Genomic DNA, 72,089 nt, shown 5'->3' with positions numbered 1-72,089 from the left:
GGATGTGAATTCAAAATGACTTTGCACTTGTCTTTATTGAAATTCATCTTGTTGATTTCAGCCCAATTCTTTAATTTGTCAAAGTGCTACCCTTAGGAAGGAAAAATCAAAGGCACAACTACAAACCAGGGAATAACTGGCTAGGTGCTAATGCAGCTGCAAAGGATCTGGGGGTTACAGCGGATCACAAATGGAATATGATGTGGTGCAGTTACTATAAAGGCTGATTTCTTTCTGGGATATATGAACAGGAGTGCCATGTGAAAGACATGGGAGGTAATTGTCCAGCTCTGCTTGCACTGAGGAGTCCTCATATTGTGTTCAGTTCTGAGAGCCACACTTTAGGAAAGATGTGGACAAATTGGAGAGGGTCCAGAGGAGAGCAACAAAAATGATCAAAGGTTTAGAAAACCTGACGTATGAGGAAAGGTTAAAAAACTGGACACATTTAGTCTTGAGAAAATAAGACTGATCGCAGACCTGATAACAGTCTTCAGATATGTTTAGGGCAGTTATAAAGAGGAAGGTGATCAGTTGTTCTCCATGTCCACCAAAAGTAGGACAAGAAGTAATGGGTTTAATCTGCAGCAAGGGAGATTTAGGTGAGATATTAGGAAAAATTGTCTGAGTCCTGATCTACACTACAAACTTAGGTTGACGTAAGCCAGCTTGCATCAACTTAGTTGTGTCTACAGTTGCATGTGTCTACACTTACATTTGTCTCTCACCAGTGTACGCTCCCTGTTATGTCGACACCATAACACCACCTCCCTGAGCGATGTTGAGTCGTGGTTGATGTACTGAGGTTGACACAGCAAAAGTGTAGATACTGTATTACCCATGTCAACACAATAGTCCTCCAGCAGCTGTCCCACAATGCATGACACTGACCACTGTGGTCACAATTGTGAACTTCACTGCCCAGGGGTCATGGAGACTAGAACCCCCTGCTCCCGCCAACTTTAAAATCCCACGCATTTTTGAAATGCCTTTTTCTAGTTGTCTACGTTGGCGAGCATACCTAGCAGCTCTCTATTTTTGTGTGAACATGCCAGCTACACAGTCTAGATGTGCTCCAGCCTAGACTAGACAGGAGATATTCAATCTCCTGAGGCTGGGGGAGAAGAGTCTCCAGGAAAAGGAGAGGGAGGTGCACCAGGATATAGTGGGGCTTCTCTGGCAGCAAATACAGATGCTGCAGAGTCTTGTGGACCTACAGGTCCAACAATCACAGACTCCCCTCCCTTTGAACCACATGGAGAGCTTCAGCATAGCACTTCCCTTTGCCCCCCCCTCCAACCTTCCACTTGGCATCAGGGACTGCATCCCTACCTATACCACTCCACCCTGAGGGACATTATTGAGTGCACTGCCAGATTTTAGGATAGCAAAGATACTATACTCAGCAGTAATGCAAAAAACTTACAGGTCTAAACCTATAAGACATTAACTTAAGCAGTTAGCATAAGGCAGATAGGCCTATGAGACTTAGATAAGTAAACTGACCAGCAGTGACCCTAAGTCTCAAGAGGTCATCAGATGTTATTTTGTTGTATGTAGTTTTACTGAGATCTTGCATAAAATGCTGAAGGGTAATCACAAGAAATCAGCGGATACCAGTTTTAGGTATTTTGAGATGGAAACATCAGCAGACATACAACCACAAGATTGCCATAGTAACCAGTATTTGCTCATAAGTTTGGGATAATTAATATACTAACCTATGAAATAAGAACACCCCAATATGATTAGGGTGAGGAAGTTAGCTGGGGGAAATAAAGCAAAACACTCCTATGAATATTAATGGTGGCCATCAGCTCCTATAATAGGCCCAGCAACAATGTAGGTGGGAGACCTTGACCATTGGACTTGGAGATCTTTAAAAAAGGTGAAATAATTATGGGGTATAGATGACTTTATGGGATGGAGAAAGCTGCATGCTGGGAAGTTGACCCCTTGCTCCCAGTCACTGCTGCGTGACTCGTTTCTACCCCACTGTATATTGTCAAAACTTCCCGAAAGAAATGCTCTGGACAGTGGCAACTTGCACACTGGAATACCTACCCATGGTGCACCGCAGCGTGTATTAACACAAGCACTCCTGGTGAGTATGTGCAGCACTGACGCAAGCAGCCGAGTATACACACGCACACACAAGCGATATACTAACTTCTGAGGTGTTATACAGAAGTAACTTTCATCGGCAAAAGTTTGTAAGGTAGACATGCCCTAACTATAAGGATAGGTAAACTCTAAAACAGGCTTCTAAGGGAGGTTGTAGAATCCTCACCACTGGTAGTTTTTAAGAACAGGTTAGGTAATACTTATCAGGGATGGTCTAGGTATACTTGGTCCTGCCTCCATGCAGGGGGCTGGACTAGATGACCTCTCAAGGGTTCCTTCAAGCCTTCATTTCTGGAGTTGAAATAAAGCGAGACCTGGTATTTCCACCATCCAGGAACGGAAGTATCAAAAGACCAGGTATCACCCCAAGAATGGCTCCATGAAATGGAAGCACAAAACCAAATAAAAGAAACACCCATTATTGAAATATAAAATACTGCACACAGCATGATTTAGGGTGGGTTCACACACACTGAAATAACTAAACTAGTTGTAATTCACAATTGATGTTATTTCAGTGCAAGCCTGTGTGTGAACTCTCTTATTTTGAGATAAAAGTGTACTGTTTTGATTTAGCTAAGTCAGTAAAAAGGATAACAAACGCCAATGGAACAGCATACTCTTAACCCAAAATAAGAATGTCCATGCCCAGAAATTGCACCAAAATAGCAAAAGGTGTGAATTCCAAACGAGTTAGTTAGTTCAGTGCCAATTGGTGCATACAGAAGCTCTAAGGTACTTGGTCAAGGTATAGTTCAAAGCACTGCTTGCCTACACTTGCAGTTAAACCATGTTCAGGCCCCAAAGCCACAATTCATCCACACCCATTGCTGGTACCCATTGTCAGCAATGGATAATTTTTCTAATGTAGACTACACAGAAGTGCCCATAGGATGGTGTAAAGAAATGGGTGGTGGTATTATAAACATTTGGATGTTTGTCAGAATCTGATTCAAATTTGGGTCATTTTCAAGACCAGGAGCTTGTTTTGCATTTGGAACCAATAAAATAATAATTATTATTATTATTATTATTATTATTATTGTATGTATTATTATACCTCACTATTTGATTGAGATCAAAGCACTTTACAAAGGGAGGTTTCTGTTTCTGATTCCAACCAGATTCTAGGGGCATGCTTGGCTGTCGTTCTTGCCAGTGTAAAATGGATGTAAAATGCTTTTGTTTTGATCTCATAGCATTTGATGTAGATTTTGCACCTGCTTTGTGCTGGTTTAAATGACTACATACATTTAAGTGTGGCAATGCCAAAAAACCCGCACCAAACCCCCAAAAGGAATGGTTCCCAAAAGTTAGTGACACTTTTTTGATTTACAAAAACAGTTCATTATGGGTTGAGTTTGAGATTGAGCAAAGTTGCCGGCTAGCTTTTTAATTGGTCAGAACTGCTTGGGATTTACCTCGCAAACGTAAAGACACATTTTCAGGGATTATTTCCATGGGAATTTTTCACAAAGGGTTTCAGGCAACAAAAAAGTTCCTGACAGCATTTTCTACTGCTGTGTCCCAGAGACATTTAACTCTGTACTTAATTCAAGTTTAATAGGCTGCTATTATATTAAATAAATACCAGCTGAACTGATTATTTAAGACATGGTTATAACTGTTTAACAACTATGCAATTGACTGTTATATCTCAATAAATGTATGTTTTCCAACAACCACCCGGCATTTTATTTAACATTCCATAATTGTCTTAATCGGGCCACTCTTTTGCATTTCTAAAAGCATGGCCCCGAGTCTTGTGAAAGTGGTCTCTCTAGTACTTATAAGGATCACATTGAGCAACTGTTGCCTTACTTGGAATTTATCCTGGCCAAATTCCAAGTTAGCCAATTACATTCTACGTCCTTAAATTTCCCTTGCAGTTTCAGGTGGATGTAGAATTCTTCTTCACATCCTGTCCTAAACTGTAATGTTGTTGTGTGCTGCTAAACAGCTGTGGTGTTCTACCCCAAAGTTGGCTTCATTTCAGGATAGAGGAAGTGATTCTGGTCTAAAAAGTTTCTAAAGTGCTTTGGGATCCAATGTATGATATTGTTATTTAATTATTGAAACTAATAACTCCCTGCCTCATGAGGTCTGGGACTCAGAACCTCAGTGGGAGATTGGTGCCTAAATAGCTTTGATGATCTGGACCCAGGAATCCTTCCAATACTTTACTTCTTAAATCCAAGACCAAAATTCTTGCTTTTCTCTTTGCTTGCAGTTTTACTTGAGCTCTTCTGAACGCATGTATTCACTAGCAGATAGCTTTATTGCAGATGTCTTGAAATGATCAGAAGATAGAGAAATAAGAGCTCCTTTCTGAAAACTGCATCTATACGCAACTTGTTGTGAATTGTATACCAGTCTGTTCTTAAAAGCACATTTGTTGAGAGTGGACAACTGAATAACAGATACATAGAGTTTCTGCTATACAGTTATTTAACCTCAATAAGCACTTAGCATTTCAAAGGACAGTGTCAAAGTAGAAATGATATATATCAATATTTAATTACTTACCAGTGTTCTCAATGACAGCTTTGATAACTAACACAGAATGGATTTTAAGGGACAATGTTTAAAAGGACCTCTATCCATACAGATGATATACACACAACCATTTACTTGCATTAACAAGTGAATCTTCATGCTCAATCAGGCTTCTCAGTATGCAAAGCAGATAGCTGATTATCTAATTAGTTGATTACCTGATTCAGTGACCCTGAAAATTTACAGGCCACTTGAAAACTTGATTTAGGAAAAAAAAAAAAAAAAAGGATTTTCACCGTTTAGGCTACCTGTAAACTTTTTAACTTTTCTCAAGCAATGAAATTAATCGGACCAGTTTCTTTTTCTGATTATTGCCAGTTTCACTTTGCTTTTCAGACCCAGAGCTGTTGGAGTCAGTGGGAGGTCTGAATGTTCAACAGGCATTCAGCAAATTGGAAGCACAGTGGAAGGAAGGGTCTATTTTATACCATTGTATGTAGCCCAGGATTCCATTTTTTTCAAAGTCCTGTTCTTATTTCTCAGTCGATAAACCAGTTTGCCTTTGGTGGTGCTTTGAAGTCCATTCATGTACCATAAGGTTCTTCTCTGTGTTCCACTCCTATGTTATACATGGCATCGCGCACACACAAAAGACATTTCTACTTGTGAGAAAGAAGGAGGGTTACTTAAGAGAACCCAGCTTGGATCCAGTGGAGAATTTGCATCCTGTCTAAACTAGTATGTTTGTTATTTGTCCCATTTTCCCCCTGTATTGTAGTTCTGCACAATTCCCTAGCATAATATATATGTATTAATTCATTATTTCCTGCAGTGCACAATCTCTGTTTCCTTGCCACAATTCACACTTATGCCACAATGTAATAATAAAACCTGAGGTACCAATGAAAATGGAAAACAATATCATTTCTGATTGGCAATGGGAACTGCTGGAATAGAACACATTTCTGGAAATTCCTCTGTTACTAGGATATTAGACAAGCATTTTGAACACATGATGAAATGAGCACTTGTGAGCCCTCTCAAAAAACTGGCAAATCAGTCTTCCTGGATTCGGAAAATAACAGATCTTGAACTGATGGGTTTACACCCAAAAATGGGTAGAGTGTTGAATCAACCTGGGGTTTTAGATAAAATATTTACAAATAAATTCCCTCAGCTAGACTTTTATAAGGCCAAGTGAAAACACTACGGTTTCCAAAATAGCACGGAATTCAGCATGCTGGACCTGATTCTAATCTCACTTTACACTGATACAACGCTACTGACTATTATTATAATTTGTTCTTTTATTTATCTTACATTAGTACCCAAAGGCTAGGCTCCGAAGGAGTAACTGCTGATGTAAACCAGTCTAAGTGAGGTCAGGATCAGGCCTTTTGAATGTTTGAATTTTAATTAAAACCTGCAAGATGATTTTTGTTTAAATACCCAACACCCGTTATCTCTCACCACCAGTTCTCAGCATATTTTAGCTAATACGTCATTCATTCACCTGTGTCATTCTCTACTTCAAATGTGTGTTCCAAAAAGAAGCCATCATGTTATGGCTTACGTTATCGATCATTTGGCTAGCTTCAGTTTCCAGTAGCGTTATTACCACTGGAAATGTCATTTCAAAAGCTGGGAACTCTGACAATGATGCACATTAAACTTTATTAGAGGAGCTAAGTTGTCATTTTAGGGGCTGTCCTGGTGAGTTGACATGTCACGGATTTCTCCCACCCCAGTTTCTGGACAGAGATTGCTGCAAGATGCACAGATAATTACTGCAGCATTTATTGGAGGCTGATGATGAGAATAAAGGGTTTGATTTAAAGACGCATTAATCAGCACCTTTTTAGCCATGTCAGAGTAGAGGTGCATTAGGTGACTTTACCGGTGAGCAAAGGAAATACACTCTTGATCCTGCCATGGGGCAACACTTCCCCCCCATGTGTGGGGAAGGGAGCCCAGACCTTAGGAATTCCCACACAGGACGGTTTCCAAGCATGTAACCAATTAAAAGTAGAATTGGGACACTCACAGGAATTGTCAGATTGGAACAGGCCAATGGTCCATCTAGTGTATGAACCTGTCTCCAACAGTGGTAACTGCTGGATGTGTCAGAGGAAAATGTAAAGCCCTGACCATGTACCTAATTGCACAAATCTATGGCATGGGCTGAGAGAGGATCTCTCCGACATGCCCCAGCTGGTTGTACCTTTCTATAGGACAGACCCTACTATTAGCCCCAAGTCATACCCTAATGAAAAGCAGGGCCCAATAAACTAAAAACATGGGACCCCCAAACTACTGACAGCTCTGAACCAGAACATCGGATCCAAACACTCTGAGATCCAGATTGAGATTCAGGTCCAGGTCGATCAGCCCCAATTCTACCAACTTCCCTATTTCTGGAGCGAGGAATCATAAAATGTAGGGCCCCTTTAGAAAACAGGAGAAAGAAAGGGACACTGGATCATCCTGTCTTAATCTGCCACTGGGAAAATAGCATTCTTCAGCCAAACTCTTCAATCAACATTCCTCTGCTAAAATCTCACCCCTCTGCAATTATAGGAGCCTTTCAGTGCAATAAACAGCACTGAGCAGATTGCAGCATCCCCCGGAGCAGTCTAATTTTGGTGCTGCGAGTCCTTTAAAGTTCAGCAAGCATATACTTAACAGGAAGCAACATTTACACAGGTGACTCTGGATTACAAAAGCGGAATGGGGGTTGACGGGAGAATTTTACTTCTCTCTCCTCTTAGGGGAGTCAGTAAGTGTTGAAACAGCTCATTCAGACATCCCAAAGGACCAGGGGGTCCTTGCAAGGAGCTGCCTTCATGGAGTAGCACAAAGCAGTAACTGAAACAAGAGACGTGACACGTTCAGTCTCCATGAACCACAATGGCACACAAGACTGACAGATGTACCAGTCATGGCCACACAGTGCCAAAGCCTGAAATCTTTCTTCTGAGAGGGAGGGGACAACTCCCATGGAACCTGACACCAACATGGAAAGGAAACTCAGATGCCTTCATGGCACCATATCCCCATCCCCAGACCAATGGATGGATCTCTGCAGGCCCTGGGGTCCATGTGTGAGGAGGGGTGGGATGTCCCAGAGGCAGCAGTGGGGAATGCTGGAGGTGAGGTCGGAGGAAAGACAAGTTCCCTTCAAAGCCCCATGGGGAATTAGCACTAAAGATAGTACAGCCCCACTTTGTGTTACCTTTCGCTGAGAACTGACCCTATGCTATGGAACCTCTCTTTACCGGGAAGCTGTCAGTACCAGAAACCTCAGAAATTGACTCCAATGAAGCCATGCTGCCAGGGATCTAGTGGGGCTGCTGGTAACCCCAGAGCCCAGTGCAGGGGGAAGGTAGAAGGCCTTTGCATGTGCACAGATGGTCCTGTCTCTCCAGAAAATTATCGAGAGCAGGACAGATCTTGGGGAGCTGTAAGGTATGGCACCTGCTGCTCCTTCCATGAGAGGCTTGTGGGGATGTAAACCCTGCCCCACTCTGGAAAGAACTCTGGGTTTCTCTACACAGCAGGTTTAGTCCTCACTAACTCAAGTTAGTCCAGTGGGAAAATGCATGCGTACACACAACACAATTCCATAGAGAACACTAACTCTGCATTTATCACGTACTTTGGAGTCCTCTTTCAAAATGTACTATATCTGATGAAAATTGAGTTAGTATGGTCTCTACCACTCCAGGACTCGCAAATTTTCCTGTAGATATGATCTGGCTCTTATTCTTGCTCAATTCTTCCTCAGGCAAAATTCTCAATGGGCCAAATTCCAGACCCAAACTTCCCAAGAGTTTGGCAGCATTTGGCTTTAGGGACTTCAGGTCTAACATGAAGCAATAAATATTAAAAGCAGCTTTAGTAATGCAATGACATTTCCCCACTAAAACTAGAATCTGAGGAAAATATGTTGAGTGTTCTGTTACCAGACCAATTACAAGAAGTAATTACATCTTCAGAAAAAGGTCACTCCCGCAAGTCACCTTCTACATAGAAAAATGCCTATTATGCTGCAGTGTAAGAGGCGACCTGGGCTGGAAGTCGGGCGCCAACCCCGCATTCCCAGTCTTCTGCTACCAGAGAATCTATCGAGAGAACATCAGGAGAAGTTTTATCTACTCACTTGAGCACTGCATGGCCAATTGCAGCAGCAGACATGTGGGCTCCATTCAAACTCTGCCTCTTGTATCATCAACACAATGGCCAGTGATTTCAGAGCTTTTGCTAGTGAAGATGATATCGGAAGCAAAAAAGGGTCAAGTGATTTTAAGATATGGGGCGGAGCTCTCAGTGCCAGCAGCAAGGGACTGTAAAGCCAATATGTGTAAACTAGCAGAACAGTGAATATCCTGCATTGTTTTTTATAAAGTCACTTCCCTGGCTTTATCTACTCCTTGAAGATCTCTGTACCTGCAACATCAGTTACAAGTGGGATTGTGCTATGTAATGGAAAACAGACCCCAAACTACATCAGGCACTGGATAGGATGACCAGAAACTTAAATAACTTGTCTTTGCTGTGAAGGGAATTCCTTGCTATCTCCTCTGCTTTTTGATCTGATATCTGTCCCCTGAATTCAACAGCTTCTCCAACCATGAATGCTCTGTTTACGTTCTAGGACAGGCAGTTGCTTGATGCAGCACTATTCAAAATCTGCCCCAGCAATGCATGATGCACACAGTGCCAGAGTTTATTGACCTTCAAGGCCTGGGCTAAGGACTCCCCTGCTTTCCTTAGGTTTTAGTCTGATGGAATGGCGGTTCACTTTATCCAGCATGTGGGAGGATGTCTGCCCAGAGATGGCAGCAAGTTGCATTATTTGACTTGCATAAACAGATTTGGAATTTATATCAGTGCATCCAGTGTTTTACGGGAGAAATTCAATAAATCTAAAGTTAAACCTGTATTTGTGGGGGGACTGTGGGCAGGTAGAGTGGCAGATGGTTGCTTATATTACAAGTCAGCATATGCCGAAAACCCAGGCTAGATCTTAAAGATTCCCATGTGCTCCAAAGCAAGATGAGTCTTAGGGAAATGTTGGGACCCACCCAAGCCACGTGCGAGAACCGTAGGCAGTACATGCAATTTAACTGCCTTTGCTAATTAATTTCACACAGTCAGGATATCATCTCTCTCACAGGTTCTTTGGCTAGCAGGTTGCTTTGCCCAAGGACAGACCTGAGATGTCTTTGTAAATGTATGTTTTATTTAATCAGAACCAGATTTAGAGAAGAAATGGAAAATTACAAAAACAAAGATAAAGATGGTTCTCTGACTGTTCTGCAATGGAACCAATCAAGGTGCAGTCTCTGTCCCGGATGAGGCTCTGGCACTATCCGCTCCAAGTCTAACCTTCAGCTCAGCCATCACCTCACAGCTCACTGAGAAAAAACAGGGTGTCTTCTGTGGTTTCATGTTTTGCATCTGGAAGCCTGTGGACTTATTTTCAGGCTTCAAGGTCCATCGACTGTATGTGCATAACAGGTCATAATAAGCTCCTGGTTCTTTTTTTCCAACTCTCATAGTTGGGGGGGTAATCATCTGTTCAAAGTATCCTGGTTTCAGAAGACAGGGCCTTTTCATAAGTCCACTGAGGCCTGGTTACTCTTGTGAGTTGGTGTTTCCTCCTCTTCAGACTGAAGTTTCCCTGTAATATCCTTGTCTATACTGCAAGGAAGTGTTATTTATTCCTTCTCATAACACAAGAACTAGGGGTCACCAAATGAAATAAATAGGCAGCAGGTTTAAAATAAACAAAAGGAAGTATTTTTTCAAACAACGCACAGTCAACCTGTGGAACTCCTTGCCAGAGGATGTTGTGAAGGCCAAAACTTTAACGGGGTTCAAAAAAGAACTAGATAAGTTCATGGAGGATAGGTCCATCAATGGTTATTAGCCAGGATGAACAGGAATGGTGTCCCTCACCTCTGTTTGCCAGAATCTGGGAATGGGCAACAGGGGATTGATCACTTGATGATTACCGGTTTTGTTAATTCCCTCTGGGGCACCTGGCATTGGCCACTGTCAGAAGACAGGATACTGGGCTAAATGGACCATTGGGCTGACCGAGCTGTTCTTATGTTCTTAATTTCTGATCATTATGCAGCCTCTCTGCCTACTTTTATATTTTCAGTCTCAGTCCGTATAAACTATATGATTACCTTGCCATTTTGTCTGAGTTAGACACTAAAAACAGCAGGTTAAAATCGCTGTATGTTTCTTTACTTTTGCATTTTTGTTTATTCTCCTTGTTTACATTGCGAAGTTAAAAAATCACTTGTGTCTCTGTTTAAGCTGGGTCTGGGTTTTGCTTTCACAGAAATTAATGGGTCTCTGTGATTATTAAAGTTATTAACAAACCTTGTGATAAAATAGCTAATCATTGTGACCTTTCTTGGATGGGCCTCTCTTTAACATATCAATCACATGTCAATTTTCACTGTTCTCAGTATAAATAACCTTTCCCCATAACAGATCATCCATTTCATTAAATGTTCTTATCTAACTGTCAACTGTCCTAGATTATGGCTGGCCTCCATTGCCATAGCATCTTAGTGCCTCTCTTATGTATTTATCTTCACAACACCCTGGGGAGGGTAAATTGATTTCATAGGACGATACAGAAAGTTACGACAATGTCATACACAAAATTCTTTACCCTTATGAAGGTATTCATCAACAGGGTAATCAAATCCCTATTTTAGCAATATTGTCCTGACAACCTAGGAGCCGAAGAAAATGCACATATACCCTGTTTTCTTGGGAACAAAGCAGGAGCAGTGTGGGAAGAATCGACTCTGGCACCTGTATCTTTTAGGCTCTTGACAGCTAATTTGGCCCACCTACCTTATTACGGCGTGGGAGAGAGGTGAAAGCCTGAGGAGCGCTCAGAGCTGAAAGCAGGGTCGAGTGAAAGGAAGAGTTTTTAAAGCCTCAGATAATAAAAGCTGCTGGGACATAAAATGACCTCAGAGGAATGAAGAGTCCCACTCCCAGCCCTGGATTATTTTTTATGTGGGCACTTCGAAGCACCGCTGAAAGCGTATGCACATAAGCGTGCCCTCATTTGTCATGTGCAAGCAGCCATTTGTGCACACAAGCTGGTCCCGATTGCTTGGTCAAAGTGTATGCAGGCTGGGATTTGTGGGCACGATCGGCCAAACAAATGAACATTTTTTGACTACCGAGCGTTGGGGAAACCGTTGTACTATTCCTTTACTAGCTGGTCATCCCTCTAGCTTTACAGACTTCGGAAGGCTTATGTAACAGAACGTGCGGGTACGCCAAAGCTGTGCTTTGTGGAACTGTAAAATTAGTGCTGCAAAGTGTTGGTGTAACAATTTACCAGATCTGCTCAGAACTAAACTACACCAGACCCTCGCTAGAACGCGGGATTTGGGATCCGTGCGCGGTACCGCGTTATAGCGGGGACTGCGTTAAAATGAATTGCAATTAAAGTAATTAAATTTGGGATCCATGGCCGCGACCGCATGATATGCAAATTCGCGCTATATGGAGGCACGTTCTAGCGAGGGTCTGGTGTATATTTTAAAAAAAAAAAAAAAGCAGGTCATGGAAGTCAGCTTGAGATTGGATGGAAATTTAGCCCTAAATGACTACACTGGTGCCTAGATACTTGGGTGACAGGCACATTAGAAATGGATGGACACATGTAGATAGACACACGAGGTCAGCCCAGCAGAAGAGTGGTATTCAAGGTCCTTCCCAGGTCTTTGGTGTAAAGGACGTAGGTGGGACCAATAGTACACCCATCAACCAGGCAGTTTAAAGAGCCCTTGGCTCTTCTGGAAATAGGTTGGGAAATAGAGACAATTCTGCGCCCTTCTGTGTTATACATTCTGGGTGTTTCTCTTCCTCTGCACTTCGTGAGAAGGAGTGACCAGATTTTTCAATGGCCAGCTAGGCCACCGTCCTGCAACAATGTTGTGGGAGGTGGAGTTTGCAAGCCAGCATCAGTCTGAAAGTACTAGTCACCCCTCTTGTTAGCCTCCCAGCCTTGCTCTCATTTTCTGTCTCTTCCGCTCTCCCTTCCAGCCCCTTCTTTCCTCACCTCCAGGACCAGTGGGCTAAATCCATTATGTCATGCTCTAAATTGCCATGATGGCCTTCCTCATTGAGCAACAACTCTAACTGCCCAGGCCCGGCAGAGGGGGGCAGCTTCCCCGGCATGCACCAAGTGTTTATCGTTAGTGCTTAGCACTGAAATGGTTCCGCAGCGGGGCAGGCTAGGCAGTAGCTCAGACAGTGTACTGCATCTCCAGGCAGATTCCCTGCCATGTCCTCCTACTGACTATGGACAGTGCAAACTGCCTGCTATAATAAGCACCTCTGTTCTTGATTTTGGAGCATTGATATCCCCATAACGACTGGGGCAATCCCAGTTCCTCCTCCAAAGGTGACCATTCATTAATGTGCTTGTCCCACCTCGCAAGCAATTAATTGTTAATGAGCTTGTGGCTTTAGCACCTTGCCTGCCTTAAATTAGCTGACAAATGCCCTGCCACTCATTGAAATTCAAATCCATCCCCTTCCCCTAATGAAGCTGAGGCCCAGCCTGCTGCCAGCAGGAGGACTGACACTGTTCATTAAGGAAGAGAGGGCAGGGGGTGGAGGTTGTTTTCATTTCTCCCAGCAGCCTCTGGACAGGCATTTGCCCATGACTGCCACCCTGAAGCATCATAGAATGGGCCACCCATGTACCCGAGAGAACCTGCTTCAATAGAGAAATAAAACTCACTCTGACCGCACACCCCTAGTTGTCACCTACCACCCCACACTGGAACCCACATGGGGTATCATCAAACAACTACAACCCATACTTGACGGGGACCCCATCCTGAAAGAAATCTTTCCTGAACCCCCTTTTCTGGCCTTCAAACAACCCCCTAACCCCTCCAAGCTCATCATCAGACACAAGCTCCCTACAGACCAGGACACGCCAACTCAAAGGGGCACCAGACCCTGCCAGAAAAACAGATCAAAACCTGAAGACGTATCTCCCCTGCTACAATGATCAGCACCCCCCACAACGCACCTTTCAAAAATACAGAGCACAATCAATGGCTGAGAGAGTAACTTCTCTCCTTCACTGGCTGAGGCTTTGGGTGCTTTCTGCCATTGCACTATCTGGTAGTCCTGCAAGTTAACTTACTTTATACTAAACAGTAGAGCATCCCTGATATTATGAACTGCACAATGGTGTTACCCATCCTCAAGGCGAGGGCAACTTTGGGCGCCCCCAACTCAAGGAGGAGGCTTTGAGAGCTGGATATAACAAGGGATGAGTCATGTTTTGTGCTCTTTTTGTGGGTGAATGAATTTAGTGCTCCTGAAGGCAGGGCATTATCAGTAGAGCATGGAGCTGGGTGAACTTCCCATGCACAGCTCTTTCCTGATCTGCAAACCTTCTGCTACTCCAGTTATGGGACCACACACAGCTCTCCCAGTGCACCTCCAGCCATGCCTGCAACATTCGCTGCTACTCCAGATTTGGCCCTCCCTTGCCTGCTAACTGCCAGACAGAATGTTGGCTTAGTGATGGGACGAGTATCCATAGAAAGCTAGAAGAGGATTCACAAATAACCAATGGGTTGCAACTTACAGAAGGACTCCAGATGCAAAGGATTTTCAGCTTTCCAGTTTGGTTCACATTATAATGGGCTTCACTGGAGTTTGGATTACGAGTGCGGGGTTCAGAATAAGATAAGGCTGATCGCATTTCTATTATTTCAAATCCCTCCCTGCACACAAAACCCTTGGAAACATCTTATTCTTGGTGTCTCCTTTTTTGTTACCTAGAAAGCCAGACTTGTTTTTATGAGCAGGAAATATGCAGGAAGGGACTTTGATCTCATCCTCTTGAAAGGGAAACATTTCTCCCCCACTCCTCACCTTCTATTTTATTATTTCATAACTATTTATGGGCTTTACCTCCCTCCTTTGCAGCCTGGATTTCTGAGCCTCATAAACATCAGAACCTCTCTCACTTCCAGCATTATGATTTCACCCAGAAGTAAATCTGTACAAGAGTCAACAGTATCTGCAGGGCTTTCTGTGAATCAAAAACATTGTATGTGGCTAACACCACTACATGTTGTCCTGAGCCTTCAGAGAAACCTCCTTAAGAGAGGGATTTTGCCTGGGGTGAAAATGGCTGGGGGGGAAGGGGGGGCCAAAATCCATTAGAATTTAATTCCAGGTCATAATTGAATTTAGGAAGCTTTGGAGGTTGTTTAGGATTCTCCTCTTCTTTTGTCTAGGACTTTGCTGAGCTTTTCTCACAATGTGTTAGTTGCATATTATAGAGCAAATAGCCCAGCAGTGATCAGCCTGCCTGCATTCTCTCTGTGCAGTAAGCAGGGATTTCTCATTTCATGCATCATTTACGGCTTGTAGTCGAGATTTCACAACCCTCATACGTCGCCCTAACAAAGTCAAGGGGTCTCAGTGTCACCGAGGGAGGCGAGTGTATTAGCCTTTCGCCTTTGGAGGCCTCGGTTCAAATCCTGGCTCCAGTTACCAAGAACAATGAGTCTGATGGTCTCTAATCATCATCCTTATAGCAAACAATTGGCAGCATTCACAAAACAACAGTGCCACTTGACATAACTGGGCCTGGCTGGCAGGCACTACTCAAGGAAAGCCCAGGAATGAATTGCAGGGGGTGATGTGGTTAGGACTGAGATGTATTGGCAAAGCTATGGTCAGGATGGCAATAACTAGAAGCTGTGAAGGTCAGGGTTGAGATGCATCAGTGGAGCTGTGTGTGGGACCATGACTGCAGTAGTGGGTGCTCTAGGTCAAGGTTGGCTTGGGGGTGGGAAGGAATTAGAATATCTCTGGGGGAGTTCAAGACTCATGTACATTGGCAGAGGTTGGGGGGAGAGATGGACTGGAACAGCAGAGGGGATGTTTTTTACATCGTGTGCACTGGGGCACTAGGAACTGGACTGAGACCACCAGCTCATTTCACACAGGCCATTAAACAGTCATCAGACACTGACTTGAACTGGATTGAAGCCAGTGGCCTACATGCATTTTTCCTGGTGTATGCCCCCCATACTCCAGCTTTGCCACCACTGCACCTTCCATGAAAGCACATATTCTATTCACCAACTAAGCGTGAGCATTATCGATAGCAGCGTAATACTCCACTTCAAAGGGGACACTGGCAAGGTTGGTAGTTTGGCCTATGCCAATTGGCTAAGTCCTCTGGGAGTGGGAGGTCTGAGCTGGGATCTGCACTGGGATCTGAATAGTGCTTGGATCAAAGCAGTTCAGATAATGTTGTTTCCTCATCTCTCATAGTCTATATTCTTCATGGTCAGTGGGTCTTTCCTTCTCCTCTCCTCACTTTCTTCTCTAGCCTACATGGATCAGATTGAGATTTAGTTTCTCTCTCTTTCCTTCTGTTTTTTCTGGGGCAGATGATGCAGTGCACAGTACAGAAAAATACAGGTTTAGCAATAGCACAAAATTACAGGGATCATCATTTTTTAGGTAGGAGTTCTGCTCTGTGTGATAGCAGGCAGCTGCAGATTTATTTTGTTAATTACACTAGAGGAAAGCAAGAGAACTGATACTGGAGAAAACCCAGCACCTTAAAATCATCCTCAGAGGTTCTGAATGTTCCAGGTGATAACGCCGAGTTTGGCACAAAGCTCGTTTTTATATTTCTAGAGAGAAAAGTGGTTTTATAGCATTGTGATGGGGTTCCCAAGGACTGTAGGACTGCTGAGCCCTTCAAATGCACCAGCTTGGGCTGCCTCTCACATTGTGATGCTGATGTCAAGCTACAAGCCTCTGACAAGCACTGCACTTACACAGACATCCACAGGCAGGGACACACCCAACTGAGTTGCATGAAAAATCTCCCAGCCACTCATGAACCATCAGTAAGGAGGCTGCAGCCAATTCCCCCCAGCTCCCCAGTCTTACACCCCAGAACTGTACTGTCTTGCACTGATCAGAAGCCTAGCCAGTGTAAGTTTGTTACCTAATTCGCTACTGGGTCAAAGGAAAGTGGACAAGCACCAGCCTTTGTAACCTGAGCAGATTTCCCAAGCACTTTAGACAAACTCACTGCTAAGAATAAAATATTAAAATAAGTTTGTTAGCTGCAGAAAGATAGATTTTAAGTGATTATAAGTGGTAGGCATAAAGGTCAGAAATAGTTACCTTAAGAAAATAAAAAGTAAACACGCATTCTAAATCCTAAACTTTTAGAGTAAATAAGGTTTGAATCAACTAATGTCTCACCCTAACAGATGACACAAGGAGGTTTACAGTTCCTCAATGCACAGACTGGACTCCTTTTCCAGCCTGGGACCACTCTTCCCCAGAGGCCAAGTGATGATGTCACAGTCTCTCTTTTTATACCTTCCTCCAGCTGCTAGAGAGATCCTTGCTGTGACCTGGGAGTCCATCATTCCCCATTGGTCAAGCAGTCTCCATTGTGTACGTGCCTTTCCGAGTAGTCTCTGGGATAGTGGATTGGGTGTTGATGAGCCATGAACAACCGTCTGGCTGGTAATGGCTACTGAAAAGTTGGTTGTGGGTTTTCCCATCCTCACAACATATTTCAGTAATACATAACTTGTAATGATAGCACATACAATCCAACAGGATGTTAATGTTCAACAGATCAAGACTTTTAAAATGATACCTCACAAGGCACACTTTGTACAAAACGTTTCATAATTATATGACGGTGGTGAATATGGGCGTTCCAAGATGCTATTTTGAGGTACAGAGTGTCACAAGTATTTCTCTCATGTATTTAACTATACCCCAACATGGCAGGCATTTGGTGTATTCTGCACCAAATTTAGTAAATTATAGTAGCCAGTGTTAATTGTTAAAGGCCACAAATCTCCAGTGATTTGTTTTGGTTTGGTTTGAATGAACATGCAAACATTGAGATGCTTCTCCAAACTACACAGCCCTTTTCAGTCTGTAAAACTGGGCTGGAAATCCATGAGAACTATCCCCTTCATTCTCACTCCTGGTCAGTCCGAACATGCTGGGAGAACAGCTGCTCTCAAGGGACTTTGGCATTTTCTATTCTAACTTCAAGGGGGGGGGAAAGTTTCCATTTGAGTTTCATGGAAGGTGTGCACGACAACTCAGATCACAGCAATTATGCCAAGGAGGAAATACGCTACAGGGAATAAACTTTCCTCTGACTCCTAGAAATGGGTTCCTCCAGGTCAAAATTGAGGGACATGAGTGGCATTTGTATGGGGACCTGCCACTGCCCATTCTGTGATTGTCCTATGCCTAAATGGCAAGCTTCAATCTCCCACACTGCCAATTTGATACTTTCACTGGCACTAACTGCACTTTTTTTCGTCTAAAAAAAGAAAATGAAATAGAAGACACCCTGGCACCTGGTGAGAAAGAACTCTGTGTTTAGACTGCAGGATGAAGTCAGAGGTGGGAAAAGATGCCCATGTACACTCTTTAATACTCATCAGCTAGAAACCATAATAGAGTGAAATGACTCATTTCCATCTACAGCTGCCTGCTATAATGAGGAACTCTTCTGCGAGTGCTTCCTTTTCTACTCTTTGTAAAATCTAGCTTGACTGTACTGTGTAACCTATCACTGAAATCAGGCTCTGTACCAGACGACTAGAAGGTAGCTAATGTAACATCAATTTTTAAAAAGGGGTCCAGAGGCAATCCTGGTCAGTGAGTCTAACTTCAGTACGGGGCAAACCGGTAGAAACTATAGAAAAGAACAGAATTATCAGACACATAGATAAACATAATTTGTTTGGGAAAATTCAAAACTGCTTTTGTGAAGGAAAGGCATGCCTCACCAATCTATTAGCATTCTTTGAGAGTGCCAACAAGCATGTGGATAAGGATGATGTAGTGTACTTGGATTTTCAGAAAGCCTTTGACACCATTCTTCATCAAAGGCTCTTAAGGAAACTAAGTACTCGTGGGATAAGATGGAAGGTCCTCTCATGGATCATTAACTAGTTGAAAGATGGGAAACAAAGGGTAGGAGCGAGGTGAACAGAAGGGTCCTCCAAGGATCTGTTCTGACACCTCTGCTGTTCAACATGTTCATTAACGATCTGGAAAAGGGAATGAACAGTGAAGTGACAAAGTTTGCAAATGAGACAACATTATTCAAGATAGTTCAGTCCCAAGCTGACTGTGAAGAGTTACAGAAGGATCTCACAAAACTGGGTGACTGAGCAACAAAATGGCAGCCAAACTTCAGCGCTGATCAGTGCAAAGTAATGCACATTGTAAAAAATAATTTTGATTATACATATACAGTGATGGGGTTTCCATTAGCTGTTACCACCCAAGAAAGAGACCTTGGAGTCACCATGGATAGTACTCTGAAAATTTGTATTCAATGCACAGCAGTGGTTTAAAAGGCTAATAGTATGTTAGGAACTATTAGGAAACGGTAGAAAAATAAGACAGAAAATAACATGATGCCACTATATAAATCCATGGTGTTTCCACACCTGGAATACTGTGTCCAGTTCTGGTCGCCCTATTTCAAAAAGGATATAGTGGAACTAGAAAAGGTTCACAAAAAGAAAAGGAGTACTTGTGGCACCTTAGAGACTAACCAATTTATTTGAGCATGAGCTTTCGTGAGCTACAGCTCACTTCATCGGATGCATACCGTGGAAACTGTAGCAGACTTTATATATACACAGAGAATATGAAACAATACCTCCTCCCACCCCACTGTCCTGCTGGTAATAGCTTATCTAAAGTGATCATCAGGTTAGGCCATTTCCAGCACAAATCCAGGTTTTCTCACCCTCCACCCCCCCACACAAATTCACTCTCCTGCTGGTGATAGCCCATCCAAAGTGACAACTCTTTACACAATGTGCATAATAATCAAGTTGGGCCATTTCCTGCACAAATCCAGGTTCTCTCACTCCCTCACCCCCCTCCAAAAACCCACCCCCATACACACACAAACTCACTCTCCTGCTGGTAATAGCTCATCCAAACTGACCACTCTCCAAGTTTAAATCCAAGTTAAACCAGAACATCTGGGGGTGGGGGGTAGGAAAAAACAAGAGGAAATAGGCTACCTTGCATAATGACTTAGCCACTCCCAGTCTCTATTTAAGCCTAAATTAATAGTATCCAATTTGCAAATGAATTCCAATTCAGCAGTTTCTCGCTGGAGTCTGGATTTGAAGTTTTTTTGTTTTAAGATAGCGACCTTCATGTCTGTGATTGCGTGATCAGAGAGATTGAAGTGTTCTCCTACTGGTTTATGAATGTTATAATTCTTGACATCTGATTTGTGTCCATTTATTCTTTTACGTAGAGACTGTCCAGTTTGACCGATGTACATGGCAGAGGGGCATTGCTGGCACATGATGGCATATATCACATTGGTGGATGTGCAGGTGAACGAGCCTCTGATAGTGTGGCTGATGTTATTAGGCCCTGTGATGGTGTCCCCTGAATAGATATGTGGGCACAATTGGCAACGGGCTTTGTTGCAAGGATAAGTTCCTGGGTTAGTGGTTCTGTTGTGTGGTATGTGGTTGTTGGTGAGTATTTGCTTCAGGTTGCGGGGCTGTCTGTAGACAAGGACTGGCCTGTCTCCCAAGATTTGTGAGAGTGTTGGGTCACACTCTCACAAATCTTGGGAGACAGGCCAGTCCTTGCCTACAGACAGCCCCGCAACCTGAAGCAAATACTCACCAACAACCACATACCACACAACAGAACCACTAACCCAGGAACTTATCCTTGCAACAAAGCCCGTTGCCAATTGTGCCCACATATCTATTCAGGGGACACCATCACAGGGCCTAATAACATCAGCCACACTATCAGAGGCTCGTTCACCTGCACATCCACCAATGTGATATATGCCATCATGTGCCAGCAATGCCCCTCTGCCATGTACATCGGTCAAACTGGACAGTCTCTACGTAAAAGAATAAATGGACACAAATCAGATGTCAAGAATTATAACATTCATAAACCAGTCGGAGAACACTTCAATCTCTCTGATCACGCAATCACAGACATGAAGGTCGCTATCTTAAAACAAAAAGCTTCAAATCCAGACTCCAGCGAGAAACTGCTGAATTGGAATTCATTTGCAAATTGGATACTATTAATTTAGGCTTAAATAGAGACTGGGAGTGGCTCAGTCATTATGCAAGGTAGCCTATTTCCTCTTGTTTTTTCCTGCCCCCCACCCCCAGATGTTCTGGTTTAACTTGGATTTAAACTTGGAGAGTGGTCAGTTTGGATGAGCTATTACCAGCAGGAGAGTGAGTTTGTGTGTGTATGGGGGTGGGTTTTTGGAGGGGGGTGAGGGAGTGAGAGAACCTGGATTTGTGCAGGAAATGGCCCAACTTGATTATTATGCACATTGTGTAAAGAGTTGTCACTTTGGATGGGCTATCACCAGCAGGAGAGTGAATTTGTGTGGGGGGATGGAGGGTGAGAAAACCTGGATTTGTGCCGGAAATGGCCTAACCTGATGATCACTTTAGATAAGCTATTACCAGCAGGACAGTGGGGTGGGAGGAGGTATTGTTTCATATTCTCTGTGTATATATAAAGTCTGCTACAGTTTCCACGGTATGCATCCGATGAAGTGAGCTGTAGCTCACGAAAGCTCATGCTCAAATAAATTGGTTAGTCTCTAAGGTGCCACAAGTACTCCTTTTCTTTTTGCGAATACAGACTAACACGGCTGTTACTCTGAAACCTAGAAAAGGTTCAGAAAAGGATGGTTCAGGTATGTAGTCATTTCCATATGCTGAGAGACTAAACAGAATGGGGCTGTACAGTTTAGAAAAGAGATGACTAAAAGGAGGATAGAAGTCTATAAAGTCATAACTGGTGTGGACAAAGTTAATAGAGAAGTATTATTTACCCTTTCCCACAATAATAAAAAAAAAACCCAGGGGGTCACTCGATTAAATTAATAGGCAGCAGTTTAATATAAACAAGAGGAAGTACTTTTTCACACAACACACAACCAACCTGTGGAACTCATTGCCATGGGATGTTGTGATGGTCAAAAGTACAACTGCCTTCAAAAAAGGACTGGATAAGTTAATGGAGGGTAGGTCCATCAATGGCTATTATCCAAGTTGGTCAGGGATGCAACCCCATACTTGGGTGACCCTAAATCCCCAAGTGAAAGACAGGGGTGGATCACCCCATAATTACCCTGTTCTGTGCAATATCCCTGAAGGTCTGGTATGGGCTACTGTCGGAGACAGGTTACTGGGCAAGATGGACCATAGTCTGACCCAGTATGGCAGCTCTTATGTTCTTATTACTTTATCAGAGCAATATAAACCCACCCACCATGCAAAAATATAGCATATCTAATTTACCTAGCAATCTGTACATATAATCCCGTGATGCTCTGTGAGAGTTCTTAATTAATCCTGCCCAGCTATGGGTTGTCTACCATGAATATGTCATCCTGCATTCCATTTGGAAGTAGTTTCATTAAGGAAACACTGCATTCTAATGCACCTCTCCTCTTCAGAAGACAAATGGAAATCAATGCATTTTTTTTAATTTGCATTTTGAAAACATCTAGTCCACTAACTCAGCTATAATTCTCTCTCTAACACAGAGCAATGCATTATCCAGGGTGTGTTTTGTTGCCATTAGGATATATTAAATACTATCAGTTGTGATGCCTTAGTATCATAGCATTTGGAGACTGGCCGGGAACCCACTCCCACCTGAGCTGTATTATGCTGTGAAATGTTGGAGGCATTTTTAGACACCTTGTGCAAAATTCATGACCATGAAAAGTGGCCTTTCTCTACTCTTCTAGGGATGGAACGCTTGCAAGAAAACAAATCCTGCTTCATGCCAGATCGCTACATCTCAATCAGACCCACTAAGCCCGGCTGATTACCAAGCACTGTGGGCCCCTTCCTTCTAATGACTATAGACTTGCATACGCCTCATGTATTATTTACCAAGGTGTGCTTATTGTTATTGCAATAATTCAAGGCAGTGTGTTACAGGCACAGCTCTCAGTGATTGCGATCAATAGAAGAAAAACCAATCTGCATGGAACAGCAACCCTGGTCGTTAGGGGCGGACAGTCCTCCTTTGGTTAACACTTTCTAGCCTTGAAGGACAAGGAGAAGGAGTTTGTATGTGGGACAGCAAGGCAACCAGTGGCTTCCCGACCATGATCCTGCTGTCTCTGGAGAGAGTGGAAGATAGGGGGTGCCAGCACCAGGCCTTAGCTCCTCTAGCTGAGAGCCTTTGTGTGGCACGCCCCCACACGTGCACCTTGTAAGCAAGTGCAACTTCAGCATGTGTTATGTATCCCCCTGTGTGCCTCATTCACAAATGATATGGCTCTGCTACAGCTCCTGGCTAAGGGACCAACATAGGTCCTTAGGGAACTTTTACTGCAAAAATTTAGGCGCCTACAGGGTTAGGGGCAGCTGAGTGGGGGTTTTGTGAATCTCAGTGGGGGCTAAGTCCCTTTGTGAATGTAGCTCTAAGTGACTTGCCCAAGGTCATATCAGCTGCCTGTGGATGAACAGGGAATCCAGCCTGGGTCTCCCAAATCCCAGGCCAGCACCCAAACCACTGATTTGTCCTGCCTCTCTCTCGTAGCCCTTGCTATTCTCAGTTGACTTCAGTGGCACTATTCACATAAGGAAGAGCTGCAAGGAGCCACAATGGTAGCCAGCCAAAATGTGAGGCCAAAGCAGGGTGGGGAAGAAGTGGCCTGAGCCATGGGTTCCCCCTCCCTTCTATGTGCAATGAAGCAAGGACAGTGTCAGGAGCTGGGGTTAATGAAGGCCCCTGCGTACTCAGTTGTGCTTGAGTCACCAGATCTGATCTGCCCAGGGATGTCCTACAGGGTGAGCCTGCCTCCTGTGCTACATGTTGCCAGGTCATCATTTCATAACTGAAATCCCTCTTTGATTAAACAAAGACGGGGTTTCATTAGCACAGAGCTTGTTCCTCACAACGCTGCTGATCTCTCTGGGGAAAGGACAACTGAACCCTTTTACATTACAGCAACGGTGGGGGAGAGACGACACCAAAGTAGTCAAATTATGAAAATTGTTTCCAGAGTAGCCGTGTTCCTGGCCTAATAGCAGGGATTTGGTGACTGCTTTGGGTTAAACGAAATCCAATCCAGCATAATCCCCGAAGGGGCGCTATTTGTTTTTTAAAGATGACCTGAAAAGAAGGGGTGGAGGACCTGGGCTTATGCCCTTTTTTGCTGTTTTCTGACAGATAAAGAAGGCCTGAAAGATTTTTGTCCAGAAGCCCTGCTTGATTTTTACATTAGGAATTCAGATCTTGTCTATCCTTGTCTAGCCTATATGATGATTGCAGAGCTAGTGAAACTATGGCTACGTCTACACGAGCACTTTGGGCGGTAAAAGAGATCGGCTACGCAGGCTAACTGTGGTGCAGCTGCAAGTGTACAGCTGTTTCACTGTAAGGTCTCTAGCGTGTAGATATGGCCTAAGACATCATAAGGGATTGAAAGCTGAGCAATTAAGAGGGTAAAGAATCTGTAATCAGACTGTTTTTAAACTCTTGGGTTTTATTCACAGTCACTTCATTCCAATGCCAAATGAACACTTTGTTGAAAAGAGGCCTTTGTTCAAGTTTCAATTAAAGTAATAATCATCTCTTTGTGACCTTCAAGAAGTCCTCCAGCAAAAGCAGGGAAGACAAGACTTGACAATCCTAACATTGCTAAGGTAAAAAACAAGCAGGATAAAAAAATAGCTAGAAACACCTCACCCAAATATATAAATCCACAGGTACATTGTTCGTTCTTGCATGTTTTCATCCATAGTGATGAAACAAACATTCCACCCAGTCATCACCCCACCACCACCAAAACAAACAAACAAACAAACTCTATTACAGGTCACTTTTAAGGCATCTTGCTCAAATGAGAGAAAATTATAGTTACAGTTCTTTTAAATATTTTCTAACACTATTTGATCAAAACCTCTCTTTTTTCCAGTGATTAACAAACTAAGGATATTCCATGGTTAAAAACTTCTCCTTCTTCCTCATTCCTAGGCAGTATCCCAGTGTAGTATAAGACAGTAAGGACTATTTTGATCAGTACAACATCCTGAGCACCAAATTTTCAGAGATTGGCCCCCATTTGCGCATGGAAATTTTTGCATGTGCACTTTTTGCACACTCTCAACTGTACACTAACATGGTGGCATTTCCATGCACAAGAAATCCATTTGCACACACAGATAGTGCACCAAAATTGTGTGCACAAGTGATTCGGACAGATTTTGCATTCCTGTCCATCCTGGCTAATACCCATTGATGGACCTATCCTCCATGAACTTCCATTGTGTGAAGAAATACTTCCTTTTGTTCATTTTAAACCTGTTGCCTATTAATTTCATTTGGTGACCCTTAGTTCTTGTGTCATAAGAAGGAGTAAATAACACTTCCATATTTACTTTCTCCACACCCGTCATGATTTTATAGACCTCTATCATATCCCCCCTTAGACATCTCTTTTCCAAGCTGAAAACTTCCAGTCTTATTAATCTCTCCTCATATGGAAGCTGTTCCATACCCCTAATCATTTTTGTTGCCTTGTTCTGAAATTTTTCCAATTCCAATATATCTTTCTTCAAGATGGGGCAATCACATCTGCACACAGTATTCAAGATGTGGGCATACCATGGATTTATATAGAGGCAATATGATATTTTCTGTCTTATTATCTATCCCTTTCCTAATGATTCCCAACATTCTGTTCGCTTTTTTGACTGCCGCTGCACATTGAGTGGATGTTTTCAGAGAACTATCCACAATGACTCATAGGTCTCTTTCTTGAGTGGTAACAGCTAATTTAGACCCCATCATTTTATATGTGGAGTTTGGATTATGTTTTCCAGTGTGCATTACTTTGCATTTATCAACATTGAATTTCATCTGTCATTTTGTTGCCCAGTCACTCAGTTTTGTGAGATCCCTTTGTAACTCTTCGCAGTCTGCTTTAGACTTAACAATTTTGAATAGTTTTGTATCATCTGCAAATTTTTCTACCTTAGTGTTTACCCCTTTTTCCAGATCATTTATGAATATGTTGAACAGTACTTGTCCCACCCTGGGGGACACCACTATTTACCTCTCTCCATTCTGAAAACTGACAATTTATTCCTGCCCTTTGTTTCCTATCTTTTAACCAGTTACTGATCCAGGAGAGGATCTTCCATCTTATCCCATGACAGCTTACTTTGCTTAAGAGCCTTTGGCAAGGGACCTTGCCAAAGGCTTTCTGAAAATCTAAGTACACTATATCCACTAGATACCCCTTGTCCACATGCTTGTTGACCCCCTCAAAGAATTCTAGTAGATTGGAGATGCATGATTTCCCTTTACAAAAATCATGTTGACTCTTCCCCAACAAATCGTGTTCATCTATGTGTCTGATAATTCTGTTCTTTACTATAGTTTCAACCAATTTGCCTGGTATTGAAGTTAGGTTTACCGGCCTGTAATTGCCAAGATCACCTCTGGAGCCTTTTTTAAAAATTGGAGTCACATTAGCTATCCTCCAGTCATCTGGTACAAATGCTGATTTAAATGATAGGTTACATACCACAGTTAGTAGTTCTACAATTTTGCATTTGAATTCCTTCAGAACTCTTGGGTGAATACCATCTGGTCCTGGTGACTTATTAAGGTTTAATTTATCAATTTGTTCCAAAATTTTCTCTAATGACACTTCAATCTGGGACAGTTCCTCAGATTTGTCACCTAAAAAGAATGGTTCAGGTCTGGGAATCTCCCTCACATCCTCAGCCGTGAAGACCGATGCAAAGAATTCATTTAGTTTCTCCGCAATGGCCTTATCTTCCTTGATAGCTCCTTTAGCATCTCGATTGTCCAGTGGCCCCACTGGTTGTTTAGCAGGCTTCCTGCTTCTCATGTACTTAACAAAATTTTTGCTGTTACTTTTTGAGTCTTTGGCTAGCTATTCTTTTTTTGCCTTCCTAATTATACTTTTACACTTCACTTTCCAGAGTTTATGCTCCTTTCTATTTTCCTTAATAGGATTTAACTTCCACTTTTTAAAGGACGCCTTTTTGCCTCTCACTGCTTCTTTTACTTTGTTGTTTAGCCACAAGTGGCACTTTTTTCATCCTCTTACTATGTTTTTTTAATTTGGGGTGTACATTTAAATTGAGCCTCTACTACAGTGTCTTTAAAAGTTTTCATGCAGCTTGCAGGGACTTTTGAGCAAAGTCCTGCTTCTCTGAACACATTACTTGTAAAAAACCAAGATGGCCTTAAAGAAAATACTGGCCTCCATCACCAATTTCTACTCGCACCCGGATGGAACAACCTACAAGCTTTGAGTAGCTGCTTGTGTCAAAAAGGGGTCCAACCATCCTCCCATTATTCCTGAACTCCCCATGGAAAGGCCACATTCACGTCTCTGTTTGTTGCAGGGGTGATTGTTTTAGGGAAGGAAGCTGTGTTTGTTGAGTTCTTGGCCCAGACAAACTGATCCCTGATATATTTAGGCATCAGATAAATCAGTGTATTAGTGTTAGCCTTGGACCTGCAAGAACTGGGCCAAATTCTAGTTGCAGATGTCCTGTCACTGAAGTTAATGGGGTTGCATAGCTATAAATGAGAGAATTGGTCACAAAGGGATTCAAATTCCTCCCTGATGACTTCCACAGAGTTACATCTGGGATGAATTGGTCCCATTATGACTTAGCTCAGAGTCCCCCACTGATTTCTAATATACAGTACATGCAAAGTACATGCAACCATTAATGCAAAGAGCAAAGTCCAGGCTTCTAGTGCAATCACTTCTGACCTTTGCAGGGTTCAGAGTGGTGCTCTTGGCAGCAAACTTCGTGTGGGTTTTTTGGTTTCTTTGTCTGGTCAACTAATCAAATGCTGATTGATAGTTCGAAGCATGATCAGGGAAGACCAGCTCCATCCTGATCCAGAAGATTCTTCTATCACATGAGCCTGGACCCAAATCTCCTTCCCCACCCTGAGCAGGAAGCCCCCTTGCATCGTAAATTGCCTTTTAACCAGACAGCAGTTGATCCGGGGACAGGTCTTAGTATCCGCCTCCAGCTGCCTGGTGATCAGGCAGCAGAGAAGGGCGAATGTCAGTGGAGTCTCCCAGCTTAGCCACAAGACCAGGCCTGCCCTTTTCCAGCTGTATCCACTGTGCTCTTGGGGATAGGTCAGGCCCAAGCCGGAGGACCTGACAGGATGGAAACGGAAATTCTAAGCATTCCTCTTCCATAGCACACATGCCAAGTGAAAAGCAACAACGAGCAGCTGGGCTGGAGCTTAATACAAAAATTAATAATAATGATGAGCTCAGCAAGAAGCTACTGAATTGACTCCAAATAGCCCCAGCAGCCCTGGGTTATAAAATTGTCCGGCATACAACACTATTGAGACAGGTGGCATACTGAGGAGAATAGGAATCAAAGGACACAACCTGCAAAGACTGAAATCTGGTTTAGGAAAAAAATCCTGCCCATTCTCTGCAATTTCCTGAGTGTGTGATTTTATTTTCATTTGGCCTTTATGTCTCACCAACCACACACACTAAAATCCTCTTAAGATAATGCAAGTCTGGAATAGATGGACTTTTACTCCTATGTCCTTTTTAAGGTGAGAAAAATTGATGTTTTCTACCACTCGACTGTAGAGAGCGGCAGATGTCTAAGCAGCTTTTAGAAGGTGTGCAGGAGGCAGGTGACCTACTTCTCATATACATTTCAGTTGTAATGGAAAGGAAAACTGATCAACAGGAGAACTCAATGTAAATGTCATAGAGTCCTGATTATTAACTGTTGGATTCAGATGGGATGGGATATTCATGTGGTTATTAATTATCCAATGACAATTTTCACAAGAGCAGAGGGGTGTTGGTCATGGTGTCCTGGCCAAATTCCAAGTTGAGTGATCACTTTCTCTCCCTAACATTCACCTCTATGTATCTGTGTATTTTAGGATTTCATTCTGCTGCTCATCTCGCCCCTTTACCCTGTAGTTTCTGTTCCTTCTGTTGTGTTGTGTTTTTTTGTGCGCAGCTGTTCCAATCCAGTCAGGCAGCTGTCCTTTGATGGTGCACAAAGTGGGTTTTTTCCTCACATATTTGGTAACGTTTGTAAAGCACACAGAGATCCGCTGGAATGAGAAATGTGATGTCCAGTGATCACTCAGTGCTTAAGGTGCTTACCAGACATCTGCTTTAGGCCAGGTCTACACTCAAAAGTTAGGTTGCTCCAGTTACATCGGTCAGGTCACAGCTTGGGTGGAAAACCCAGGTGCTGCAGGAAGCACTGTTTGGGCCCTCTTTCCACCGAGTCCGTACTGAGTCAATGCCCATGTCTGATGGCAGGGGGCGCTGTACTGTGGAAAGTGCCCAGTACCCTTTTTCCTTTGTGGTATTTGAATATCACGTGGCACTTTCCCAAGAGGAGGAGCATTAAACCTAGCCTCAAATGCTGCCATGCTCTAATTCTGTTGTTTCAAGTGGATACGGTATTGTACTTCACTGCCTGCCTTAAACAATTGTGCAGTATTGCTGTTCAGGTTACCGTGAGCACATCAAACCTGTCCTCTGCTCTCTACACTAGCTTCCCAGGGAATACTGAGTCAAGTTCAAGGTTTCTGTTCTTATCATCAAGGTGCTCCATGGCCTTGGCCCAGGAGATCTGAACTCTACCTGAAGCTCTAGGATGAAGACCATGGTCAACAACTCTGCTCCTTGGGCACAACGGAGCTCTCTACAATAAGGGTAAAGCTCATCCGAGAGGGAGACACAGCTTTCTCAGCGGCTGGTCTGAGACTATGGAATGAACTCCTCCCAGGAACTGAGGATCACAAACCTCCCCAAACCTCCAAGCACAATGTGCATTTCTTTGACCATGCCTTCTCTAACATACATACATAGCAACATGTATTACAAAACCACCCCCCCACACACACACACACGCACAAAGCCTACCAAAACAATACCCGCCCCTGCACACACGTCTCCTCCTGGGGAGGGGATGAGAAAACAAACTCCACATGACAGATGTTAGTCCTGCCACTTAATGCATGACTGGAGGGTGCTCAGATACTATGGTGATGAGAGCACTATAAAAACCTATGTAGAATAGAGAGAGAGAATTACTGGTGGTGAGCAGCTGCCACATTCCACCCCAGCAATGGCTGCATGTCAGTGGTAGGTGAAGTGACCCCTGTATATAGTTTGTAAAGCATTTTGGAATGAAAGACCCTATATAGATGTACATCCTAATAATTACTAATTGATTATAAGAAAACAGAAGGGGGGTCATGACTAAGTCTCCCACTTACTGCTCTGCACTGGGCTATTTATACAACCTGGGTTGGAAAGAGAACTCAGCACTGACAACTTTGGCTTCCTATTGTGGATTTGAGCTTGATCAGGTTTTTTTTAATAATGTGTATTAAATATCATGCAATATTAATGTCAGCATTAAAGAATCATTTTGCCTTTATAAAAAATAGCACATGAGCAGAAAGTGTCCAGAAAAGCAAAAAAGCAAAACCCCCTCTAACAAACAGAACAATTAATTATTTAGATCATATAACCACAATCGAGATAAAAGGCGACATTTATAGCATGATGAAGTGAGAATCCTGAAGCAGGAGTTTCGATCCAGGGGCCTTATTGCAGGTGGCAGAAGGAGCAGCAGCAGCATTAGCCTAGTCCGTGTATGGGCTTGCTCTCATTTTTGTCTTTTGACCCCACCAGGCACCCATGCTTTGTTTACTAGAGGTTAGGTTGCCCATCTCTTGTTTCTGTTAACCCTCCAAGGAGGTGAGAAGGAGATCACGAACGGGCTTGCTGTGCGGGGTGTTTGGTGCCATCAGGCCAGGATAGAAAGACAGGTAGCTGAGCTTAGTCAGTGGCAGGGGGGGAATGTGCAGACAGAAGCTTGATGTGTGGCTGCTGTTTTCTAAGCACCGCTTTGCTACTCAAGGTGACATGGAAGAGTAAACACATTTGGCTTTTCCTTATTGCCCCATGCAAAGCGGAGAGGTAGATAAAGGCCGTGTGTGCAACTGGCACCGGGGGGAGATGAAAACTAAAGGAGCTGCCTGTCCTGGGCCAAATCCCCTGCTGATGTAACTCCAGGGACTTCAGTGGAACTGCACCAACAGAGAATTTGACCCCTTGTGTGTTGCATAAGCTCTGTCCGTCCAAGCAGGAAGCAAAGCAAATCCATTTTGATGTGACCGTTCCCCTCACGCCAGTTTAGAGGATCCACACTACACCCAGCCTGTTGGCTAAGCTTCTTGGTGGAGCAGCAGTGTGCTACAGCCCACTGGAGACGCACCCTCTCTCCCTCCATAAAGGGATTGAGATGGGCTTGTGCAATGTGTGGTTGTCAACAACGCCACACACAAATGTGGTTTGAACATGGGACAGTGGAGCCTAAATTGGGCTATTTTGGGCCCTTCTATTCCCAGTTGGCACCCAGGCATTCAGCAGCAGCATCAGAATTATGGGGTGGGAGTGCAAAGATAACATACATGTTTTTCACAGCACAGAAGAAGTTTGATTCTGGTTCTGTTTTGAAGGAAGGTTTGGGTGGATGCGTGAGGTTTACTTTATCCACCATTTCCAGATCTAAGGAGACCACAAGTTTCTCTCCCTGCTTCACGCCACCCCTCCCTATAGCCCAGGGATTGGCAGCCTTTGGCCCGCAGCCTGCCAGGGTGTTTACCTTCAGCATCTGCAGGTTCAGCCGATCGCAGCTCCCACTGGCCGTGGTTCACCAGTCCAGGCCAATGGAGGCTGCGGGAAGCGGTGACCAGCACATCCCTCGGCCTGCACCGCTTCCCGCAGCCCCCATTGGCCAGGGACGGCAAACAGTGGCCAGTGAGAGCTGTGATCGGCCAAACCTGCGGACACAGCAGGTAAACCAGCCTGGCCCGCCAGGGAGCTTACCCTGGCGGGCCGCGGGCCAAAGGTTGCCGATCCCTGTCTTATTCTGTGGCTTCCACTGCAGCACTCTTATATCTGAGAAGCCTATTCAGAAAACCGGGTGGACGCGCCACATTCCAGGGATGTGTTTAGTCACTGTATGTAAATTACACTTCTGAAATTCCCAGATTGAGTTTTTCCTTGTAAATGAATAAAATATTTTAAAAAATCCATCTCCAAAATGAGACTGACTGGAGAGCATAAATACCACTTGACTATGAAGGCTGCATGGGTTACATCTGAGTCCTTTCTATAAAGTATAGAGAAAGTGTCTTTACTAGAGACAGACTGTAAGTCACAGCAGCCATCAACTACTATTAGTCTAGGAGGGGTTCAGGCCCAGCTGATCAGAGGGCCCTAACCATGCCTGTTCTATGCAAAAATACCACATGGCTACACTGTGGACACTGCACCACTAAAATCAGAAATAGTCCAATGCTGTAAAAATGAAGGTTCCAGCAGCGACCTTAACTCAGCTGCATTGCGTGTCCTGTATGTCACAGAGTTGAGAGTTTGTGGCCAGAATACCTCTACAATGAGCCCAATGACTTTATTTAGACTAGAGTATTTCCTCCTCAGGAGATTAACCTGTTGTGTGCCTCAGGCAGAGAATGCAAGAGACTGAGGGGCTGCCAATGCTCGAGGCCCCTGCAATGACTGGGTATTGATTCAGTGGGATGTGCCCAGATGATCCCAGCAGGAGAACCACCTCCCATCCTACAGAGGAAGGCAAAAAAATCCTCAAGGTCTCAGCCAGTCTGCCCTTCCCAACCTCAAATCTGGCAATCAGTGTGACCCTGGGCACATGAGCAAGACACACTAGCCAGGCATCTGTACCACCTCAGGGCACTGGTCCACCCTCTCCAGTGCCCGGTCTCCAGATTTACTGTAGACACCAGGGTTGTCAGACTTCTTCATAGTGTGAAAGACATCTTAGCAGCTCATCCCCTGGACACCTTTGCTGCCATTCACCATCGTACGAACCACCTCCCCTCCCAGGGGTAAGCTCAGAATATCCCTGTGGCTACCACAGTAATTGCACGGAAAAGTGACAAGAGGTATTTTATGTAATATTTGAGCCCCAGCCAAGGACCAGTACCTCATTGTGTTAGATGCTGTACAAACATACAAGCACACAAAAAGCCCCAAGGAGCTTATCATCTAAGTACATTCATCCCAGATCTCACATGCTTTACTCATGCATCCTCAAGAGCAAGAACAGCGAGGGGCTTTATCTCTTTGTAGATTTTTGGGTATGCGGTTAAGGTAGTTTGTGCTGTCTTTTAATGCAGTTTTGCATGTGGAAACAAAGAGAACCCGCACCATGTGAACTCCTTCCACTTTTGCCAAACAACCCCTTGTTGCTCTGCAGACCACACTTTGCGAAACTCTGTTCTACCTTTTACAAGAGAAACAGCAACATTTAGCACAGCGATAGGTGCCTTAGCATTACCTACAACAGGCAGAGAGACCAAGTAGAATCCCTCCCTGGTGCAACTCCAGTTGAAGTCAAAGAGTGCTGAAGCCTGGCTGGGCCAAGGACAGATTTCATAGATCAGAGAATCATAGATTATCAGGGTTGGAAGGGACCTCAGGAGGTCATCTAGTCCAACCCCCTGCTCAAAGCAGGACCAATCCCCAATATTTGCCCCAGATCCCAAACAGCCCCCTCAAGGATTGAACTCACAAAGCTGGGTTTAGTAGGCCAATGCTCAAACCACTGAGCTATCTCTCCCCCGCACCCAATGCCCCATAGTCTTGATCCATGCAGAAATTAACAGATTTGTTGATTCACCCCAGCTGAGCAAAGGGCTAACTTACTGAGTGAGTATCTCCTCTTCACATTCCCCTCCCCAAACACATTACACTATATCTCACTGGTTTTTACTGTGAATTATTGGACACAGTTAAAGCCGAACTGAGAAACGCAAGTTCCCTGTGGCTGGGTTGGTCGTTAGCGGTTTCCTGTCTTGATGTTTGCACTTGGATTTGATTGGGTCCCTTCCATGGTCTTTGCCGGAGATCTGGACCTCAGCAGGTGGCGAGCTAAGCACCAGGCAAGGCAACAGCCCCCACTTCTGCCTTCCAAGTGCCAGAGCTGCTGATGAATATCCACTTAATTGGAATTAGGTATTCTCCAGACAAGCCTTCTGACTGGAGAAATTAGCTAGTTTATTCCAATAAAGATGCTAATAGTGGAGCTTTGTGAAGGGCGAGAAATTCCCATTGTCATTCAGAAGCAATTTGTAGCGGATCTGAAGCCTTTGAAAAGGTGCTGTGCTGGTGGCTGGGTTTGTATAATACCCAGCCCCGGTTGTCACAGCTGAACATTCTTCACCTCCACGTGCGTCAGCCCTGTCCAGTGTATTCTAAGGGTGAGAAAGCGCTGGAGTGAAGCGATGAGACACTCTGCTGCGCGGTCACAGAAGGCAGATCATCTCTCAAGGGCTGGGGGAGGGGCTCATCAGCCATTCACAACTCGTTCCTTCAGGCTGGGCCTCTGGGAGCCGGGAAGCGGAGGGTCTCAGGGCTGCCCAACTCCCCTCCAAGTCCTGGTGCTGTGCTTTCTGACCAGGGCTATGGAAGGAAGAGACGCTGCCACCTCTTTCCTAAGCCGCCTGTGGCTAATGATGTAACCCATCACGCTTCTCAGGGCCCTTTGACTGAGTCCTCGCCGCTGCCCTAGGGAACTAGATATTATTATGAGATATTAGCTATTAGCCCCACTTTGGAGATAAGGCGGAAATGAGGCACAGAGGAGGAAAGCATTTTGCTCAGGAGAGTAAAGCAAATCATCATCCAGCAGAGCGGGAAATAGAACCCAGGAGTCCTGGGTCCCAGTCAAAGTTAACCCCTTTGTAAGGGTAGTCCGCACCTCAAGTAGCACCCCTTTGTAGCGATGTTACCAGGGGTCCTCATCTCCAGTGTCCCTGTGGTGGCCACTTCCTTGGCCCTGTGATGGCCTCCCTCCCTCCCTCTCTCTCTCTCTGGGTCTGCTGTGGCCTGGCTCTCTGGCCAAGTCACATAAAGGCTCCATCTGCTTCCAGGGTACTCAAAGTCCCACCACGAATATAGTCTTCAGTACTAGTCCCAAGCTGACATAGACAAAAGGTTCTTTTCCACTTGCGGGCTCAACTCATAGTTCTTTCTCTTCCCAGAGCCAGGGCCGGCTCTAGGATTTTTGCCACTCCAAGCAAAAAAAATTTTGGGCCCCCCCCTGCTTTTTTTTGTGCCCCCCCACCCCCGGCTCTGTCCCAGCTCCGCCCCTTCCCCAAATCCCCGGCCCTGCCTCCTCCCCCGGGTGCACCGCATTTCCCGCCCCATTGCTTCCTGTGGCTCCCCCACCCCACAGCCTCCTGCCCTAGCTCACCTCCGCTCCGCCTGGTCTCCTGAACGCACTGCCGCTCCGCTTCTCCCCGCTCCCTCTCAGGCGAGGGAGAGGCAGCGCATTCAGGGGAGCAGGCGGGGCGGAGGGGAGAGAGGGGTGAGGAGCGCACGAAGTAACGGGGAGGGGGTAGAGGAACCGCTCCCCGCCCCAGCTCGCCTCCACTCCACCACCACCGCCTCCCCCCAGCACGCCGCCGCTTGGCTTCTCCTCCCTCCCTCCCAGGCGTGCCGCGTGAAACAGCTGTTTGGCGCGTGGCAAGCCTGGGCGGGAGGGAGCGGGGAGAAGCGGCAGCGGTGGAGTGGAGGTGAGCTGGGGTGGCGGGGGCACATTTCTAGGGGCGGCGTGGCCGGCGCCGGAAGGCAGCCCCTAGAAATGTGCCTCCCCAAGCACCTGCTTGTTTTGCTCGTGCCTAGAGCCGGCCCTGCCCAGGGCATGGACTCCCCAGGCTTTGTCCTGCTGGGAGTCCAGATACCACAGAAATCCCAATGGTCTTCTGCCTTCCTGGGCTTCTCTTCAGTTCCCTTTTCCTTATAGGCCTTAGCTGAGGGTTCCTCCCCAACAGGAGTCTACCCTGCTCCCTGTTTCTCAGCTGGCACAACAACTCCAGGGCTGCCTCCCTGGCTGCCCAGTGCCTTCTCCCAGGAGCCCACCACAGGAGTTAGCTCTATTCCTATGCCTCAGCTCTCCAGCCAAAGGCAGCCTTCGCCTGCAGAAGAGTCCTGCATCCTCTGCAGTCTGTCTTCCCAGACTCCCTCAGGCTCCTTATAAGGCTGAGCTGACTAATGGCTCATCACCTAGTTCCGCCCTCTGTGGCTGGGAGGCAATCAGTCAATCACCCCACAGGAGGAGCACATCTCTCATGGTGGGGAGGGGGGAGTTCTTTCCCTAGCAGGTGACAGGGTCACCCCATCACACCCTTGCCTTCCAGGGACCCCATACACCCACTCATACTGAGAAGATGGTCTTGATATTTCCAATGGTTCCTGATTCCAGTCAGGCCAGAAAACCTGTAGAAATATATTATTTAGCTGCTTCGTTTTCCAGCCAGGTCCCAGCCCTGCATAGAAAGCAGGAAGATGCATTTTTAACAGTTGATCATCTTTTAGTGGACCTCAGAAACAGCCTTGGGCTAAGGTTCAGGTTGGGTCTCATCTAATCTTGAACTGGTTTGACCATTGCTAGCCTCCGTCCCCCATTCTCACCAACTCATAGCAGAGAAGCTGACCTTGAAGCAAGCATTTACACTGTGCATAGCTTGTGAGGAGAGGGATGCCCATGGTACCGCATCCGCTGCAGTGCTGAGCCCTGGACCAGGGCTCCAGTAAGCTGCTGGGATTCCTGGACAGCAGCCCTCAGCCCATGTAATATTGAGACCTCAGTGGGCCACACTTCTCTTTTGAATTAACGTGTATTTGTGCATTCTACCCAAAGGGAATTCTAACTGGATAGGAGACGTTTTTGGAGTGGCATGTGGGTATCCTTGGATTCACATGCTTCCCACATCCCATCAACTGCCCTACACCGGTGGCTAGGCCAGAGCCCAAAGCATCCACACAATCTAGACCAGGCTGCGAACCACAGGATCCATTAACTCATGGAGAGCAAAGATTTCCTCTCCTTTTCTCCCTCAATTCTCTGGTTCGTCTGGAATAACTGTCATCTCCTTTTCAGCTTGTGTTGCCCTACCATTGTGTCCATGTTCAGAAGGATGGATTGTTTTTCTTCACCAAAGAGCGAAATGCCCACTTGAAAGGACAAGAGAATTCTAATAAGTGGCTACGTCAGATTGTCCACAAACTACTTCCTTGTATAGCTACGTCACCAGTCACTGGTGATGACTATGCCTGATGTGAGTGCAGTGTAGAAGAGAAGAGATTGTTCTGCAGAGAGAAGGCTCCAAACTTCTGCAATGTCAATCCAGTATTTTGCATGAAGCACCAGGGACCAGATATTCCAAGAGAAGCTCAGGGCCTGATTTCCAAGACCTCAGAATGCAGGATTAGGGTCAGATTTTCGAAAAAGCGTAGCGCCCATTCAGGCATCTCAACAAAGCCCAGATTTTCAATAGTGCTCCGCACACAGCAACTCCCATGGGTGCCAACTCCTCTGATGATGCCTAAGGTTAACAGCTAGGTAGGGGGTCAGTGAAGACTTTAGTTCTGTGTTTATATGTACCTTTACAATGTTTTTTAATTATCTGACTGGAATCCACCCTGCTGTGCACACAGCTGGCCTATGGAAATGCATGTTCTCATTTCCACTCTGCACCTCTTTCCCTTGTTACGCTCACTTGTTGTGTCTTGTCTTAAATTAGCCTGTAATGTCTTCAGGGCAGGCTCTGTTTTTCACTGTGTCGGTACAGTGTTTAGCACAATGATGGTCCCTGATGGAGGGGCATCAGGATACTATGATAAAACTATTAGTTATTATTAGAGAGATGCTACTGGTTTTATGCCAGGCATCAAACCATCCCTAGCTCGTTCACATCTGACCCAAGGTTAAACTAGTCCTTGTTCAGTAGTGTATACTTGGGAGATTCATGCTTAAAAAAAGACGTCTTTGCTCTACTGGAGCTTTGCAGCAGGGATGTTTATATTTGTTATTGTTAATGCATGCCCGTTTTCTAATTTGCACCTGATACACTTTCGCTCATATTGTTAAACTCGGACGCATTTCTCTTTTTGCAGACTTAATCAAGCAGTTGATAGCTGCCATTCGCATTTGTTGCCTTCCACACTGAAAAACTCTTTGCAAAGAGCTGCTCCTATCTGCACACTTGCAAAGGCAACTGCACATTTAGCATGTTCACCACTCTGGGACTGCAGTAATTAGTTGTCTGTCTGGCACACAGACTTTCGGAGCTGTGCATTCATTCACTTTCTATTAAAATAAAGTAAAGGCCGTAGTAATAATAATATATAGGGAAATAGCTCAGTGTAGGCCGGAGCCTCTCTTTAGTTCTGAATTCAGTCGGTCAGGCTTTCTACAGAATCACAACCTTGATTGCTGGTTGTGATAAATGAGGGATCCAGGTCAGGACTAGACCAAGTTCCTAAATATTTGGGTTTGTATGTAATTTCTTCATCGCACTGCTCCCATTGAAATCAATGGCAAAACTCTCACTGACTCCATAGGCAACAGCTTTGGTCGCCTAATGAGTTGTGTGACGTGTAAAATATGTGCAGTTTGATTTAACACACATGTATCTGCACCTGAGTGGTGGGACTGACTGCAGCAGCTCAGAGAATATTAAATCTCCATTTTAGTTACAGCTTTGAATGGATTCTCTCCTCTTTTATTTATTTCCCCCCTGTCTACGGGACACAAAAGATCTACCTCTTTATGTAATTTGTATGGTTCTATCATCTAGAACAATGCACTGGTTTCTCCTTTCTCTCCTGGCTGCACTCCTTCATTTGTACTGTTCGCTTCCCTTTCCCCAGTGAGGAAAATGTGAAAATAGAAAATCAACTTGCCCAAGCATGTTGGGGTTTATTTGCTTTACCCAATACATTATCTACAATGCATGCATACATTAGCAGAACTATCCTCTAGACAATCCTTTCTGTACTCCCTCCCACTCTCTGTGTTAAGAAAACACCACATAGAGAGATTACAACTGTGTTTTGTGCATGTGTATGCATGTACTCCCCACACAGGCACACATGCATACTGTATGTTGTATCTGTGATTACAATTTCCCCCAGGAAATAACCATTTCCAACTCTCTTTTCTCCTGGGACCATGTCAGATTTTTGTTCCTCCTCTGAGCTGCAGGTGGACAATCCTAACTAGTTCAGGGCAGAAATGGAAAGGTGCCAGATCTAAACCCTACAGGAATGAGCCCTGGGTGGGCAGGGTCCTGTGCATTCACTTCCCCCGTTTGTTTGCCTGCACCCTAATTTCCTGTCCACTGTTAATTACTTTCTTTCTTCTGCTGACCACCCCTCACTCCCATCCCTGTGATTGTGGATCACTGGGGCGCACACCCACAGACCAGCTCTCTCCCCCTGCTCCTCGCCTTGCACTGAGCTGCCTCTGTTTTCCATCCCCCCCTTTGCATGCTAACTAACCTTCTCACACCAGCACACGGAGAGCTTTGCAGAAGGGGCGGGGGGGGGGGGGGCTGTTGTGCCTGCCTGTCTGTCTGCTTCGTTTTATCTCCCAGGCTGAGTGATCTGCTTGGGAAATCACTTTCCTTTCACACCCTGCCCTGGCTCAGCCAGTCTCTCGCAGACATGCAGCTGGAGAGGAAGATGCTGCTCTCCCTGTCCTGCTGCTGAAGAGAGTGGCGAGCTCTTAACCCAACAGGGGGGGCTCTTTGGGAAGGGAGGGGGGGTTGCCCTGTTGCGGACAATCCTACCATCTCCCCCCTCCCGGTCCTTCCAGCGTCCACCTGCCCCTCCCTACCGCTAACACCCTCCCCCCCAGCGGGCTGGAGGGGCTGATGCAGCCGATAAGGTAAGCACCAGAGCCGGTGAAGTTGGGGGAAAGTGGATTGGAGGGGAAAGGCACCAACCCCTGGGGTCTGTTCCCTGCAACAAAGGGTCACCCCCTCCCAAGGAATCCCTGTGAACCTTTGCTTGCTTCCTTCTTAGCCTGCTTTGGGGTTGCTACCTGGACTCTCTTTCCGGCATGATATCCACCCTCCGCCCTTCCCCTCCCTAATTGCTTCTTGATTTGCTTCTTAACCAGGTGCTCTTTCTGCCTGAGAGTCCGTGGCGTTCCGTTCTGATCCTCTGTAGAGTTTCTCTATCCATTTGTAAATGCTTATTCTGTGCTTTGGTTCTTTTTCTTCATTGCATGCTCTGTGCATGTAGAGAGATAGAGAGAGACGAGTCCTTTCTTTCTTTCTTTTATTTTCTGGTTGCCCCCGGACTTGCAGCGTCCTTGTGCCAAATTATTCCCATCTAAATGAAAAAGTGAACGTAATGGCAAAACACTGATCAAAATGGAAACATTTTTTTTTTAGAAGGGGTTTTGCTGCCGGGGCTTAGCTGGCATCCTTATTGCAAAACACAGAAGGATCGATATGTAGATACGTTTTCCTATCCCCAGCTACTATGATTTAAAAATACAGAATGTTTTCAAGATCAAGCTAGTTTGACAGCTATCCGGGCACTCAGATACCATGCGTATGAGAGCCAAATAAGTACCGAGAGAGATGGATAGCTATATAGGCTAAAGCAAACATTGCGTTCATCTCAGATTCTGCTACCGTTACTCGTGCTGAGTAACACCCTACTCAACAAAAAGTCCCACTGATTTCAGCGGGTAATAAGGCATTAATCAATGTCGGGATGGCAGAATAAAGCCTTGAGTTAGGACATTTTAAAACCACCAGCGAGGTTGCAAAACATCCTCTTTAAGTGTTGTTTTCATCCAGGGACTTGCCCGTTGTTATATGTATTCAAGGAAATCATGTCGTGTTTGCAAGACAGGTGCTGGTGGTGGTGGTGGTTTTTAGGCGAGAGATGAAAGTTTGGTGTTGTTTTGATGTGATTCTTGCCTGTTGGAATAATTATATTGCCGTTGCTCAGAGGTAGAATCAGTTTCCCCAAATTGAGATTTTAATGGGAGCTTGTAAGCTGATGTTATGTCATGTGGTTTAAGGCAGCGTTGGCTTGCATTTATTTCATAAATTGGCTATTTTTGCAAACTGTTTAGGGAAAACAGCGCCACCTAGCGGGAAGAAACGAGCTTCGAGTTCTGTTTATTCCCGGGAGAGCGCACATGTGCTTATTCCCTGCTCAAAAAATACAGCCTTCATCCAACTGCATCCTCTGTAGGGAATATAACGGGTTTGGAAAATCCAGAGGGATGGGGTCATTGGGATTTTTACTAGCCTCATTTTTTGTAACGATTTATTTTCCTGGGAGATATTCAGGTAGTTTTTTAAAGCTTTTAAAAATGCATAGTGACAACATCTACTAGACTGTCCTTCATTTCATAACTGAAAGCAGAAATGGCATGGTGTGGTAGATCACATTTCTAGGCATCATCTTCAGGAATCCACACTCAACAACCCAAGTGGGAGGTACAGTGTTTCCACATAAAGTCAGAAGGCACCTTAAAGAGCAGGCTCCTCCTTGCTTCTGTGCCCCTCCTAAACTCCTTCTACTTTCTCCAGCCACAGTATATTGACAATCTAGCCTTCAGAAAAATTGGTATTTCCATCCCAGCTGTTCCACAGAAAGGCCTGTTACCTTTTAATGACGAGATCTAGGAGAGGTCCTTAGACATCCTGTTTAGATGGGAAGAGGCAGATTAGACAAATATATTTGTAGAAACTCTTGCAATTTCTAGAGACAAAAGTCAATTTTAGAAGCAGCTGGGAAAGAAGGGGCAGCATTAATGTCCAGTTATATTAAATTGATTTCTCTCTGTTCTGACAGAAAGTCAAAAGGGGGTTGAAGATCCCTTCTGTTTATTTTTTGGCAGTTAGAAGTTACCCAGATTTTCAGTTGAGCCACGCACATTTCACCAACAGTCATGAAACTTGCTCACAGACATGACCACCTATTAGTCCAGTTGTTTATTAGAGGTTCATTCAGATGTGAAATAGATGCAATAGGAAAGTTGTTTGGGATTTACTCCGGTAGGAGATGGGGATGAAGGCGGAGCTCCCTGCAGAGAACTAAATATACAGAAGAAGAATTCCAGCCAACCTTCTAAACACATCAGAACAAGGAAAGGTTATATTCTGTGATGTGTGAGAGTCAAGCCCAGCCCCACAATATGCTGCAAACAAATTAGGGGGAGGAAGGAGTTGAATGTCACCTGTCACACGGGGAGGTGGGGGTGGGTGGTGAAGTAACATCTTTGATTGGACCAACTTTTGTTGGTGAAAGAGACAAGCTTTTGAGCTTACACAGAGCTTACTCAGGACCTGAAGAAGAGCTCTGTGCAACCTCGAAAGCTTGTCTCTTTCACCAAGAGAAGTTTGTCCAATAAAAGATATTACCTCGCCCACCTTGTCTCTATAATACGACACCGTTACAACTGCAAACAAGTTGACGTGACAAGCTTTATTCTATTGAAAATATCCAGCTCATTTTGCTTTCTTTTGCGGGTAGGAATGAAGGATTTCTCAAACATTCCTCCTCCCTCTCTAGCTTGATCATTATTGCATTAGAAATTGACAAGCCCTTGTATTTGCACTAGTTGTTTTGGGTGATCACTTCATGTAGCTGTCCCAAAATAACTTTACCCTCCTCATGGGGTTTTGAAAAGCTTAACTGATTTGTAGAGGGCTTTGAGATTCTTGGACGGAAGGTACTGTATACAAGCAAAGTATTTTATTTATTGGTGGTAGCATTATAAAATCTTAATAATCCAAAACTGACACCTAACAGTGTCCCTTTAAAGAGACAGGCTACTGAGTCCAGGATCCATATAAGCAGATGTATATTTAGATTGCCCAAGCACCAGAAACTCAGCTGTTGAAACGAAGAATCCTCTTTGCTAAGCAATAGTCAGCCTGCATGCTTCTCTTCAAAGCCTCTTTCAAATACCATCTCCCCTGACCTACCCCATTAAGATACTGTCACTACCATGCCCAATGCACTAATGAAGCCTGCAATAGAATACCTTCCCTATTAGTTGCTATACACAGACTTTTCAGGGCAGGAAAACATGTTAGCACAGCAGCATTTTGAGACACTTATCCAGCAGCCACAAGAGCTTAGGACAACACACAGTAATATAAAGCTGCTCCCTAACGTCTAAGGGTCTAAATGCTAATCCAATGGGAGTCACTGCACACATCCACATTTTGAGAGAGACTGCAGTGTAGCGGTAATTAAATGTAGGGTACAGACAGTTCTTGTTTAAAAAATACTGCAATGTTCTGCATCTAATCACCGTTTTGCAACCTCTAAAGGTTTGGATCCTTGCTGCAAGAAAGATACAGAGTTGCTGGGCTTTTTAAAAAAATAAGGGAATCCTCCAAAGCACAAGCATTGGCTTGATTTGCACGTTCATTTTAAAATCACTTGTCAATCTTTCCCGGAGTTTCATTGATCCTTTTTCTCTCCAAAGAGTCAATGCCCCTTTCCCTCCCCTTTTCTATTGGCTTTTGGAATTGATCAGAATTCTGTTGTATAAACCAAATCCCAATACATGTTGTTAGGGTGACCGGACCTCCTGATACTAGGGACTTTGTCTTATATACGCAACTAGACCCCTCCTTTATTTTTCACACTTGCTGTCTGGCCACCCTACATGATGTAGAAGCACCTTTCATATTCAGATTCCTGTGGCGGGAAAGGTCAGGAAAAGCTGCTCTTTCTCTGCAGAGCATGAGTGAAACACACTAGCCAACCTGAACACATGTAATCCCGGGAACCCTCATGGCTCAATGGCTGTTATTAGAATTATGTGTATGGCAGCAGCACCGAGAGGCCCCCCAGAACAGTGCCCTGTTGGGTTAGGCTCTATATGAACATATAGTAAAAAGCAGCTCCTGTCCCGAAGAGCTTAAATTTAAAACGAGACACAAGAAGTCAGCCAAACAAATAGGCAGGGAAGGTGGGGTAACAACAATACAAGCAAGGCCAATCAGCAAGGGGTAGCCAGTGAGCTACTCTATAGTCACCCTGTGCCAATGGGGAGATCCTTCAAAATGGGAATGGGAGAAATATGTCTGTTTCAGAGCTGTGTGCTGTCCCCTCTAGTTTTTTGCATGGTCCTTCGAACCAGTTTTGAAATTGATGAATAACTTGGTTGTTTTTTACTATTCATGGTATTCATATTTGGCACCAAAACTGTTCACTAGTCTAAATACTCCAGCACTCAGTGTGTTTAGAGACATGCCCATACACACATCATCTCTCTCAACTTCATTCACCTTCATTGGGTAGCTACACATTTGGGGTTCATCCTAATCGCATGGAAACACTGGGAAAGTGATAAGAAAGTTCCAAAAATCTCTCATCAGTAGCTGTTTAAATGTCCATGTATGCATAATGTAGATAATACATGAGTATCTGATACCAGGCTTATAAACTACAGGCTTTTACAGCCCTAGATATTAAATGGTGGTTCATGAACTGAAATGATACCATGCACTGTTACAAAAGATTATATCATACTTGCTGTTTTGGGGCCCAATTTTCTTCACTCGTTGAAGTTAATCAGAGTTTTGCCATTGGATTCAGTGGGAGCAGAATTGTGCTCTGAAAACTTTCAGCCCAGGCTCCCAAAGCACTTGGCAAACATCCGTTGATTAAGTTTCCCAGCCCCTGTGAGGAGGTAACTGAGGCATAGAGCAGTGAAGTTATTTTCTTAAGGTGCCTAGATACTAAACTGAATGGCAAATAAATTCATAGTGGTTAGATAGATTGGTGGATAGAGGCCACAGTCAGGTTTTGTGAGAGCCAGGAATAGTTCCCCTAGTCTAACCACTAGCTACAGGCAGCAGAAAGTCTTCAAAATTGCCCATATTTACTATTTAGCAGTATAATTATAGATATCAAATAAATTCATTAGGAAAGGCTGTAAGGGGAGGCATCAGTGCTAAACCTAATGGTTCTAATTATTCAGTTCATTCAGTCACTCAGCCCCATTGACTCAATGGCAGTGCATGGTCTAACTTAGAACAGCATAGGCTAAGATTGTACAGCTGGCCATGGTTTCTCCATCCTCTCTGTAAGTTGCATGTGTATGTAATGTACACACACACATAATTAGATGAAACAGGATGGTCTCTGTAGATAGGAAGGATGATTACTTAGGAGAAGACAGGGAATCTGGGCTCCTGTAAGGCCCAGTTCTATTTCCATTGGTGTCAGTGGCAGCAGAATCAGGTCATTGGCTTCAAGGGTAGATTTGGCCCCGTCCTTGGTATTGTAGGAGCCTCTGATTAGCTGATCCTTCTTTAATAACCAAAGAGTTAGCACTGAGTTCATCCTGGTTGTGAGCCTATGGAAATCAGTGGAGTTACATCAGGGATACATTTGACCCTTAGAGGGTCAGGCAACACTTAGTCCATAACTCACTCCACTGTGGCTACACAGGGTGGAGTCTCACCAGGATGAGTGGTATTTCACAGGTCCTCCTGTCTTCCATGAGATACATAAACCAGAGATCCTGCCTGCTCGCACTGATTTAAATCCTATGGACACTTTTATTCAGGAGCCAGGGTGTTTTAGCTCTAGCATCCTGTTCTAATTCCAGTTCGGATCACAATATTCTACTACCCTACATACTCCCAGAAGCCCACTAGATCGAGGATGCCTCTTTGCTCCCTGTACAAAGCTGTTGTACAGCATTATTGTGTTCTACCTCACAGTGGCTGCATTTCTGTGGTGGATGAAGTGTTGTTTGTAAAAAACTTAGGGATCCTTTAGGATGAAAGGTGCAATCTAAAACATGAGATCCTTGTTTGCGACAGCATTTAGGCTTTAGGAAGAAAAGAAATAAGGGAAAATGCAGTCAGTATCGCCTCCCAATTCATTTCAAAGGCTAGACGCCTAGATTGTCTCCCATAGGCAAAAAGTTCAGATCCCAAATTTTCAAACAATTTGGGGATGCTAGTGATCCAGGTCTTCGGTTCAACTCATTACAAAGGTAGAGGTTTCAGAGTAACAGCCGTGTTAGTCTGTATTCGCAAAAAGAAAAGGAGGACTTGTGGCACCTTAGAGACTAACCAATTTATTTGAGCATAAGCTTTCGTGAGCTACAGCTCACTTCATCGGATGCATGAAGTGAGCTGTAGCTCACGAAAGCTCATGCTCAAATAAATTGGTTAGTCTCTAAGGTGCCACAAGAACTCCTTTTCTTTTTACACAGGTAGAGGTCATTTGCAAAATGTGGAACTGGAGTGGAAATTCCAGAGTGGAATTTCAGAAACATCCATATTTTGGGTCTGTTTAGACCAATGTGTAGTTTTCACCAATGAAAGCGGCTGCCTTCAGTTGTGCACAAACAGCAGTCAAACGTGCAGTACCTAATGCAGCTGAGCCTAAATGTGTCCACGGGCCATGGGGGGGAAAAAGGGGAAAGTTGCAAATTGGAGTCAGTAGAACCAGATATTTGTTTTCTGGCAGCACAGTTGCCACTGACCTGAAGGCCGAAGCTTCATGTGGGTCTGTTTTTAATCTCTTTCCCTGCTCAGGCTGATCCTGAAGCCCTTCTGCACACAAACCTCCCATTGACTTTTGTGCGCATCCAAGTGTGCAGGCTCTAGGATCAGAACAGAGGGAAATGGCGCTGGTTCAAACTCACAGCCGGCTGCAGCCCTTTTGTCAAGCGGGCAAGGCCCCTCGCTCGCAGCTGCGCTCTTTTGATTCCACCCAGAATCACCTTCACCTTTATTCCTAGTACAGCCTGGATAAAAATCTGTAGTTTGACTTCTGTATTTGCGGGGCAGCTGCAGTCAAGCCAACAGGGCCGCGCCCAGGGAGGCAAATTCCATGCCTGCCCAAGGCTTGCAGTTTGGGGGGGCAGTAACACCCCACCACCACCACCAACTACACATATGGTTTCAGCCCACACAGCTGTTTGGATTACTGGAAACTCAAAACCCCACAACTTAACACAATAGCCAAATGGAGATATTTGATGAATCTGCTTCTCAAAATATGAGATCTTATTGCAGCCTCTACACTTCACCCCAGGCAGGATTTTTTGTTAAGCTGAGGCCTGGTCTACACCTAAAACTTAGGTCAACCTAGCTACATCGCTCTGGGCAGTGAAAAATGTTGCCCTCTGTGAGCTGTAGTTAGGTCGAGGTAACCCAACTGTAAACACAGCTAGGTCGAAGTGGATTACCTGCATCGGTGGAAAAACCCTTCCCATCCGCATTGCAGTGGCATGGAAAGTTAGGATGAATTAACTAAAATTGTGAAGTTAAAGTGCATTAAACCCCTGTACAGATGCTCTCGTTCAGAATTACAGTGGCCTTCGTTCAATGTAGTTTGAACCTGCTTCAAGGAAAGTGTTTATGCTGTAAGCAAAGGAGTGAATTTAAACAAATCTAGTTTCTCCTACAGAGATACTCTTAAGAGCGACTTTCTTTGGTTTAGCCACCCCTTCCCAAGTGACATAAACTAAACTGAAGAAAATCACTCTTACTGGAATAAGAGTATCCATATGGGGGTTACGCTGGTACAACTAGACCTATATGACTATATCAGTATAATGGGTAAAACTCTCCCAGATAGATAGGGACAAGCGGAATATCAGCAACAACTTCTCGACAGTGAGATCTGTTAGGCTGCAGTATAGTTATCCTATGGAAGTTCCGGAAGAGTATTTGGTTGGCTAGTTAACATTAGTCTTGAGAAAACACCAGTAAATGTATGATAAGGATCTATCCTTCATTGGTTGGGAGCTCAACTAAGTGACTTAATAGAGCATTTCCATTTCTAACATCTATCAGACTAATGACATGAAGCTATGAAATCTGCTCCATGTGTGTTTCTGAGTCATACGGGCTTACTTCACTCCTGTTAATGCAGCTGTGGAAGAAAGAGCTGGATTCTGTTGTGAAACACGTACGCCTACAGCAAACTGTCAGCTGGTTTCTGATTGCAGAATGCTCATTGCCAATGACAAGGGGTGACAGCATCCTTTAGTGGACTGAGCACAGGGCTGGGAGCCAGAAACTCCTATGTCCTCTTTCTCTGCCATAGACTCAGTGGGTGACCTTGGCTAAGGTATGTAAGCTCGCAGGCCCAGATCCTCAATGAGATTTAGGAGCTGGACTTCCATGCCTCAGTCTCCCCTTTACTTCAAGGGAGATAATGATCCTTCTCCTTCCCTTCCGGGGGCTATACCACTTAACCTTTGTGCAGCTTTTTGAAAACCAAAGTGCTGTGTCCGTGCTCAGCGTGGCTGTCTCACTAGGTAGGCAGCAGAGGGAACCCTGCCGGTTTTTCAGATCCCAGGCACTTGCTGGCGGCTAGAAAAAAATAATAATATTTTGGTGACTTGCGAACCAAACTGTGAAATGGCCAGGAGCGAAATCCGGGACCCAGCACAGTCACTTGTACAGTCAGTCCCGCTGTAAGTGCAGAGGGAAGCCTGTCCAGCCTAGCCAGTATGTGGGTGTGTTTCTCTTTCCAGAGGGGTGTTCTGCTGGGGGTTAGGGGTTCCTGTGGTTAGTTCTTTAGTGTAACCAGCTTCTCTCTCTCTCTCTCTCTCTCTCTGTTATTACTCGAGACTAGTGCATGGAATGAATTAATTCCTCCGCCTCTTTCCTTCTCCCAACCCCCTGCCTCAGTGCGCTGCTGGCCTGTAACAGGAGCCGGCCTGGCCTGGGAGGCGGAGACGCTGGCTCCTGACTGGAGGAAGGGAAGAGCTCAGTAGACATTGGAAGGCAGTGGGGATGATTGATGGTTTTGGCTGTTTTGTACGCGCGGGGGGGGGGGCGGGGGGGGAGAGAAGAAGAAAAAAAGTCTGTGTAATTTCAGTGCAGAGGCGACTGGAGCCTGCCAGCTAGGGCTCCCTGCCCTGCCCAGCTAGACAGACTCGCTCGCTGGGGGTCTGAGGGATTCTTTTCAGTTTCTCTCCTTCCTTTCGATTGATTTATTTTTTTCCCTTTATTTTTCTTTCTTTCTCTCTCTCTCTCTTTTTTTTTTTTTTTTTTAACTCTTCTTCCAGGGAAAGGATAGTGGTTAAAGCTCGAGCTGGATGGATGGGTATGGGGAGAGGGGCAGGATCCACAGCCCTGGGATTCTTCCAAATCCTCCCTGTCTTTCTCTGCATCTTCCCTGCAGGTAAGCAACAGCCCCTTGGGTTGAAGACTTTTCATACCAAGCCTTTGCTGGCAGATTCAGTTACCCCCTGTCCGGGGGCCTCTCTGTCTCTCTCTCTCTTTGCAGCAGTTCGCCACATGTTTAAAAGCTAGCGGGGCTGAGGTTTCAGCCCACATTTCTTCTTTCTTGATCTCTGATTCTGTCTGTCGCTGGTGCCTACCCAAACCTGCCTTGTCCCTCCAGGAGGGAGGTGATCAGAGTGGCTACACAGTGGCTAATGCAATCAGAGCATTGTTCTGAAGAGGCAGAAAACATCTCCCCTCCTGCCCTCTCAAACGCAGGCTAGGCTAGGTTTGCCGTGTGCAGTGGAAGAAGGAAAAAGTGACCAGGGAAATCTATACTCAGTGCCAGATTGTGCCCATTGCCTGGTTGCATGCCTCCAGCTAGTGGGGAGCAACAGAAGTTGGCTTCAAGTCTGAAATGTTCCTTGGGCTTTTAAAAAGCAAGGCAGTGACTGGGGATTGAATCTTGAGCTGTGATTTGGGATGGGGGAGTCAGGTTTAGCCCTCATGCAAGCTCTGGCCATGTGAAGGGACGTTTAAATACACACAGACGTACACATTAATGGTCCTGATCCACTGCTACCTCACGGCAGCTGGACCTCATTTGTTTCAAGGGAATTGCACTGTGATAAAACTGGAGTAACACACCCGACCGATTTCAGAGTAACAGCCGTGTTAGTCTGTATTCGCAAAAAGAAAAGGAGGACTTGTGGCACCTTAGAGACTAACCAATTTATTTGAGCATAAGATTTCATTAGCTACAGCTCACTTCATCGGATGCATACCAGCAGGAGAGTGGGGTGGGGGGAGAGAAAACCTTTTGTAGTGATAAACACCCATTTTTTTCATGGTCTGAGTGTATAAAAACATCTTCTGTATTTTCCACAGTATGCATCCGATGAAGTGAGCTGTAGCTCACGAAAGCTTATGCTCAAATAAATTGGTTAGTCTCTAAGGTGCTACAAGTCCTCCTACACCCTACAAAACAGCTTTGGGATGGAGGGGGTCACCACACATTCCTTCCTGGCCTTGGTTGGGTTTTTAGCACTGCCTGCCTCCTCTGCTGGGCCGTTGTTCAGTTAGAAAACTTCACTTAGCTGGGTTGGAAGATCTTGCCCCGGTCACAGGGTAAAAGCAAGTCAGATGGCCCCACAAGGGTCTGATCCCCCTTCCCAAAGCCTGGCACCCCCCATTGCTGCTTCCCCCTGCACCGCACACCGACATACACTTGCAGCTCTTGCTAATCTTTCTGTTTGATAACATTTGAGGGCCACCCTCCGCCTTACCCCGGTTTGTTTGTATTGTGTCAGAAAAGGAGAGAATTTCAGAATTACAGCTGAAAACGCCATCTGTTTCCAATGAATCCCCCATAGTTTTTCACAATGTTTTTGGCAGATCTGTGCTGCAAATTCCTTCAAGCGGTGAGTGCTTGTTTTTGTTGGGGGAGGGGAAACCAACTCCACAGAGGCAGATTTGTTCCTTCCAAAACTCTCCAGTTCCTTTACCTCCTTTTTTTTTCATGGGGGGGGAGGGGGGAAGAAAAAGAAAAGCCCTAAAGTTAAATCCCCTTTTTTATTTTTTATAACATTTCTCCCTTTTCTATTGCCCGTGCATTTCCTTGGCACTATCTAAATCTCTTAAGCTAAGATGTCTCTCTCACACATGCAATAAATAAATAAATTATCCACCTCCCTGATACAGTAAAATAAACCCCTTCGTTGAAATATTAGGATCAACATGTCCACCTAGATCTCCCTGGTCATTGGGCTATTTTAGCCCAGAGAAAACTGAACGCAGAGAAGTGGGGAGTTTTTGATCAGATCTGATACATGTTGCTTAAGTTGCAGCCTTTGAGTCAAAGTGCTGGGGCTGAGTTTGCCATACAAGAAAGAACTTGATATTAGATCTGTGTGTTTGTGTTTTGTTTTGAATTCTCCCCTCAACAGCCAAATATATTTCAAGGAACTGGCAAAACTGGGTAATCAAGACCCACTGTGAACTGCTAAGAGGAGTTTGGGCACAAATCTAGACCATACTCCTCATTCATTATGCTTGTCCCTTGCTCTGCATTTTAATAGGGGTCCACGAGGTAGGAGGAAGAAAAAGGGGTGTCTGCACCTGGGTGTCTCCCCCCCTTCTCTCCTCTCTGCCCCCGGCGAATTCACATCTCAGCAGCACATGGTAAAGGGGTGGCATAACCCTGATGGAGTCTTAAAACTGCTTCTGAAAGTTACAGCCTGTGTTAGAGGGGCCATGCCAAGCGCTGCTCCCAGCCTGGCCCGACAGAGCGCTCAGTGTGTGAGCTGAGTGCCCCACCAAGCCCTGCACTTTTTCTTGATTTTTTTTTTTTTTTTGCTTTTTATGAAACATCGGGCTGGATTCAGATCTCCTGGTGCTTTGACCCTCGTGGCTTACCCCCGAGTTTCTCCACATTTGCACCCTGGGGCAGGATTTTCCTCTCACCCCAGCATGGCTCAGGAGTAACCCCACTGTGGAGTTGCACTGGTACAAAACAGCCGGCGGGAGAGTCTGACCCAAGTCTGACATTTTTTTATTCCCTGTTCCCTAAGCAAATCTCCTACGGAGGAGTCTAGGGGCCAGATTTCTCAAGGCTCAATTTGCAAGTGCTCAGCCCTCATTATTAGGGCCTTGTTTCTAAAAGTGCTCGGTATCCAGTAGCTCCCGTTTGCGACCCTTAGGGTAACGTATGTGGCACTCAGCACCCCCTGTGCCCAGCTCTTGTTAAAATCCAGCCCTGTATTTCAGAGCCTAAATGGGAGCTGAACTGTACTGAAAATCTGGCCCTATGAGTTTTGCCTAAGGAAGGACTCCAGGGTTTGTCCCCTGTACCACACTCTGTAGGAAGCTGCTGTAGCTTTTGGGTCTAGCTGAGAAGCTGATCCAGTTCCCCTTGATATTTTCTGTCCCCAAACTGTAATAAGCCCCTTTCTCCAAGGAGTGGGAATGAATGCCTCCAATCCATCCAGGCAGTGTGGTTTATTCCAGATAAGGATCCAGCCTATTGGAGGTTTATCAGATAGGTTGATAAATGGCTTTTGTCTCTTAGCGGCAGTGAGGGATGTGATCTCAGCACTAAGCTGAAACTGAGAAGTGGGGCTTAGAGGTTGTTAAAACAACACCTTCTAAACCCTTAAAGTGACAGCGCTTGGAGTATTCCCAGTCCTGGGGAGATATGGCAGAGTGGCCACAGGGATGGTTCTTGTGTTAGGCGTTATCATGGAGACAGGACTCAGATGTAGACCTGGAAGTATTTTGGCTTCACAGGTTTCTTGCTGTGCTGAAGCGGGTCTCTTATTTGGAATGGGGAGTTTTGTATGACTGCCGCTGAGAATCATATTGGGGCTAAAAGAAGGTGCCTTGTCTTTAAATGCAGATGGTGTGGGCTTTTTTCATGGGAATTGCCTCTCTTGAATTCCAAGCCCTTGGTTAATAGGAACCGGGAGACGTTATGGGGAACTTTGGGTTTATAATAGCAGCAGCTGAGGTTTTCTTCTTCTGTGGCCTGAACAGCTGCACCATGTCAGACGTGCACATAAAAGTGATCATAGAGCTGTGCAGTCATAAAAACTTCTTTACCCGGGGACTTAGTGGGTTTCTACACCAACCTGCTGCCTCTGGAGACCTGGGCTGAAATGCTGGGTCAAGCTACAATGACAAAAAGTTTTAGGGTTTCTCATCCAAATCCCTAAGGGACATATCACTTAAATCACCAAACTCTTTGGCACAGTTGCACACAATTGTCAGTCTCATCTCAGCACAGGCCCAGAACTCGAATTATCGGGGTGTTGCTGTGGGTTAGCCTGGAGGTGCATTGGCAGATCCGAGGCGGTGTCAAGGACTAAAAGAGCAGGGGGATGCTGCAGGTTTTGCTCTTTTTTGCTTTGTTGTTTGACAGAGCTGTGGGGAAACGACCCAGGACTGGACTAGCAGAAGGCGCTGCAAGTCAGGATTGAGGTGCATCAGCAGAGCTGCGTGGGGAACCCAGGACTGACATACCAGCCATGGGTTTGCAGGGTGTGTGTGTGTCAGGATTGAGCGGTTTTGGCAGTGTTGGCAGCCCAGGACTGGAATAGCAGGCAGTGCTACAAGTGAGAACTGACAGACACTGACACAGGATTTGGGATTGAAATATATGGGGTGCTGCAGGTCAGGATTGAGTTGCATTGGCAGAGCCCTGTCCACACTGAGCCTGGCTCTACGGGCTGCTAGTGCCTTTCTTTCATGAGGACTAAATTCACTTATAAAAGCTTTTAAAAGGCTTTGTAACCTACAATTGACAAATATTGTAATTAAGAGCAGGAGTCCCATAACTGGGCCATTTTTTTTTTGCATTAACTGTAATAACAATAACGGGGATTTCAATTGTAACCTACAGATTTCTTTGCACTCAAGTGCAATCTTGCTCACAAAATCACCGCTCCGCCCACAGAAGTTTCTGTAGTGAGGAGGGAGAATTGAATTATGTCCAATTGCAAAACCAGATGCCATCCCTTCGATGAAGTCATAGGGCTTTTACTGCAAAAGAACAAGCTGGCTCCCTATGCACAAGTAGCCATCTAAGTGCAGACTGAGCAGCTCTGTCTAATGTCCTGCACATGGCTACAGGGAGCTGCACTTGGGAAGGGAGAATGCAAGTCTCTACAGAGGCAAGATTAGTGAGTTCCTCTGGGTGGAGCATCAGCTGGGTTATTGGAGGAGCTGAAAGGCCCAGCCTTGATCCCATGGCAGTTTTGCCATTTATTTTCATGGGTGCCAGATTTGGCCCTAAATGTGTGGTGATATGTGGAGAGTAGGACAGATAATGCATTTCACTTGAGTCATGACTGTTCTATGGAATAACCCACCAGGAAGGGGGCTCTGTGGCATAAGCCTCCTGTTAGATATTGGCTTTCTGGACTCCTTTGAGTGCTGTTGGCTTCTGTCTCCAAAGCCCTACAGTTAAATGGCCTGGGTTCTGAGAAACCCATCTTTCCTTCCCCACCCCGACCATGGCTGTGAGGTCATGTGACAATCCCCTACATGCCCGTGGGGTTCTGTGGCTGGTGCATGTGGCAGGGTGTTCCTGCTGGAGGACCCCTGACTCTGGAATTTGCTCCCCACAGCGCTCTGACAGAGCTGAGTTTGCTGACCTTTATGGCACAACACAAAACCCATCTCTCCTCACAGGCGTTTGCCGGGGGCGGGGATGGATGAATGAGCAGGGAGTGGAGAGCCAGGGGGATACATTTGGTTTTGATTTTTTTCATTTCTTCTCAGACATTTAGAACTTGCGCCCAGCGGCTCCAGCATTGGGCATCTTTTAGAAATCACCCAGTGACTATCAGGGACTGACATCTAGGTGGGCCAATAGTGTTTGGAGGGTTTATGGATTTTGTGCATCATTTCCATTGCAGTATGAGTCAGATAGAACAAGTTGAGTATCAGCTGGGTTGGTGGTATGCGAATGGGGTTGTATAGGGCGGGGTGGGGAGGTGAGAGACGGCATACCTGTAAACAGATCTACTTAAAAGATTTGTTCCTCACCCTCATCAGACTCCCAGAGACAGCAAGAGGCTACAGTGCAAGACACAGGGCCGTACGTGTGTTTGTGTGAATTACCCCTAGGTTGTGCGAGGTTCTAGCTGACATCTGTGAAAGGTAGGCAGCTGACTCTCCACACCCTGCACTCAAATCAACGCCTCTAATTGAAATGCCGCAATTCTTGGCAGGCTGTTTAATTGTGTAAATTTGCCTCGTTCAGATTTATGTGCTTGGGGCTTTTCTCTGTCTCCTCATTTTTGCATCTCATTTAGCCAAGTGTTGAAGGGTTGAAATTTCAGAAGAAAGTGGTGGGGCAGATTATTCCTAGAGAAAACACACACCTCTCGTGCAAAGCGCTTTCCCACAGCAGCCTTCATGGCACTGTCTGCACCATCCTCTCACAAGATATTGAAAGGCAGAGGATCTGCTAACCAGGCCTGACAACAGTCATACAGCTGTGGTGAGGGGTTCTTCCTGTAACACAGTCTGAACAGAACAAGGCCTGGGCAAAACGCTGTTGGTGTGAAAACAACCATGGCTCAGCTGTGAGCCTGAGCCTCATGGAGAAAGGTCTGACGCCTGGCTCATCCCAATGGCTTATCAAACTTGGAGGTGGGAAAATGGATATTGTAAGTGACTCTGGAATCCCACCTTAAAGGTGAAGGGCAAAGGAACCGCAATGGACAAATGATCTAAGAATCCAAGCTGCTGGCAGAGCCTGAATGGATTTGTCTGCTCCTTTCTGATGGAGCTGGATACAAAGTCCCATCGGGGCATATTGAGGAGGGCGCTGAGTCTCCTGGTTAGAGGAGGGAACTAGGAGTTGGAAAATTTTGTTGTGAATTCCCCGTTTTGTCACTGAGTGGCCTTGGGTGGTCATTTCACTGCTCTGGGCCTCAGTTTTCTCACCTATAAACAGTGCTTTACCCACCGTTATTAAGCAGTGGAGATCTTGGATGACCTGTTGGTGTTGTGAAAGCAACCCTTCTTCTCTTACCTGCCAAGCAAGCCTGGCTTTCAAGATTTCGTGCTTGCTGTGATGACACACCAGTATTCCTGGCCACTGTTTCTCACCCATAGATCTAAGTTTCCCTAACACCATTTTACAGATGAGGAAACTGAGGCATGGGGCCTCATCTACAGTGAGTCAGTGGTGGACCAAGGAATAGAACCTGTGATCTCTTGGACACCAGGCTATCTTCATTTAGCTGTTAGCAGTATCTGTTGCAAGAGAAACACTGAACCCTGATCCTGAGTCTCAAGAAGTTTAACAGTGAAGGAGTGGTGGATCTGTGGCTCTTTGTGGCTTCAAATGTAAACGCCCTGATCATTTTTAGCCCGGTTAGCAATCTCATTTCTTAGGAATACCTATTTCCAAGCTGTGACGTTCACCTTTTCAAGTTTTGCCCGTAATTCTTGGAGCAGCGTCTCACACAGGAGGCTCAGTTGGCTATGTCTACCCTGCAGCTGGGAGTGACAAGACCTGGGTAGACAAGACTCACACCAGCGGGGCTCAAGCCCACCTGACTGTGTAGGCTTGAGAACTCCAAGACCCACACTGCTATTTTTAGCATGCTAGCTCCAGACGTGTTAGCACGGTCTGCCTACCCAGGTTGGGAAACTTGCTTCCAGCTGCAGTGGGGACTAGTGAAGAGCTCCCCAGCTTTGATTAATGGCTCTTTCCTTTCCATGCAAAGATCAGAGGCGAAAGCTTCTGCTGGTTGCAGGAGAAAACCTTGCTGCACTTGAGGAGGACATTTGTAGGGGAGGAGAAACATTTGCTTCCTTGCAAGGTATTCTGGATCCATGGTCAGCTGATTCTCTGAACACAAAAAGCAAAGTGACAAGAACAATCAAGGGCTCTTCTTGTAGCATCTGTTGCCAGAGAAGACCCTGACTGCATTTTTCCACCTCTACTTGCTCCATGATTTTGTGATGCGAGGGGAGGAGGAACTCCCCAGTGGGAAAGAAAAGGGAGAGGATGAGGGACAGGGGCTCCAATGTCCATTCACTTGAATGACAGACATTCGAAATGGAATAGCCCAGTCAGGTTGTTTGGCCCTTCAGTTTCTTTAAACATAAGTAAACACCTTGAGAAATCTCTTTCCCATGTTCTCCAGCACAGGTGCAGGTAGGATGATGACTGGGTTAAAAAGGAGATTGCATGGATGAACATTGCTCTCAGTTACACCCGCAGACGTTCGGAGCAACTCCATCAAAGTGCATTTGCCTTGAAGTCTTGCATTTCCTCCAGATTTAAGATGGTGTAAAGGAGGGCAGAATCCAGCCCATAATACAGAGTGTCCCCTTTCAAAATGATCCCCCACCCTCCATTCCTTCAAAAATGAGCACTGCCACTTTAAGAGAGTCAGGTTTATTTTCCCCCTTCAGTATCTCCCCACCCCCCACGCCAATGCAGCTGAAACCTGATCTAATCCCTTTGCACATGGGTAATTTATTGGTCTATTGGGTTTTTTCTTGATGGCAAATTGCATTGTCTTTCTTCCTGGGTTGAGACTTGGGAGCAGTTTGCTGCATTCCTGCAGGGACTTTCTCAGGACAGATCTTTCACACCCCCTCTGAGCTCAATCAAATCAGTTTTATTGGGTCTCTTTGTTATGCAAACAAGGCAATAATAATCAGGCTATTATTCTGCAAGATTGTGCTTGATTAACAGTTCAAAGGAGGTCCCTGGAAGAAACTAATGCTGCCATGATGCACAAATCCTTTCACACAGCCTGGGTCAGATGGCCACTGGGCTCTTCTTCACTGCATGGTTCCTCCCCCTCCTCCTGCTGAAACAGGGGGATTCTATTCAAGGGATGCCATCAATCAGTCAAGCTGGTGGGATGGAGGTTTTTGTTTTCTCTGTCAACTTTCTCCATACACCACAGAACAGGCAGTTATGGGTTTATTTCTATCAGCAGCATGACAGACCTCAGGTATACACGCACACGGAGTCATTACACATAATATACCCAGTGCACATTATGCACACCCTGCCTTCGCTGTACACACGCATGTGACACAAAGTAGATGCACAAACAGGCATTCACACAAAGTGCAGATGCTGACTGCTTGGGTACACAAACACAACATGAGAATATATTCTAGTAGGTGTTAATATGCAGTGTTCTATATGTTTCCATATCCTCCAGTCCCAAACTTTTCCTCCTGCTCATGCACATATACACATACAAGCTATTCCTTGCCCCTTCGATGCATCCTATGGCCCCCACCAAAAGACAACAACCACTGCATTTCTCATTCAGTTTCTTCTTCCAGAAGGAGAACCAGGGAAAAGCCACTGGTAGGTGTTTGGTATGGAACGATGTGCTGGGATGAGGGTTTCTTGCAGGGACTTGTAACTAAGGTTATGTATAGGCACTACAATGGCAGCTCTGGGCTATGCCACTGTAGCGAGATACTTCCCACCTCAATCTAGCCGCAGCTACTGCCAGGGTTAGGTCAGCTTAACTATGATGCTCATGGGTGGCTAGCTTTTAACTGTAGACCAGGGCTCATCAGTTTGTCTTTGGATCCCCTGAAGTCTTGGTGGAATTGACCTTGCTCTGTGACTTTTCAAATAGTAGTTTATATGTTGTTCCTCCCCCTCCGTCCACCCCCTCCCCTGTGTCTCTCTCTGTGTATAGGAAGAATGAACTGGGAATATGAAAACATACAGGTCACATTTTTCAAACCCAAAGTTAGGTTCCTTAATTGCTAGCTAGGCACTGTACCTAAGTGACCTGATTTTCACATGTGCTGAGCACCCAAAATCCCAGGCATACAGCATCTTTGAAATCTAGGTCCTCAGATCTGAGGAGTTTGGCCATAGGTAATAGAGTATTTTGATACGTACGCCAATAAAAATTCATACTGAATATGAGTCTTACATACAGACATATTTACATACTAGCATATATACAATTAGTTTATGGGTAAATGCTTTAAAAGCACCTCGGTGACTTAGGAGCCTATGTCCCATTTTCAAAAGTAGCCGAAGTCAAGAGGAATTGAAAGTTCTCAGTGATGAGAAGAAATGTGATATAATTGGCATTACTGAAATCTGGTGGGAAGATTCACATGATTGGAATGTTAAAAGCACCTGTCTCTAATGTGTGGAAAGCAAAGTTGTGTTGTTATGAGAGGACTTGGGAGTCATGCTGGAGGCCTCATGCAGCCTGTAGTAAATTATCATTTGAGTTTCTAAAAATTATAGATGATGATTTTCTGATACCAAAGGTATTGCACCCAACTCTATTTTGGATCTCATTATGATGGATAAAGGTGCATTTTTAAAGCATATTAGGAACAAAAGAAATCTATGCAATAGTATAGTGCTAGGCTCATTACTAGATGGAGGTGGTAAAATTGTTATTAATGATACAGAAAAGTGTTCAATAACTATTTCTGTTCTGTATTTGGAAAGAAGCAGGGGGATGTACTCCTATCACATGAAGAGGATGAAGTACTTTTTAGTCCATCCAGGATGTTAAACAACATCTACTAGTGATAAACGTTTTTAAATTGGCAGGCCTGGATAATTTGTACCCATGAGTCTTAAAAGAATTGGCTAAGGAGATGTCTGGCCCACTGATGTTAATTTTTAATACATCTTAGAATACCAGGGAAATTCCAAAAAACTGGAAGAGTGTTAATGTTGTGCCAATATTCAAAAAGGGCAAGCAAGATGGCCCAGACAACTATAGGCCGCTTAGCCTGACATCAGTCCCAGGCAAAATAATGGGAAAGCTTATATGGAATTCAGCTGATAAAGAATTAAAGAATAGGAATAGAATTAACACCAGTCAACATGGTTTTATAAAAAAAAGTTAGGTCTTGTCAAACAACCGGATTTTATTGTTTGATGAGATTACAAATTTGACTGATAAAGAAAATTGCATAGCTGTAGTAGACTTAGATTTTTGTAAGGTGTTTGACTTAGTACCGCATGATATTATTAAAAGATTAGCATTATACAATATCAATAAAGCACATGCTAAATGGACTGAAAACAGGCTAACAGACAGCTCATACAAATTAGTTATCAATGGGGATTTGTCATCAATTGAGAATGTTTCTGGTGGGTTTCTGCAGGGATTGTTATCAGACCAGACATTATTTAACGTCTTCTCAGTGATCTGGAACTAAATATAAAATCACTTCTGATAAAATTTGTGAATGACACAAAGTGGTAAATAATGAGCATAGGGCAGTCATGCAGAGCGATCTGGATCTCTTGGTAAGCTGAGCCTAGTCAAACAAAATGTTTTAATACAGCCAAATGCAAAGTTAGTTATACCTCTAGGGACAGAATGGGAGACTCTGTCTTGGAAAGGAGTCAGAAAGATTTGGGATCATATGACCAGCAACTGAACATGAGGTCCCAGGGTGATGTTGTGGCAAAAAGGGCTAGTGTGATCCTTGGATCTATACACAAGGATCCAGTGAGTAAATATAAAGGGATAACAAATTTTTTGGTTTGCTAGCAATTCTGAAAAAAAAATTAAATCATTTTGAGTGGAACCAAAAATAACATTTTTGACATTTTTGGCAAGTCAGAAAAAAATTATTTCAGGTCAAACAAACTGTTTCATCTAAACCAGAGCAAAACATTTTGCTTTGATTTTAAGCATTTTGAATTCTTTTCAAATTAAAAGTCATTTCAAATTAAAAAAATTGGAAAGTTTCATTTAAAAAATGTCAAAATGAAATTATTCCAAATTTTTCTTTTTCTACCAAAACAATGCAGCAAAATCACCACGAATTCACAAAATGTTTTGGTGTCACCAAATCTGCCTCCCACCCCCCCCCCCCCCAAAAAAAAAAGTTTTGGTCAAAAAATTACCCCAGTAATGAGTAAAAGTAGGGAAGCCCTTTTACCTCTGTACACAGCATTGGCAAGACCAAGACTAAAATGCTGCATCCACTGCTGGTGTCCATATTTTAAAAAGGATGTTGAAAAATTGGAGAGGGGCAGAAAAGACAAACAAAGATGATCTGAGGGCTGGAGAAAATGCCTTATTGCGAGAGACTTAAAAGAGCTCAATCTATCTAGCTTATCAAAAAGGAGATTAAGAGTTGACTTAATTACGGTATAAATATAAGTACGTTCCTGGGGAGAAAATAGCAGGTACTAAAAGGACTCTGTAATCTAGCAGAGAAAGGCCTAACAAGAACCAAGGGCCGGGAGCTGAAGCCTGACAAATTCCAATTGGAAATAAGGTGCAGATTTTTAACTGGGGGTGATTAACCATTGGAACAAACAGCCAGTGGAAGTGGTGCATTCCTTCTGAAATAGATGCTTGAACCAGACATAAGTTACTGGATTTAATACAGGGGTAACTGGGTTAAATTCTATGGCCTGTGATATACAGGAGGCCAGATTTGATGATCTAATGATCCCTGCCAGCCTTAAGGTCAGTAGATTTTGACTGGCAACTTGAACTCTTGCACATCCATTAGCCTCCATTTTAAACTCCCACATTCAGGGGCCTGTTTTTTCAGCACCCTACAGAGTTCCAGTTGAGGAGGGCTAGCCCAGATTCCCTGGGGAATCCATGAATGTCACCCCTGATATAGATAGATGGTCTCACTTTGCTCAATAGTGACCCATCAGTTTTCCAAAGGCCATGGGCTCCCAGATCTTTACATAGCATGGACCATATCTTGAGACAGAGAAAGAGTCTCCAGGACCCACCTCCCCCGTCGTTCATGATCACAGTGCCAGGGAGCAGGCCCGCGGGCATGGGATGTGGGGGCATGTGGGTGGGCAGGCTGCGAAATGACACCTAGGTCCAAGCCCCCTGGGCGAGGCCTGTGCCCAGAATCCCTGTGCTCAGGCGACTTGCTACGTGCGTCGCTGAACGATAGCAGCAGAGGGGCCTGTTTTCATGCTAAGTCATCTGCGGTTGAAAAACAGATCCATTGTGAGGAGATGGAAAATAGATTATATGAAATTGAATAAACATAGTTTCTTGGCTTCTGTTCAAATGAGTTTTTGCTTTTATACCAAAGCTTCTGCAATAGGAGACGTGAGGAGAAGCATATGGGGGGGGGAGCGGGAAGGGTCGCTGTCTTTTTCCTGCATAGTTCTGCTTGCTGGGTTCCTCGCTCCTCGGGGCTGTAGGATTCCTCCGTCCTGACACGTGTCTTGCTGGGGGGTGGGGTGAGTCACGCAGGTGTTTGTGTGAGCTCCAGGTGTCAGACAATCACACTATTGAACAGATTGGATAGGGAGGCGCGGACCGAGGGGTGGAGGGGAGAGAGAGGCTTTGCTAACAGATTAAAAGAACAAGGCCAAACAGCCTACTTGAGACCCACGGTTATTCAGTGCCCTGTGAAATGGAATTGACCCCACCGTCTTTATCTGCTGGCAGAGGAGAGATTAAGAAGGAAGGGCCACCTCCCTGGCTTGCTCCAGGTGCAAACCCAGAACGAGATGGGCTGCCTTTTCCATAATGGAGGTGCCGTCCCAGTCGGCGTATCGCCTGTAAATGGGAGAACTGCATGTGAAAGTGTTTCTGCTGCGTTCGTACTTACACACAGACACAGACACACACAGTGCAGTCTTGCTCCTTAGCCACCTGGCTTTGGAAATCTGGCCTTATATGGGGCCCTGCACGAAACAGCAAATCGGAACATTTTGCCAAAACCCAAATGATAAGATCTTTAAGAAAAATGCTCCCCCTACAGGCCAAGGGAAGAAATGGAACAGGCTTTTCGTTTTCTGTTTCTTTTCTTTTTTTCCCAGAGTACCTTATAAAGTAATGAGTTAGACGCCAGCCATGTGCAGCCCTCCTGTGCTCAGCGATAACGTGCCTATGGCCATAGCTATGAGAGCCTGCAGTGCTGAGAGAGCAGCCCTGAGGCTATTGCTCTGAGTGCCACTGGATCCTTAACTCCCTCCCGGCGAGCTTGTCTCAAAAGGAGGACGGGACCTGTGACACAGCCGGAAAACCCTGGTTACTGCATTGCCAGCTTTGGGTCGTAGCCCAAATGCCAGTAAAGAACTTGGCTTGTACCTCCTGTTCCAAGCTAAAGATGCACCAGAGAGACCAGCACAAAGTATCTATTCCTGATAATAGCTGGGCTCCTACAAATGAGCATCTAAGCGCTACTGTTACTGACAGCTGAGAGTCTTATTGAGTCGTCTGTTGCAAGTCCTGTTGCCTGATGCCATGGATTTATGGTTTAGCTGGTGACCATGGGGTCTCTGGACATGGGTCTGTTTTTATCACCTCAGTGCTCCTTTCAGCTACTTAGTTCTTCCGTCGTGAGGTTCTCAGTGGCATCACAAACCCTGAGCTTGGGTGGCTTGTCACCAAAGAAAGGGAGCTGCAATTTCCCTTCATGACAGCCTTCCACGCTGAACTTGTCGTTCCAACCCACACCTTGAATGTCTCACCTTGAAATGCTGCCTGTTTGCATTCCAGGTGACAGCAAACAGGCAGGTTGAATCATCACAACGACAGACTGATACTCTGGCGGAGGTTTCCCGTCGCGTGCTAATCTGATGGTTTATAGCAGCGTCCCTGACTCCGTAGCGCTCTTCACTTCTGACTCGCTCTCTGTCTCTAATGCACCATGCCCTCACATGTGTCCTGTTGGACAGTATTATATCAGCCATGTTTAATCCCCGACAATTTTAACATGTGGCTTTTAGCCTTTGTAGAATATTCAGGGCCTAGAGTTAGAGGTCATAAATCCAGACCCCGGGGTAAGTACCACTGGGATAATGTGATCAAACAGTAAAATCTCATCTGGTTGAAACACACAGCAACAGGCTTTTTCTGCAACTCACATAGCGGCCTGTGATGAAAAACCCACGCTTATGTGACATGGATTCACTATGTTCCAGCAAAATGCAATCCACTGAAAAGGGGTGTTGATGAAATTACATGTTCAGTTTTAAGTGGATGCTGTTGAAATAAAAATAATCCTATGCAGTGGAACACCCATTTTACAAACTAACTGGGGATTAAGGAGTTCATGGAATGGAAAGTTCATAAAATTTAACAACTCCAAATTGCGATAGGTCCACTTCATACGTTGCTGTCTACTGCACTGCATTGTTTTCTTCTTGTTCTTCCAACTTCTTCAGAATGATTTCCAATGCATTGAAAGATCGCAATGTGAAGGGATGTCAACTTGCTCTTCATTGACATCATTTTCACTCTGATTACCCCCTCCTCCGCCCAGTCAGGAAAAATGGTTCATAAGCTTGGTGCTGATAAAATCGAGTGAGGTTCTGTTATGTTCCCTGTGTTATTACTAGCACCTAAGCTTCTTAAACCTGGATTTTTTAAACTCATAAACTTTCCGTCATTTCCTTTTGCATTTCATTCCTCTTGGAAAGTGACATGAGATCGATGGCTTCCATGCCGGGTTTCTTTTCATTTGTAGTTCTATTCCCCTTCTCTTTCTCCAACACCTGTTGTGTTTCCAACACTGCAAGGGAATAGTTAAAATTTGAACATACTGTTTTCCGTATGAAGTGGTGCTGGGTTTTGTAGCTTTATTTGTGCATGTGTAACTGCCTTGTGAACTCCCCTCTAAACAAAGCCCAAGACAGGAATAAACATGTAGGGCTTTGAGACACCCCCAGAATGCATCTGGAAATTAATTTTGAGCCCGATCCTGCACAGTTTCCATGCCCTCCAAGCTCAAATGGGACTGATGAGGAGGAGGGAAAGGAAAACACCATGAATGTTTAAGCAAAGTGAGCAATGAGAGGTTCCAAATTGCCATTGGCAGCGCACTGTCTGTGCAATGTGCAATGCAGGCCAAGTGCCTTTGCACTGTCACTTTCATGTCCCTCTGCGGAAAATACGTCCCCCCAAAAGAACTGAATCTAAACTCCCATTGTACTTTGCCTTTCCCTGTCTTGCACCTAGGCTTTGGGAACCTGAGCGCAGCTCTGAGTGCTCAGCTGCAGAAGTCAGGGTTGGCAGTGGGCTGTCAGTATGCACAGCCCCTTTGGCTGCATTGACCTGGGAGCAGGCTGCTTTAGTGTCTTGCTGAAGCTTATCTGTTCTCTACACAACCAAGGCCAGCAGCTGATTAGGATTTTGCCTGTTTCCTTTCACACATTTCCCTTTGATACCCGTATCTCTGCAGCTTTAGAAAAGCACTGAGGCGGGGGCAGGTGGGCCAGAGGTCGGCGCACACTGTTCCCAGCATTAGTGAAGCCGCTGGAACGTGCATTGTGTCAAGGTGCTAGGTACAGGAGATCAGGTGAGTGATAGCTGCTTGAGAAGGCTCTTTTGTACTTTGTTTGTTCCGCCTTCGCACTGTATTTCCTCCTCAGCTCTGTGCCTTTCGGACTCCCCAGACAGCTGCCGGGTTGGCTGGTTTGAGTGAGTTGCTGACCCTGGAGGAGCCAGGCATTTGCACTGCAAGAGGTTTTAGTGCAGTAGAGGAGACTCACAAGAGGGATCCAGCAATTGGGGACCATGCTAGAGCAGCACAACATAGTGGTGGGGCGGTATCGGGAGTGTGAACAAACGGCCCCAGAAGGCAAACCCGATGCCAGGAATCTTGGCCCCATGCCTTTACCTACTGGGCTAGGGGTGTGGCTTTATTCAGGGCTTGTCTGCACTTGAGGGGGTTGCACTGCTGTAGCTGCCCTAATGCAGAGAGCCCAATTTGACACAAGGGGGTGCTGTGCTGGTGTGAGTCACTGTTCATGCTAGTGTGGTGTGTCTGCACTAGGGTCTTGCACTAGTGCATTTACATCCGTGAAAAATCCCCAGTCTTCGGAACCATACCTGTCAGTCAGAAAATAGACGTGCTAGGATCTGCTGAACTGACTGAGTTCCCTTCCTGAGAGCAGGGAGGAGTGTAAAACCAGGGCTTCCCCACTTACGGCTGCTGAGAACCTGGTTTTACCCCACTGTCCACAGACAGGCCCAGGGCTGTGTGCCAAGCCTCACAGCCAATGCCCCTGTATACAAATCAGCTGTATGGGGAGACCAGTTATTCATCTAGCTAGCCCACTGCACACAAACACCTGTTTCGGGCATGCAGTTGTGCTAAATGCGAATGCAAATCAATGGCACCACTGTAACACCATTTTGGATGCGCAATTGCTCATGCATATTTTTGAATGTCAAGCCCTAAAAGCCTCCTGACGTTAAAAGCCCAATGGTATTTCCCCCCCAGAATCAATGATGTTAAGCTATTCTCAGCATCCCAGCCAACATGGAGAGTCTTCAGATATGTTAAGGGCTGTTATAATTAGATTGTGCTCAGTTGTTCTCCACGCCCACTGAAGGTAGGACCACAAGTAATGGGCTTAATCTACAGCAAAGGAGATTTAGGTTAGATATTGGAAAACCTTTCTAATTCTAAGGGTGGCTGAGCTCTGGAATAGGCCTCCAAGGGAGGTTCTGGAATCCCTGTCTTGGGAGGTTTTTAAGAACAAATTGGACAAACACCGGCCAGGGATGGTCAAGGTTTACCTGGTCCTGCCTCAGAACCCGGGGCTGGACTTGATGACCTCTGAACGTCCCTTCCAGCCCTACATTTCCAGCAGTGGTAGCATTTTGGTGGTGTGCTGTATTTGATCCGTGTATTGGGCATCTTGACAGCGCCTGTGTTTTTTGTCCCTCAGCGACCTCTCAGTGCAAGATCCTGAAGTGTAACTCTGAGTTCTGGGCGGCCACATCTGGCTCTCACCACCTGGGCACGGAGGAGGCACCAGAGTTCTGCACGGCTCTCCGCACCTACGCCCACTGCACCCGCCGCACGGCTCGTACCTGTAGAGGGGACCTGGCCTACCACTCTGCCGTTCATGGCATAGATGACCTCATGGTCCAACACAACTGCTCCAAAGATGGCCCCACCTCGCAGCCCCGCCTCCGAACACTGCCCCCCGGGGACAGCCAGGAGCGCTCCGACAGCCCCGAGATCTGCCACTATGAGAAGAGCTTTCACAAGCACTCAGCCCCCCCAAACTACACCCACTGCGGGCTCTTTGGGGACCCCCACCTCAGGACTTTCACAGACAGCTTCCAGACCTGCAAAGTGCAGGGGGCTTGGCCACTCATAGACAATAATTACCTGAATGTCCAGGTCACCAACACGCCAGTGCTACCTGGGTCCTCAGCGACTGCAACGACCAAGGTAAAGGCATGGGGCGGCTTGGCTGCCCCGTGGGGGATGGTGACGTTCTGACAGTGTTCCCTTGGGGTCACCCTTTTAATCACTTTCTCTCCCACTGCCACCCACAAAAGGGTCCCAAAAAGCTGGTGAGTCTCATCCACTAGTGCCAGGTTATTCAGCGGATTGAGACAGAGTCCGAGCCCAGCACAAGTACAGAGTCCGGGCCAGAAAATCAAGCCCCTCTCCCTGGTTCCCCACTCCCCACCTCCCTTAGATGGACTCTGGTTTCTCACCACCGCATCTGGCCCCCCTCAGATTGCTGAGCATCATCAGAGGAGATGTATCATCCCTGGCGTAGGTCTGGGTTGCGAAGAAAGGGACAGATCATGAAAGGGGCAGGCCCAGGGATCTAAGGCTGGCAGCAGCCCCTGAAGGGCAAACCACAAACACACACGTCTCTCCCTTTTGCCCTTCCCCATGGCATTGCAGCTGCAGTTGTGTTCCAGACCCCCCTCCCCCCCCCCGCCAGATTCCTTTGCAGGGCACTGCGACACTCCCATTCAGGGATGGGAACAGGAGGCGGATGACAAGGTGCCAGAGATGGCTGGCAACAAGTAAAACTCGCTGAACCCGCCCTCCTGTTTATTTTGTGGCCTGTGCAAAGTGGCAGAGATGGCAGCTGAAGGAGCCTGCAGAGCAGGGTGAAAACTCACCTTCTTGCCAAGGCCCCCACTGCGAGAGAGAGAGATCCAGTGCTCTTTGTGCACATTGCCTGTCCTGTCTAGTTGTCCCAGGTCCTGCACTCAGCTGCAGGGGGGTGGGCAGATAACGAGCAGTTTGTTGGTTGCAGAAGAACGATGCTGCTATTTGTGTCTCTCTGCAGAGACCCCCACCGGGTGGGGGGGAATTCAGCCCCGTAGGTTAGTGGCTTCCTTGGCTGTGTCCTTTTAATTTTGAAGCGAATGGCGTGCCAGGCTGACAGCGCTGCGGCTAGAAGCCCTCTCTTCATTTCCAGAGCAGGCTGAGCAGGGGGAGATCTCTCCGTATTGCCTCAAAGCCGGATGGGCAGGCGCTATCTGGAGAGGAGAGCGAGTCGCTCAGTATCCAAGGCCAGGTTTCAACTTGGCCTCTCTGGTGCCTCTGCCATCGAGGGGGCGAGTGAGTGCCAGCTGTGATGGGAACAGGACACACACAATGCGTTTCATGTGTGCCACCACACAGCCGTAGGGTGGTCACCTCTGTTGCTCTCTGCTGACCAGCATTTGATTTGAAGCAGTCACCATAAGGTGAAAGGCTCCCTGCCCAGTCTGCCTGAACCATCCGGCCCCAGCTCGACTCCAAACCCTCTCATCCATCCACCCCCTCACAACCAACCACGGTTTTAATGCCAGAGGAGAAGAAAACCTGGTGGAAGTGGGGGAGCCTCAGGGATCATGTTCCCTTGTCACCATCTCCACACCGCTCTGGCTGTCTGGGTGTGGTGGTGTCCCCAGTGGCTAGTCCCCCGGGGAGGATAAGTCACCTGACGTGCTGTAGGACCGATGACGAGTAAGAGAGAGTGTTGGCTGACATGGGAAAGCCTGTGGTTTGGAGCTGAAGAGCTGGGTTTCTAGTGCTGGCTTCCCAGCTGCTTTAGCTAGTAATTGTGTCTGTGGTCAGGACGAGGCATTTTGTGGGGCGCAGTCTGTTCTCACTGCGCTGTGGCAGCCAAGATAAATGTTCTCCAGGGACCGGGTGCAGCACAGAGTAAATCCAGTGGCAAATGCCCAGTTGTAGCACAATGGAACTCAAAGTGACACGGCTTAAGTGTTAAATTTGGCTTCTGCTTGAGGACGGCTCTGGAGCTGAGGGACACTGTGGCTGAATTCCTCTTTGCTGCATGAGTGCTAAAGCTGGAAGGGAACACATTTCAGTTACCCTGATCCAGAGGAAGGTAGGGTGGCTGGTGAGAAGGGATCTGCTTGCTTAGCAGGCCTTGGGGGAGCACCGATCCATGTCTGGCCCTTTTCACAGTACTCCTGGGGTGACTGAGGAGAGGGTTTGCCACCATCCCTGTTTAAAGGGGGAAGCTTCACAGTTTCAATGAGGGCTGGCCTGCAGCTTGCAGGGCCCTTAGGTCCTGGAACTTATTTGGGGCGCTGCACCATGTTGCGTCAAGACCGTGGTGCTGAGAAGTGATGAGTCATTGCTCAGGGTGGCAACTCAGCAAGTTTACCCAGCAGGAAGAGCTGTTGGAACAGGCAGCCCTCGCTCCGCAGGTTGGCTCCAAGGCAGATGGTGTCTGTGTGCAACCAGGCTTTTGCTCTGGTGCTGTTCACTGGAGCAGGGTGTTCTCAGCGAGAGGATACAACCTCCAGTAACCTGGTGCATACCTGCCAACACCTGAAAGTTTTAATAGAGATATCTGGCGAGGAAAACAGGGACACACCTTTTAACTCCACTTAAACCCTTCAGACTAAGAGAGTATTCTGCAGGGGCAAAGAAATGGGCCCTATGCTGCTGCCAAAACAGGGCCTGGGGTGGCTGGTATTTTGTGGATAGCCTCGGCTGTTCTAGGAAGTATTACCTAGAATTCCCCGCTGTTCCCACCACCAGTTCAGCTCCATCAGTGGTACCCACTTTGGCTCCAGGAGGCTGCGGGGATTTTAAGCCCTGTGTTGTGTAAACCTGTGCTGAGCAGGGGTGGAGGCTGATCTGTGCTACAGCTCCCCCGTTGCTGTACTAAGTGGGACTGAACTGGTGGGAGCAGCAATGGGAAATCTGGGGCAGAATGGCTGGTGCAGATCCCCCCGAGGGGGAGAGCCAAGGGGAATGCCGGGGCCCCACTGGGAGCCATTTGAAATTGGCTTTTGTTCCAGAAGCAATGTAAATAAATAGCAGGATGGATCCAAATGTCCCAGGAGTCAGATCTAGGAGCCTGGTTGTCAGCTGTGTATTTTAGATCCAGATTGGAACTTCACTGAGGTTTTGAGAGCACTGTGATTCAGACACATCCCTAATAAATAGACTCCGTATAAGCTCTAAACTCCCTGTAAGCTCTCCCATAAGGTATTAAAACCTGCTGTAGCCTGACAGGGAAATCCCAGCTAGAGAGAGGGGGTCAGCCTGAGCACAGAACTGGGAGCCAGGAACACCTGGGAGTCTAACCGCCATCTTGCTGCGTGGTCTTGAGCAAGTCCCTTTTCCTCTCTGTGGTCGTACCACATGGAGCTGGATACCCCTCTGGCTCACAGGCTTGTCAAAGGGGCCTGTAGTGAATTGAAGAAGGGAAGCATGCGCTAAGTGTAAAGAACAATAGGTCAGTGGCTTGGGGACATGATACATATTAGTTGGGGCTAAACAATGGACTCTTCTCTCCCTCCCCCTCTGCTCCCAGGTCTCAGGGTCACAGCTCAGCTCCAACAAGCAACTTCTGTGGGATTTGGCAGCATGACCTTTGGGTTCTAGTCCTGTCTCTGGTTCCTTCCTGTGTGTAGCTGATATGCCCCTTGATGCCTGTAGGCTGAAGCCTGGTGGCCTTATGCATTAGAGAGGGAAATCTCGTAGTAACTCTGTGCTTGTGGAATTTAAAATGCCCCAAAAGACTGATTCTCCGTGTTCCAAACCGCTTCTGGAGGCACGTGGTGGTGGTTGATGAATGAACCAGTCAGGCCTAAACCCCCTTGTACTCATTAATGAGATGTACTGGTGACCAAGCTCAGTGGGTTATCAGCACTGGTTAATGCCCCTTTCTCTCCCCCCTATCCCCTCACAGCTCACCATCATCTTCAAGAGCTTCCAGGAGTGTGTGGACCAGAAAGTGTACCAGGCGGAGATGGACGAGCTCCCAGCTGCCTTCGCTGACGGCTCCAAGAATGGCGGTGACAAGCATGGCGCCAACAGCCTGAAGATCACCGAGAAGGTGTCTGGCCAGCACATCGAGATCCAAGCCAAGTACATCGGTACCACCATTGTGGTGAGGCAGGTGGGGCATTACCTCACCTTCGCCGTGCGCATGCCCGAGGAGGTAGTGAACGCCGTGGAGGACAGGGACAACCAGGGCCTTTACCTCTGCCTCCGGGGCTGCCCGCTTAACCAACAGATTGACTTCCAGACCTTCCGCTCTGCTCAGGGCACGGAAGGCCGGGCTCGCAGGAAAGGGCCCAGCCTCGTCTCCTCCCCCGAGTTCTTCACCTACGAAACGGCCATGGTCAAGTGCCGGGAGAAGCTCCCTGTGGAGGACCTGTACTTCCAGTCCTGCGTCTTCGACCTCCTGACCACGGGGGATGTCAACTTCACTCTGGCAGCTTATTACGCTTTCGAGGACGTGAAGATGCTTCATTCCAACAAGGACAAGCTGCACCTCTATGAAAGGACACGGGAGCTGAGCCCAGGAAACACAGCCCCCTCGGGGCATCCCCGAACCCTCCCTGCCCTCTGGGTGGCGCTGGTGTGTCTGAGTCAGTGCTGGTCAGTGTTCCTATAGATGTGACCTCGGTTGCGGGGGGAAGAGCTCAGCAGGAGGGGATGACGGTCTGTGCTGGATGAGGAGAGGTTGAACAGCAGGTCCGGCTGGGAGCTAAAGAATCAGCCCCTGTCCTCAGAGTTAGACTCCCTGGAACGCCATAGGCCTGCCCCAGAGAGCAGCCAGACCTCATATAGCCCTTCCCCAGCTCACCCTCTCCTCTTCATGCAGGTGAGGAGGGTGGGATGCCCCCGCCTCCTTCTAGTGCTCCCTCGTGGTACTGCAAACGGTTGTGGTGACTGTGATGTTGGCATTTGTGAAAGTGACTTCATGTTAGGAGAGTTGGCAGCTGCTGCCTGGGAGGAGGGGAGAGCGCCCCAGCTGGTCAGGATGGCGTGCTGGCGAGATGGGCCCATGCCTAGAGACCATCACAGGACACAGAGACAGGCTGGCCTCTGATTTTCACACCCGCTTTGCTCACGCAAATGACTCCACCTGCTAAAGGGCTCACACCCCCCAACCCCACCCTACGACTGTGTATGCAAACAGCTGGTGGTACGCACCTAAGCGGGGCCCACTCACCCTTGGGGCTCAGCCGGCTGCCTGTGCAAATGCAGGTGCTAAACACCAGACAGAGGAGCTACAACGGTGCCCTCCGGGCGCTGGACTCACACCCACACGGAGAGAGGGTGCAGGGGCGGGCAGTTGGCTGGAATGGTATCTGTCCCTTATTAAAGACCCTGCTCCCCCAGCACCCAGTTCCCTGCAGGTGTCTGAGGCGCACAGTACATCTTTCGCTGATGGGCACCATTCCGGGGGCTGTGGGGGAGTCAGTCACTGATTATATTTGCTGTGCTTCACAGGGCATCTGGGAGCTAATAGGATCTGGGAAATCCCATCCTGGCACATTAACGCTCTGATTCACTTCATAGCCACGAGGTTTTGAATCCTTTGGGCCCTCCCTGCCCTGCCTCCTCGCCTCAGAGATGCAAAGGGAGAAACCTGGCCAGTATTCGAGTGGTTTCTGTCATTTGCCTTTGGCCTCCTCCCAGCATTTGAAGTGCTCCTTGTGACGTGGCCCTTTGATTCCCTTAGCTCCCAGGGGGCTCAGGCAAAGCGAGGCGGGAGGTGCCAGTGATCTCCC

General features: G+C 46.0%; 1 protein-coding gene across 1 annotated transcript; it reads left to right on the top strand.

The window, feature by feature from the left end:
- The first annotated feature begins 39,537 nt into the window (after nt 1–39,537).
- On the top strand, nt 39,538–70,966 carry RGMA (repulsive guidance molecule BMP co-receptor a). Its single transcript, XM_077828722.1, has 4 exons — nt 39,538–39,551; nt 48,696–48,811; nt 66,011–66,522; nt 70,256–70,966. Exons 1-4 carry the CDS (start codon nt 39,538–39,540, stop codon nt 70,964–70,966), a joined length of 1,353 nt encoding a protein of 450 aa, XP_077684848.1.
- The last annotated feature ends 1,123 nt before the right edge of the window (nt 70,967–72,089 follow it).

The sequence above is a fragment of the Eretmochelys imbricata genome, chromosome 10 (assembly GCF_965152235.1).
Source record: "Eretmochelys imbricata isolate rEreImb1 chromosome 10, rEreImb1.hap1, whole genome shotgun sequence".
Classification (NCBI taxonomy): domain Eukaryota; kingdom Metazoa; phylum Chordata; order Testudines; family Cheloniidae; genus Eretmochelys; species Eretmochelys imbricata.
The sequence above is the reverse complement of the archived record's forward strand: the minus strand, read 5'-3'. Positions and strand labels throughout refer to the sequence as shown.

Coding starts and splice junctions, on each gene's coding strand:
- RGMA (XM_077828722.1), top strand. Junction 48,812..66,010: donor TCTCTGCATCTTCCCTGCAG/GTAAGCAACAGC, acceptor TTTGTCCCTCAG/CGACCTCTCAGTGCAAGATC. Junction 66,523..70,255: donor CAGCGACTGCAACGACCAAG/GTAAAGGCATGG, acceptor ATCCCCTCACAG/CTCACCATCATCTTCAAGAG.